The 67,888-nt window shown below is 37.1% G+C and overlaps 2 protein-coding genes across 2 annotated transcripts; one reads left to right on the top strand and one right to left on the bottom strand.

The window, feature by feature from the left end:
* Positions 1-20,616: 20,616 nt before the first annotated feature.
* LOC132183769 (leucine-rich repeat receptor protein kinase HPCA1-like) lies at positions 20,617-28,104 on the top strand. Its single transcript, XM_059597180.1, has 20 exons — positions 20,617-20,786; positions 22,031-22,154; positions 22,276-22,347; positions 22,532-22,606; positions 22,727-22,798; positions 22,901-23,062; positions 23,148-23,222; positions 23,305-23,376; positions 23,485-23,556; positions 23,657-23,725; positions 23,816-23,890; positions 24,180-24,251; positions 24,342-24,479; positions 24,573-25,051; positions 25,131-25,283; positions 25,405-25,544; positions 25,650-25,869; positions 26,021-26,256; positions 27,041-27,549; positions 27,804-28,104. The coding sequence occupies exons 1-20, from the start codon at positions 20,702-20,704 to the stop codon at positions 27,820-27,822; spliced, it is 2,919 nt and encodes a 972-aa protein (XP_059453163.1). The 5' UTR covers positions 20,617-20,701; the 3' UTR covers positions 27,823-28,104.
* A 516-nt stretch (positions 28,105-28,620) lies between these two features.
* On the bottom strand, positions 28,621-32,615 carry LOC132185202 (uncharacterized). The gene is made up of 5 exons (XM_059599007.1): positions 32,115-32,615; positions 31,842-31,910; positions 29,520-29,629; positions 29,324-29,411; positions 28,621-28,935 (listed from the first exon to the last, which is right to left on the bottom strand). The coding sequence occupies exons 1-5, from the start codon at positions 32,613-32,615 to the stop codon at positions 28,651-28,653; spliced, it is 1,053 nt and encodes a 350-aa protein (XP_059454990.1). The 3' UTR covers positions 28,621-28,650.
* Between the last annotated feature and the right edge of the window lie 35,273 nt (positions 32,616-67,888).

Below are 67,888 nucleotides of genomic sequence, written 5' to 3'. Positions count from 1 at the left end.
AACCTAAGTCCAAATCGGAATAGGATTCGCCCAGAATTGCGTTCCTATCTTGCGGGGCAATTTTGGCAATGCGGCACTCCGAATTAGGAAAATGCTATTTCACAATGATTTGTAGAAATTTGAGTTAGCTTTCCAGTGCCGCTTGAATCACCTCAATCGGATATTTGAGCTGAAAGTTATGGCCAAAATACCGAGACGTATGCAGAATCCCAAATTGAATCAAATCCGATTTTGACTCCAATTTGAGAAATTCCGAATTAATCCTTTCCTTTATTTGATTAAATTTAACCATGATATTGGTTAAGCTTAATCATATCTTCTAGATCTTCCCAATTTGCCCTTCAAGCTTGGAATTTTTCCAGAAACGCTTTATTTTCTTCCAAAAGCCTATAAAACAAAGAAAATACAAAAAGGAAGTAAAATGGCCTAATTAACCAAAACTAAAGGATTAAAACATGCAAGTTAAGGGATGAAAATATGAATATTCTAGCACATATCACACCCCCAAACTTACATATTGCTAGTCCCTTAGCAATACAAAACTAAAAACAAGAATGGAAAAACAGAAAACAAAAGATAAATCCATCTTTCGTGGGATGTACGATTGCATTTAGCGTATGCAACAAGCCTTTTAAACCCATAGGCATCCCTAGAAGACGAGTGAAGTCTCGTGAGGGTTTAATAGAAATGATACCCACAAACATTTTTAGCACTATGTCATTGACAAACACAATTTTCATACAAACATATGGTTCTCATATCATGAGCAGGTTTAACAAAGTAAACACCACAATCAAATCATCAAGCCAACCACAAATCATTCAACTCAAAGGTGGAAATTTGAGACAACACAAGCTCCAAATGTGCAAAGTGAGTCTAACACAAAGTTAAGAGGCTTCAATTTTTCTCAAAGTTTGGTGTACCTCAAAATTCATAGGAATTTACACAAATGGAAACACCAAAGGCTTAGATCAAGACATGCATTTTTTTTTTTATATATATATTTTTTATTTTCATTTTTTTTGTGTAGGCTGTGCAATGTTCTGCTCCCTTAAGCTTTCTAATTGACCTATGTAACGAGTATTGGGCCAGTGACTCCCAAACCAAATGGTTTTAGGGCACTAGATGTAAAACATCCCTAAGGCTTAATTACTCAAGTCAAAAAGGCTACGAAGCCAAACTAGCATACAGTCAACCAAGTTGAATTTCTCATCTTTTTACGCGAACACTCAATGCTTAGTGAGGCATGAGATCCGGTTACTCAATGAAAAGCTCAAACTGATGATGACAATTTTTTTTTTTTTTTAATTTTTTTATCTTCAAGCCAAGGTTTCATCAACACTTCATCCTACAAATCACAAGGCACACCCTAATCAATCCAAATCTCATACCTCACAAACTTTATGCTAGTGTGCTTGTGATAATCAACTCAGACATGTGAAGTCTCTCTAATCCACCAAATGAGTCAAAGGACTCGGATTTCTAATGACATGTAGTGTTCAAAAAGTTAAACACACTAATGACATGCAAACCACAGTTATGATGTAACTCATGACCAATCAACAACATAGCACAATTTTTTTTTTTTTTTTTTAAACAAAACAAACAGATAAAAACAAACAAAAAGACACAAACAAACAAAAAGACAATGTGTTTGTCCACACCCCCAAACTTAAATGACACATTGTCCCCAATGTAGCAAGAGACACAATACCGTAGGATGCGGAAACTCGAGTGTGCAAAGGCCAGGGCGTCCCCCGGACTTGAACACCAAAACACCTGTCAAAATCTAGCAGCAATATTTTCTCATAGAAACAAATATCAAAAGATTAATTGCTGATAGAAATAAAAAGAAAATGACACAAAATGAAATGACAAAAAGGAAAAGAAATCAAAATAAAGTGCTGAAAATAAAAAGAAAGAAAGAATACCACACTTTCCTCGATCATTTGGGTGTCCAACCAATCCCTTCCATCCTTTCTTCTTAAGAATTTGATATCCCTTTGGAAGGATGTTTTGCCGTCTCAGGTAGCCTAGTTGCTTGCTTCGAAAGATCTTCTTAGGAACATGGTTCCTAGATTTGTGACCTTGTGTGCATAGATCTTTGAGAATTTCAGCATGAGACGGCTCTTTGAGACATTGAAGAATTGAAGGTTGGGGTTCATGAATTGTCTCAAGAGGGATTTTGATGAAGGAGTGAGCTTCAGTACTCACTCCCTTGTCATTGGACAGATTTGGAGTTGATGGGGGCTCAATGTGATCAACCTGCTCCTCTTTTTCTTTCTCCTCATGGTTACCCACAATGAAAGGCTTAGCTGCTAATGAGGGTGAGTTAGGGAATGATATCTCAGTGGTTTCCCCATTTTCAATTCGCATCTTAGGAGTGGAGTCCAATAAGGCACCAGCTTGCTCAAGTAACTTGTCAAGGTCTAGGTCACATCCAAATTGAGCAAAGCACTTTCCCAATGGGTCCTCTAGACTTGTCTCATCAACAGTCTCCTCAACAATTTTCTCTCTCCTAATTGGGGTGGTGGCTTTGACATGCTCATGATAAGGATTGCTAGAATCATCCTCATCAATCCTGTAGTGCCTTTCAGCCATCAACTGACTTTGAAGCTCTTCTTCCTCTATTCTAGTGAGTTCAGCAACTAAATAACCAAGCTGTCCTTCCAACTTTTCAATTGCTTGAGTGTTGGCCATGGCTGCATTCTTCACTTCATTTATGGCTTGGGAGTTGACCATGGTGGCATTTTTAAGCTCTTGCAAGGTTTGGCCATTAGACTGTATGAACTCTTTGAGGGTGTTTTCCAATGATAAATCTTGTGGAGGATAATTGCAGGGTGAAGGGGTAGAGGATTGGTTGTCGAACTGCGGATATTCAGGATGGTGCAGTTCATCAAATTGGGGAGCATAATTTCCCGTAGCATTAGCTTGCCACGAGAAATTAGAATGGTTGCTCCAATCGAGGGTGTAGCAATTGAAATTTGATTCAGACCCCAAACTGGAGAAATTGGTGTTCATCTGCTCATGTGAAAAATTGGAAAATTGTCCCCAAGATGGACAATTACTTGAATTATGATAAGGGTTAGAGCAGTATGAACATGGTCCATGTGGGTGAAAATGATGAGGATGGTTGGAAAAAGCGGGTGTCCTACAACTAAGGGTAGCATTAAAATTACCTAAAGGAAAATTCATGCTTATCCTCACTCTTTAAACAAAGAACACTTCCACATGAAACATTAACCAAAAAATTTTTTGGATTTTTTTGGATTTTTTTTTTTTTTTTGTTTTTTTTTTTTTAAAAAAAAATAATAAACAAAAATACCAAAAATTAAAAACAAAAAAATCAAAACAAAAACTCACAAAACGGACCAAACATAAGTTTGGCAAAATTCAAGGTGCTGGCCCGTTTTGGTGTAGTCTGTGAAGGTGCACTCGAGCGCAAGTGATGTGCGATCGAGCGTACATGGGCGCGGGGTGTGCGCTCGCGCGCACCTACGGAAGTGTCGAGCGCAAGCACGCGGGATGCTTGCTGCGTTAGGCTCGAATGCGCTCGAGTGTAGGTGATGTGCGATCAAGTGCTTTGGCACGGACTAGTTCCTTCGGCAGAGCTGCAACAGAAACAACAAAAACAAACAACTTTTTCTCTTTTTTTTTTTTTAATTTTTTTATTTTTATTAGTAACTATAAACAGAAACAAATAAAAAAAAAATAAAAATAAAAGGCAACAAACTGTAAAAAGAAAATAACTAGCAGAAAAATAAAATCAATTTAAACAAAAATCAATTTTCACAAACAAACAAATCCCCGGCAACGGCGCCAAAATTTGATGTACAAATTTAATTGTACTCGCAAGCGCACGAGTCGTGTGCAATATAGTGTGTGTGCAAGTGCGAGGTCGATCCACAGGGAATTGTGTTTGTGAAATTTAATTTCTATCTAAATCAATTATATCTTAACCCAGTTCCGAATGATTTTGACTTTGAAAATAAACTAACATAAACTAAATAAAATAAAAATAATCAAAAGATAAACGACTAAGGTTTTAGAATTCACCTCACCAAATCAAAGTATACATTCTTATGTTTTCATTCATGCATCCGACAAACAATTAAACCCCATATATATGTTCTATTGTTTTTTTATAAACCAATTGAATCATTCGATGAATCCATCTCTATTACAAATCACAACGAATATCCAATTGAGATCAAATCATCCATTGTATCCGTAAATCACAATGGATATAAGTCTCAATCAAATCATTTGATGTATCCGTTGGATGAAACACAACGAATATCCAACATTTTCATGATTTATAAACAACAATCAATCACAATTTTGTCACACAATTGAACTGAAACGAACATACATTACATTAAATGACGGATTTGTACGAACGAAACATAAAAATATAAAACTAATCAATGGTGAGGCTTCATCTTCAACCTTAGTTGAAGAATTAGCCTCTCATGATAAAAGAAATCATAAAGAAACTAAATTACTTCATTAAAATTAAAAACTTACAAAAGAATTCGAATTTCAAGCTACAAAAACCCAGAAAACACGGAAAGCAACCAAGAACGGCGCCCCCGGCGCGTCTTCGTCTGATCTCCCCTCAATTGTGAGGCTTAGAGGTCTATTTATAGGGCTTAGGAGAGTCCTAGAAGCCCTAGTAATCCTAGGAATTTCGGAGATTTAAGTCCAAGCCCAATTAGGTTAAAGAAAACCTAAGCCCAAATCGGAATAGGATTCGCCCAGAATTGCTGTCCTATCTTGCGGCGTGATTTGGGCCTTGTGGCGCTCCGAATTGGGAAAATGCTATTTCACAATGAATTGTAGTAGTTTGAGTTAGCTTTCCAATGCCGCTTGAATCACTTCAATCGGATATCTGAGATGAAAGTTATGGCCAAAATACCGAGACGTATTCAGAATCCAATTTTGCATCCAATCCGATTTGACTTCAAATTGAGAAATTCCGAATTAATCCTTTCCTTTATTTGATTAAACTTTAACTATGATTGGTTAAGCTTAATCATATCTTCTAGATCTTTCCAATTTCCCCTTTAAGCTTGGAATTTTTCCAGAAACGCTTTATTTTCTTCCAAAACCCTATAAAACAAAGAAAATACTAAAAGGAAGTAAAATGGCCTAATTAACCAAAACTAAAGGATTAAAACATGCAAGTTAAGGGATGAAAATATGAATATTCTAGCACTTATCAGTGAGATAATAGCAGGCAACACCTCTTTAAGCCTGTTTGCCAACACCTTTGAAATCAGCTTATAAAGGACATTACACAGGCTAATGGGGCAATAATCCGATACAGACAAAGGGTTATTAGACTTTGGTATTAGTGCTATATACGTAGAACTTAACTCTTTATTCATAACTCCAGAATTTAGAGAAAAAAGTACAGCATTACAAACCTCCGGTCCAAGCAAATTCCAATTTTTTTGGAAAAAACAAGCATTAAACCCATCCGATCCCGGGGCCTTTAAAGGGGCCATTTGATGGAGAGCGGTACTGACATCAGCTTCTGTAAAAGGTCTCAGCAGCCCCATATTCATGTCATCCGTGATTCGTCGGTCAACTGCCCCCAAACATTCCTCCATACAATCCGGCCTACTAGAGGTAAATAAACCTCTGAAATAATCAACAAAAGCACCTCCAATTTCTTCTTGAGACTCCATCCAGTTCCCTGCCAAATCACACACCATACGGATTGAATTGGACTTCCTCCGCTGATTTGCACATGCGTGAAAGAACCGTGTATTTTTGTCTCCATTCCTTAGCCACTCCACCTTCGCCCGTTGTTTCCACTTGAGCTTCTCTTGCTCCATTAGGAACTGCACCTTCTGTTTTATATTTGCAATTTCAGCCCCATACTCCGGTCCCTCCTTAGCTTGTAGGCCAGCCAACCGAGAACTCAACTTTTTAATTTATGTTTCAGGTTCTTTCTTTTTTTCCTGCCACCTTTTCAGCTCCACTTCACACCTCAGTTTTTTAAACGGCCCCCATCACCTGCTTCATTCGTGTCGTTTACTCCATGCATAATTAATAGTTTCTGCATAGGTCCCATCCAACACCCATGATGCTTCATGTATGAATCTACGTTTTGGCCTTCGTTTTCACCATTGTGCATGGAACACCACAAAAAGAGGTAAATGGTCAGAGCAACATGAACCCTCCACCAAAATTTCTGCCTGGGGAAAAATGGAAATCCAGCCATCATTTGCCACCGCTCTATCCAAGCGTTCTTGTATAAAAGCTTCGCCCTCCCAACCATTATTCCATGTATATTTGGGTCCCCTAAACCCCAAATCCACTAACTCACAATCTGCCAACGTAGAGTGGAATTCATCCATTAAAACTCTCTTTCTGCTATTCCCACCCCATTTCTCAGATAAATAAAGGATTTCGTTGAAATCCCCCACACATATCCAAGGCTTAGGATCCATATTTGCGAGATGTCGAAGAAGACCCCAGGCTTCTTTCCGTTTACTAGCATTTGGGTGACCGTAAAATCCCGTAAATTTCCACCAACCCATTGAAAGTTTGGTGCTTACTTTCGCATTAATATGGCGCGAACTGTAGTTTTGAATCTCCACCTCAACATTCTCCATCCATAGAAGCGCCAACCCCCCACTTTTTCCAACACAATCAACAACAAGCATATTGGGAAAACCCAACCTTCTCCGAATCCGCTCCATTTTGGTTTTCCTTAAAATTGTTTCCATGAGGAAAACCATTTCGGGTTTCTTTACCTTCACCAACCGGCAAAGGTCACAAACTGTTCGAGGGTTCTCAAGCCCCCAGCAGTTCCAACTCATAATGCTCATTTCAGTCGGCGGGGCTGGGTGCCAGCCATTGCCACTCCCAATCCAAGCTCATTTTGTTTAGTTTCTTCTGCAAACTCCACCTGTGAAAAATTTTGCCCCTTCTTCCCCGATATAGCTCCCCCCACCTTAGCATCGCCCGTCTTTCGTTTCCCCAACTGTTCCACAGGAGGAGACGTTCTAGCCAGGGAGACACCATGGGCTCTCCTCTTCCAAGATATTGTTTTTGTTTCCTTTCCTGGACCAGTTCTCTCACCCAAAAACATGTTGGCCATATTTTTTTCCACATCAGCAATAGTTGGGCCAGGACATGCACTACCCCTTCCCCCCAACTCCATGTTGCATTCCACTCCAATTCCTCCTTTAGGAGACAATGCCACCTCATCGAAGATTCTGCCTTTTGAAGCCCCATCCAGTTTTGGCGTCTTCCCATTTAAAACCGAATCCTCTCTCCTAGCTTCCCAAATTGGTGATGAATGAGTAACGTCTCCAGCATTGAATGGCGTTATTCCTCTCCTAGTTGCAACGGATCCTTGCCCAAAATAAATATTGTCTCCATGATTTCCGAAATCAGCATCAAAGTAGTCATAATGACATGCCTTTCCCCTTTCCGCTGGATCTTTCCCCCTAGGATCAATATTCGCCGTTGGATCTACTAGTCTATTTTCTTCCTCCATCTTCGCCGACGTTCCATAGAAAGCTCCGCTATCTTCACCGGAGGTTGTCTTTGTCCCCTCTCCGACCATACTGCTTATTCCAGTCCCCTTTTTGTTGCCAGAAGTGGACAGGTCAGTCTCCACTCTCTCAGACATTGCCTCTGCTCCCGCTTGGACACGCCGGCCAGGCAGTGGTACCCTCAACCACGGACCATATTCAGTCGCATTCCCCAATACTCCAGGTCCAGGTTTTTTCATACATCCTGCCTTGCCATGGACTACAACGCCACAGTGAAAGCAAAAACGTGGAATTCGTTCATACTGGAAATGAATCCATACCGATGAACCCTCAATTTTTAGCCTCCGACCTCTTGCCAGTGGCTTGGTTAAATCAAATCTGATTTTAACACGTAAAAACTTTCCCCATCCAATACCATCTTCGTCAGTATCAACTTCCTCCACAAAACCTACCGTGGATCCAATCTGTTTCCCAACCTCAGTTCCCATACATGCAAGGGGAATCTTGTACATGCGTACCCAAAAAGCCACCTTCATAAAGTCAATCTTCTCCAATGGTGTAACACCATCGAACTCTGCCATTGAAAACACATTCCCTTCGATCACCCAAGGACATCCCTCTAGAATTCAAGTTTTGTCCCAGTAATGCTCAAAATCGATTGGAAACATATTCTCCCCCACGACCCTGAGGGTTAGTCTTCCCGTTGGCTTCCACCACCGTATTAATTGTGATCTGATTATCTCTTTTCCAATGAACCTTTCGGTGAGTAGTTTCCCCACTAAACAAGATTGTCCTCTAGAAACAATCCCGGATAATGCTTCACTCTTAATCTCCACCTCCACCTCCTCCTCCTCCATCAGGGAGAGGTTTCCCCATAATCTGGACAGATCCTCCTCCATCGGAACTTTCCGCCGTGTGTTAACACCTAAAATTGTATCACCACCTTCCACAGCCGTCTAGACTAGGAAATAGTTTCCTTCTCCTCTAGGGTTTTAGAAACCTAGAGAGACCGATTTGAAGGCATTTGAAAAGAAGGCTTCGGCTATTATATATGATATATGATATGATTTGATTTGTATTATTTGTTTCCTTATTTGATTTGAACGTTGATAATACTTAATTTATTAAATAATTTATATATGGAAAACTCTTGAAATATAATTTTAAAAATCTTGAAATATAATTATATGTCATTAATTACATATATTTAATGACTGATTTTTTAAGTAAGAATCATGTCACTCTTAAAAAACCAGTTCACAAATCATGTCGCAGGCGTCATGTGTTGCTTGGTTTATGCTACAACCGTATAGAAGCTATTCTCTTCCTTTATTATTTTATAAATTTCCATAATAGGCTTAGTCTTACTTTTGCTCAAAGTTTTCTTATTATTATAAATACAGCAGGCCTAACATGTAATAGGGAGTTGAATTTTGTTATGATCAGTTTATCAATGAGAAATAATGAGAGGTTGACTTTTCTTTCATGTTTTTGCCTTGAATCCTTGATAGAATCTAAGTTTTGAGAAAAAATTCTGATTTTCTTGTTGTTGTCTTTGCGACACATGACCCCGCACTGCATCACTAGTTATTATAATTAGAACATAACCCATGCTATGCGCGAGATTCTTTATTATAATTTAATTTCAAAACTTAAACACATCTTATCTAACTTTTCATTATAAGTAAAAATAGGTGTGTAAAAATAGATACTAAAGGTTATATACCAGTAAATTACTGAACATGTATTTTTTATTTTATTTTTTTTGGAAATGTACCAAACGTCTACTTAAAAAAAAAAAAAAAAAAAAAGCAAGAATGACACTTGAATTCTGATGATCAGAATATAAATAGAAAATTGTAGCAAACTCTGATATTGTTAATGTGATACTTATTATATTGTAATACAAAAAAAAAAAAAAAAAAAACCCATAAAGTTCTAATAATTTCCAAAAAAAAAATACTGAGTAAAATAAACAAAATCTTCTCTCTTCTTTGTAATACAAAGTAAAACACACATTTCACTCAATATTTAATGCAATCAAATAAATTTCTTTCAACACTTCTAAAAAATGCTAGAAAATTCGAGTAAATCACAAAAAGAAAAAAAAAATCTAATAAAATATTTAAATGAATTAAAACATAAAATCTTATTGGTGTGATAGTTATTATATTTCAATACAATGAAACTTTCTAGAGAAACAAACATAAAAATAATTACTTTACGGTGTGAAAAATTTATACATAGATACACAAAGATAAATCCCAAAATGATATGATAAGCGTTCTACAAAAATGAAGAAATATCTATGTATCTATTTATACATAGATACCCTAGCAGGCTAGCATATAACTCACGCTATGCGCAGAATTCTTTATTATATTTGATTTTAAAACTTAAACGCATCTTCATTTTTTTTAATTTTTTATTAATTACACCCTAAAATAGTCATGTTAAAAAATCAATCATCACTCTTTCAATAAAAAGACATGCTAAAGGTTAGATTTAAATACAAATAAAATTTACATAATTCTGACCATTTGAAAAAAAAAATTAATAAATAAAATTAGGAATACAAAATAAAACAAAATCTTTCAATCAAAATTTAATGCAATCAAATAAATCATCTATCTTATTTCAATACAAATAAAACCTATATAATTCCGAATATTAAAAAAAAAAAAAAGCAAAATAATATTGCTTTCAAAAGTAGAGGAAAAAAAAAAAGAAAAAAAAACTTATAAATATATATGCTTAAACATTCAAATGAATTAAAATATCAGACCTTTAATTTTAGTTTAATTTATATAAATTAGAATATGTTAAAACATTGTTGGTAAAAAAAAAAAAAAAAAGCTTAAGAAGAATAATTACCTCCAAGTTGAATTTTGAGGCCAATAGATTATGTTTTTGTTAATGTTGGAGAATGGAGAAAGAGAAAGATAGAGATGGAGAGAAAAAAGAGGAGAGATATTAAAGTTGGAGAGTGGAGGGAGAGAGATTTTTTTTTTTTTTTTTTTTTAAATTAAGAGAGAAATGTTGAATGAGAGTGAAAGACTTGGAGAGAAAAAAGAGAGAGAGACGTGGAGAGAGAGGAAAAAAAAATGAGAGAGAGAGATATATGAACCGGTTCGAGAGAGAGAGAGATGTGGAATGAGAGTGAATGACTTGGAAAAAAAAATGAGAGAGAGGAAAAAAGAGGAGAGAGAGAGAACAAAAATATGAACCATTCAATTTTTAACTGTTCACTTTTTAAAATAATGAGTTAAAAAATCAGTTTAATCTTTAAAAAAAATTGGTTCACGTCACATGTCGCGATTTGAAGGCACTTCAAAAAAAGGCTTCAGCTATTATATATGATATATGATATGATTTGATTTGTATTATTTGTTTCCTTATTTGATTTGGACGTTGATAATACTTAATTTATTAAATAATTTATATATGGAAAACTCTTGAAATATGATTTTAAAAATCTTGAAATATAATTAAATGTCATTAATTACACTTATTTAATGACTAGTTTTTTAAGAAGAATCGTGTCACTCTTAAAAAACCGGTTCACAAATCGTGTCGCGGGCGTCATGTGTCGCTTGGTTTATGCTACAACCTTATACAAGCTATTCTCTTCCTTTATTATTTTATAAATTTCCATAATAGGCTTAGTCTTACTTTTGCTCAAAGTTTTCTTATTATTATAAATACAACAAGCCTAACGTGTAATAGGGAGTTGAATTTTGTTATGATCAGTTTGTCAATGAGAAATAATGAGAGGTTGACTTTTCTTTCATGTTTTCCCTTGAATCCTTGATAGAATCTAGGTTTTGAGAAAAAATTCTGATTTTCTTGTTGTTGTTTTTGCGACACATGACCCCGCGCTGCATCACTAGTTATTATAACTAGCACATAACCCACGCTATGCGCGAGATTCTTTATTATAATTTAATTTCTTTATTATAATTTAATTTCAAAACTTAAATGCATCTTATTTAACTTTTCATTATAAATAAAAATAGGTGTGTGAAAATGCATACTAAAGGTTATACACCAGTAAATTACTGAACATGTATTTTTTTTTTTTTTGGAAATGTACCAAACATCTACTTAATGAAAAGTATAAAACAAAAAAAAAAAATTTTTAAAAAAAAAATAGCAAGAATGATACTTGAATTCTGATGATCAAAATATTAATAGAAAATTTGTAGGAAACTCTAATATTATTGATGTGATACTTATTATATTGTAATGCAAATAAAACCCATAAAGTTCTAATAATTTCAAAAAAAAAAAAAAATACAGAGTAAAATAAATAAAATCTTCTCTCTTCTTTTTAATACAAAATAAAACACACATTTCACTCAATATTTAATGCAATCAAATAAATTTCTCTTAACACTTTTAAAAAATGCGAGAAAATTCGAGTAAATCACAAAAAGAAAAAAAAATCTAATAAAATATTTAAATGAATTAAAACATAAAATCTTATTGGTGTGATACTTATTATATTTCAATACAATGAAACTTTCTAGAGAAACAAACATAAAAATAATTAATTTATAGTGTGAAAAATTTATACATAGATACACAAAGATAAATCCAAAAATGATATGACAAGTGTTCTACAAAAGTGAAGAAATATCTATGTATCTATTTGTACATAGATATCCTAGCATATAACTCGCGCTATGCACAAGATTCTTTATTATATTTGATTTTAAAACTTAAACGCATCTTCATTTTTTTTTTATTAATTACAGGCTAAATTAGTAATGTTAAAAAATCAATCATCACTCTTTCAATAAAAAGACATGTTAAAGGTTAGATTTAAATACAAATAAATTTTATATAATTCTGACCATTTGAGAAAAAAAAAATTATGAATACAAAATAAAACAAAATCTTTCAATCAAGATTGAATGCAATCAAATAAATCATCTATCTTATTTCAATACAAATAAAACCTATATAGTTCCGAATATTAAAAATAATAATAATAATAATAATAATATTGCTTTCAAAAGTAGAGAAAAAAAAAAATCCTTAAACATTCAAATGAATTAGAAACATCAGGCCTTTAATTTTAGTTTAATTTATATAAATTAGAATATGTTAAAACATTGTTGGTCTAAAAAAAAATAATAATAAAAAAAAAAAAAAATAAATAAATAAATATGCTTAAGAAGAATAATTTCCTCCAAGTTGAATTGTGAGGCCAATAGATTATGTTTTTGTTAATCTTGGAGAGTGGAGAAAGAGAAAGATAGAGATGGAGAGAAAAAAGATGAGAGATATTAAAGTTGGAGAGTGGGGGGAGAGAGATTTTTTATTTTTTTGAAATTAAGAGAGAGATGTTGAATGAGAGTGAAAGACTTGGAGAGAAAAAAGAGAGAGAGACGTGGAGAGAGAGGGAAAAAAAAGGAGAGAGAGAGAGAGATATGAACCGGTTCAAGAGAGAGAGAGATGTGGAATGAGAGTGAATGACTTGAAAAGAGAGAGAGAGAGAGAGGGGCCTTGAGAGAGAGGAAAAAGAGAGAGAGAGAGAGAACAAAAATATAAACAGTTCAATTTTTAACTGTTCACTTTTTAAAATAATGAGTTAAAAAATCGGTTTAATCTTTTAAAAAAATTGGTTCACGCCACATGTCGCGATTTGAAGGCACTTCAAAAGAAGGCTTCGGCTATTATATATTATATATGATATGATTTGATTTGTATTATTTGATTCCTTATAGAAGTTAACACATCAGCCTGGAACAAAGACTGATGGTTTATGCCACAAACTATAAGGTTGTGGCATAAACCAAGCCTTTTGTGCACTTGAATAAGAAGTTAACACATCATCCTAGAACAAGAAATGCATATACACTCAAAACACTGGATCTTTCCTCTAAAAATCCTTCGTCTAGGACAATTTCATAGAAAAACCTCTCTTTTTCTTCTTCTTCTTTTTTATTTATTTATTTTACTATTTTTATGCCTTGATTTTTGTTTCTTTCAACTAATTGGGTGAACTCATTGTTGGTCCACAATCTCCTAATTTGGAAGGTCTGCAATTTTTCTGGGTAGAGAGAGCCTGTTCTTCCTAATTCTTTCTTCTTCCTGCACACAGGCAAAAGCAAATGCGGATTATTTTATAAATAACTGAATGTTAAGTGGAATTGACCAATTCTATCAACAGAGAAAATTTTCAATTGGATTGCACAGGAAAACAATGTGACTTGATATACAAAACCAAGAACAATAATCTCTCCAAGATCCACATATTGCCCAGGAGCACATTTTAATGTTTTCCTGGTTTTTTAAGAGTGACATGATTCTTACTTAAAAAACTAGTCATTAAATAAGTGTAATTAATGACATTTAATTATATTTCAAGATTTTTAAAATTATATTTCAAGAGTTTTCCATATATAAATTATTTAATAAATTAAGTATTATCAACGTCCAAATCAAATAAGGAAACAAATAATACAAATAAAATCATATCATGCATAATATATAATAGCCGAAGCCGCCTTTTGAAGTGCCTTCAAATCGCGACATGTGGCGTGAACCAATTTTTTTAAAAGATTAAACTGATTTTTTAACTAATTATTTTAAAAAGTGAACAGTTAAAAATTGAACTGTTCATGTTTTTGTTCTCTCTCTTTTTTTCCTCTCTGAAGGTTCCTCTCTCTCTCTCTCTCTCTCTCTCTTTTCCAAGTCATTGACTCTCATTCCACATCTCTCTCTTTTGAACCGGTCCATATCTCACTCTCTCCTTTTTTTTTTCCTCTCTCTCCAAGTCTTTCACTCTCATTCAACATCTCTCTCTCTTAATTTCAAAAAAAATAAAAATAAAAATCTCTCTCCCTCCACTCTCCAACTTTAATATCTCTCTTTTTTTTCTCCATCTCTATCTTTCTCTTTCTCCCCTCTCCAACATTAATAAAAACATAATCTATTGGCCTCAAAATTCAACTTGAAGGTAATTATTCTTCTTAAGCTTTTTTTTTTTTTTTTTTTTTTTTGTAATTTACTCGGATTTTCAAGCATATTTTTAAGTTTTTTTTTTTTTTTTATTACTATTATTTTTTTCTCTACTTTTGAAAGCAATATTATTTTGCTTTTTTTTTATTTTACTTTTTTTTATTTTAATTTTCGGAATTATATAGGTTTTATTTGTAATGAAATAAGATAGATGATTTATTTGATTGCATTAAATCTTAATTGAAAGATTTTGTTTTATTTTGTATTCATAAATTTTTTTTTTCTCAAATGGTCAAAATTATGTAAATTTTATTTGTATTCAAATCTAACCTTTAGCATGTCTTTTTATTGAAAGAGTGATGATTGATTTTTTAACATGACTATTTTAGCTTGTAATTAATAAAAAAAAAAAAAAAATGAAGATGCGGTATCTATGTATAAATAGATACATAGATATTTCTTTATTTTTGTAGAAGGCTTATCATATCATTTTTTGATTTATCTTTGTGTATTTATGTATAAATTTTTTACACTATAAATTAATTATTTTTATGTTTGTTTCTCTAGAAAGTTTCATTGTATTGAAATAGAGAAGAGAATAACTTCTATAAGGTTGTGGCATAAACCAAGTCTTTTGTGCCCTTAAATAAGAAGTTAACACATCAGCCTGGAACAAGAAATGCATATACACTCAAAACATTGGATCTTTCCTCTAAAAATCCTTCATGTAGAACAATTTCATAGAAAAACCTCTCTTTCTTTTTCTTTTTTTCCTCTCTCTATGCCTTGGTTTTTGTTTCTTTCAACTGATTGGGTTAACTCATTTTCGGTTTTTTTCCTCCTAATTTTTTTTTTCAAGGCTCTGTTTTAACGAACCGAGATTGTCTCTTTCGACTGTATAGATTTTTTCAAGACCTTATTTTTAACAATCAAAATCCTGGCAAAACTGAGAGGTCTGCAATGCCTCTTAGAAGGTCTGCAATTTTTCTGAGCAGAGGGAGCTTGTGCTTCCTAATTCTTTCTTCTTCCTGCACACGGGCAAAAGCAAATGCGGATTATTTTATAAATAGCTGAATGTTAAGTGGAATTGACCAATTCTGTCAATAGAGAAAATTTTCAATTGGATTGCACAGGAAAACAATGTGGCTTGATATACAAAACCAAGATCCACATATTGCCCAGGAGCACATTTTAATGTTAATCACAGCACATGAACTTTAACGGCCAAGCGGTGGGGTCAGCCAAGGCGGTGCTGTTGTGGGCTGGCCTGGGCGGTGCCAGTGGAGTTTTCTTAGCGGTGATAAGAGATAATTTGAAGATAGGTTTTTTAATGAAATTCACATAGATAAGGAATTTTAGAGGTTAGATCCGGTGCTTTCGCTGTATTTGCTTTTCTTGTTCGAGGTTGATGCGTCAACTTCTTATTGAAGAGCACATAAGGCTTGACAACCTTATAGAAGTCATTCCTATATATATATATATATATATATATATATATATACACTTTTATTTCTTTCCTTTTCTTTTTTCTTTTTTCTTTCTTCTTTCTTTTGCCTTTCTCTTCGCAGACTCTTCTACGCACAACAGCGTTTTTCCTTCACAGGTGTTGACAGATCGGCGGTGGTGAAAGATTGGAAACCCAGAGGCCGCGATTGGTGATGCTGCGGCTGGAGGTTGGCGGTGCTGCAACTGGAGATCCGCGATGCCGCGGGTCTGGAGTGCGACCGGCGAACGGCAATGTCGCGGGTCGTGTGTTTGGGTCTGGATTGCTTCGGCAGTCTGGTCGTGAAGGAGTGAAGCCGGCTTGGAGTTTCGGGGCTGGTGGTGCGGCGTTGAGCGGTGCCGCAGATCTGGGCTTGAGTGATGCCGTGGATCGTGCTGCGCGCTGGGTCGGCGACCTGCAACAGCGGGTCTCCGGCAGTCTTGGCTGCGCCTTACCAACCCAGCAGTCTGGGTCACGCCTTACCAGTCCAGTTTGGAGGTTCGTCGGTGACGGGTCTGCGTCGAAAAAAGAGCCAAAAATGTAGTGGTGAGGGTCCTTCTTTTTCATGTGTTTGAGGAGCTGATAATTAGAGGCTGTGAGTTGGTCGATCTCGAACTGATGGTGGTGGTGGCTAGAAAAATATTGTTTCGAAGGAATAATGTTGTACATGGAAGTGAATGTACTGATCTTAACCAAGTTTGTCAAGAAGCGAGACACTATTGAAAAATTTAGGAGAGTTACTTTAAAAGATGAGAGTGTAAGGAGTATTACACAAGAAGATGTAACGTCATTATGGAAGAAGCCTCCTACAGGTACAGTTAAGCTTAATTGGGATGTGGCTGTGGTTCAAGGATGCATAGGAATTTGTATTATTGCACGGGATCACGAAGGATTAGTCCTAGCCGCCCGTAGTACCACAATGAATATATTGGTTGAATCCAAAGGAGGATACACAGGGCGGGCGCCCTGGTGAATTTTTTTATTTTTTATTTTCTATTTTATTATTATTATTATTATTATTATTATTATTATTATTTTTAATTTCAAGCAATTTTAAGTCCAATTTTTTCACCCTTAATGCTTTAGCCCCTACAAAATATACCCCAACCTCATTATTATTATTTTTATTTTATTTTTCCTTTATGTCAATTTTATTTTTTTTTATTTTATTTTAAAAAATGAAGAAAATAAACTTAATTGCTTCACACTGCACAAGAAGAAGCTGCAATTTGAGAATTGAGAGCATTGTGAAAATTGAAAGGAAATTGAAAAGTCATTTTAGAAAAGTAAACAAAAAAAATTAAATCTCACCCTAACCCTCTGTAACCGAAACGGCCAGATCTAGGATTAGGAAAAACAAAAGAGAGCTTAGCCTTAAAGGGACTAAGCATGGCATATCAGGACTAAGTTTGACAATATTTTCACAAACCGTTATTTGCACTCTTTTTTGGGCGTTCAAGATTGTGATACGTTGTGGATTCCAAATTACTAAAAAAAAAGCAATATTGTCAAAGGGGTCTTTATTCCAAAAAAAAAGTAATATCTAGAGATATATTTTTCACATATATAATGTAGAAATAATCTTGAATATTCATTTTATAGAGATAAGTATGATGTCTTTATTTTAATATTATCCTAATTTAAATATAAAACTATTAATTAATATCTTCATATACCTATCACTGACTATTGAGCCCAAGATTTGGTAGATTTGTAGTATGAATTTATTCCCAACACATAAAATTATAAATTGTCCTAATTTTCTTTTAAACTATAAAAAATTATCATTGTCTCATAATAACAAAAATACCCTTAATAAAAATAAAAATTGAAAGAAAAAGAAAATAGTGACCCAAGACTGTGGGTCTTCACAAATTGTTTTTTTCTTTCCAAATTTAAAAGAATAGTTTTGTCTTTTTCAAAAATTGTTAAAGATGATTTTTGACTTTATGCGACACAAAAGTGGTAAGCAATCTATTATTTTGGGAGGAGCAACATTGACAATAGTAGTTCAACTGAGCATATCTACTTTTTCTAAAAAAAAAAAAATTGTGTGATGGACTAACCTATCTAAATAGCGAGACAAGCCTCAGGAAGGGCGAAAGCGGGTCCCTCCAAAAACAAAATAGTTAAGAAAATGAATTTTCGTCTTTGAATTTGTTAAAAAAAATAAATAAATAGTTTAGTGTTTTTTTTTCTTATTTTGGCCCTTAGAGAAAAAAGTTTGATACAATCAGGTTTTTTTAAAGTTAAATTTCTAATTCGGACATGGATACCAATAGTTTTTTTTTTTTTTTTTTTTCAATCGATACATATAATCTCTGTTTACATGTGTATGCACACATTTACGTAAAATAAAAGAAAACAATTTTTAAATTTAATTTCATAAAAGGAGTCATGGATAGTAAAAGTCAATTCTTTGCCTCCCTCTCCACTGAGTGGTAATTTGAAGCTACTTAATTACCTTTAAATGACCTTCTTCACTTTATACCGATAACTTTATTTTACTATGCTCCATGGCCATTTCATCAATCACTAAAGACCCTAAAGATGCTTTACTTTACACAAAAACAGAACGATTCACCTCAGATTTAGTCTGCTTTCATTCTTTTCCATTTACGGTTTAAAATTTGTCAGTCATTTAGATTTTTGTACACTTTTCACAAAATCTTTTGCATTTTAAAAGTATTCTCAAAATTCATGTGAAAAAAAAAAAAAAAAAAATTACTCTCGACATTTAAAATAAAAAATGGGGTATTTTAAAAATTTTGATAAGATTTAATGGAAAATTTAAGCAAAATGAGGTAATTAAAAGAGATTGAAAGTTTGATACCTTAATTGAGAGTTTTTAAAATTTGAGAATAATATTTAAACGGGTGAAAGTTCAAGAAAATTTTCAAAATTTTACCCCAAATTTTATAACTATTTTCACTACAAAGCCTCCACAAACTCATGTAGCATCTTTTTCTGTGTTAAATTGTCAATTACTATATCATCAACTTATTTTTTTTATTAGTAATTGTTACATCGCCATATCAGTCTGACATGCTTTTGATCAAGCACAAGCAACACTAAAATAGGAAAAATAACTCGAATTCAAAGAAGTACATGTCTATATATGAAAAGGTACACAGGTAATTATCTTTATTAGCATCGTCACAAAAGTACTGTGAATTATTTAATGCCATCAGAGAGACCTCACAGACTTCCCCAAACTCCCTCTAGAGTAATCTTGGAGTAACATATCTTTGCAAGTGAGGTGTTCATAGGTATAAGTCAATATCAACCAAAAATTCTTTTAAAAAAACCAAAATGAATAATTGCAAAATGAAGCATGAATCTAAACGTAAACACATTATAATGTCATCCAAGACCACTTCCAATATCATCTAAGAGATAAAGAATAAAAAAATAAAATAAATAAAATAAAAAACTCTTGAAATATAATTAAAAACTCTTGAAATATAATTAAATATCATTAATTATGCTAATTTAATGACTGATTTTTTAAGTAAGAACCGGTTTATTCTTAAAAAACCGGTTTAGCATTAAAATAAAAAGGGTTCATGCCACATGTCGCAATATTAATGTACTTTTGAGAGTGATTTGGCTTATATATATATATATATATTCCACACAAAAAAAAAATTGAAATTGCACTCTAATATTTATTTTAATTAATCAAAACTCCATTGACTTCTTATAATTGCATTTGACCCTGCATGAAATATCTATTGTGAAGTTAAAGTTATGAAATTACTATCACTTTAATTCACTCGCTCTTTATCCTTGAGTTTTGATTTAATCTTTTGATTATTCTTATACTCTTTAAATCAGATTTCATTTAGTTCATTTAATTTTAGTAACTTCTTATTAAAATACTCTCAAGATGATATTTCATATCTCTTTGACTAAAATCAAAGTGATTATGAATTCCATTTTAAGGATTAGTGTTTCTATAATGCTACATGTAATTACCTAACATACCAAGACTTTGACCATGAAAGATTTCACTCCTAAATGTATCAAAGTGGCCACTACAATTCCCATTTTGAGTTCACAGTTCTTTGAGAATTAATAGTTAATATTATAAGTAATCGTGATTTCAATTTATTATTATTAACAGTATTTCATAAAATAACAATTCAATTGGTCCACTTCAGTGCAGTGTAACTACATCAACATATCACTAAGAAGTCTCAATTTCCATGACATATCATCATTATACGTGACTTAAATCTTCTGCATAAATCTCATAACAAACCTAAATTATATTTAATGTAAATTAGACTGCACGTATATAATATGACATGTCCAATATTGTAATAATTTAAGATAACAAACAATTTTTTATTAAAAAAAAAAAAACACAAAAATGTCGTACAAATCAAATCGGTCTCCTGGAGAGTGCAAACTAGTCAACACCCAACTGCCCAGACTATACGTTACTTGACTAAGCAATTAATGATGATGATGTTTGTGGTCGTGGTTAGTCGGCATGCCAAGTTGCCAACAGAGGCGGGCGGAGTGATGATGATGATGATGATGATGATGAGATATTTTCTTTTTTCGTTTTCTTATAGCAAGTGTCAGCGTCCTCAGCCTCATTCTCTAATCACCTAATGTAGCTGGTCAAGCACATGCTAACCACGCCATCTTTTACGACGAAGAATTGTCTTCTGTAGTTGTTTCTTCTTGTTGTAATCCCTGGAGATATTAGTTTGCAGAAGCCGCCATGGGAGGCATCCAGTTGCTGCTCTTTCTTGCTTTCTTTTCTGCCGGAATGCACCGTATTAACTCGCTTACATATCCTCGTGATGGTAAGTACACACCATGTTTGTTGTTGTTTTTGTATTCTTTGTGCACACCATTTATATGTGTCTTCTCTCTCTCTCTCTCTCTCTCTCTCTATATATATATATATATATGTTCTTTCATTTTGATCTGTCGCCCTGATTTGTAAAATTTTTGCCTTTCTTTCTCTATAGAATTGTCTTACCAGCACGATGTTGTCTGTATGATAAAAAATATATTATTTGTCATTGTTGTTGAGGTACTCTTCGATTAGAGGCTAAAGGTTACTAGAAATTGCATGATCTGCTATAGCTCTACTGTGTACAACATTTTTAAGGAGTTTACTGACAAACAATCTCATAGCTAGAATTGTAAAAATTGTTAAAAGTAATGATTAAGTAACTAAATTTACCTATTTCTATCTGTTTAAGTTTTTGGGATAACTGATAATTTGACAAAATGATAATGAGTTAAGAAAATACATGATGAATTGTAAACCTCAAGGGGTTGGTCAAGTATATTAGGTTTAAGGTTTGAATTCTTTTAGGTGCAAATTATTCTTTAGGGCCACGCCCGTTTGAGAAGTTAGAGTTTTAGCTGATCCGTATGAAAAGAGTGCTTTGCATAGGTATGAGGTTTGCCCAATATAAGTGGGTACATGAAGTGACCCTACCTTGAAGGATTTTCCTTGTCATAAAAAAAATTAAAAAAAAAAAAATCGAATAAAATACATTTTGAAATTGATTTTTTTATTTTTTATTTTTTTGACGAAAAATGGGAATATGCTAAACTAGAAGAACTTTGCACATGTCAAAATTCACGATCTTATATGAAAAATTTGAAATGGTGATGATATTTTCATTTGGGGGTAGCTACTTGGTAGTAGTGTAAGAGAGTAGTGAGAGTAATGTGATACAAATTTTGTGTAAAAGTCATTCAATTTCATACTCGACGAACTGCGTTTGATTCCATACTTGACGTGATGGCTGGCTCTAATGCCAAATGATACAAACGTTGTATAGAACTCATCACCCTTGAAAACCGATTTAAAACAAGTGGATGTCCAAAACTTTATATGCATATGATTAAAATTATACTTAAACCATTTGAGACACTTGTGATTGTAACGTAAGGCAATGGTAGCGGTAGTGTTTACTTTGTATTATCTATAGCTAGTACTGCTAACTCCCATCTATACTTTCTACTGTCAAATTTATCCTACATATAGTTTCCTTGTATCAAGCATATGATTAAATTTATATTGGTGCAGCCTCTGCACTCCAATCCCTGAAGGAGTCGTGGGAGCACACACCACCAAGCTGGCGAAATTCATATGATCCTTGTGGAACACCCTGGGAAGGAGTTACTTGCAACAATACTCGGGTGACTGCATTGTAAATATCTTTCTATTACTTACTGCCTCCATTTCTTAGTTTTTCTTGAACATTTAATCTTCCTTGTCCTTTTTTTTTTTTTTTTTTCATTGTCGATTTTTTTGTTTTCAATTATTCTCAGGAGATTATCAACCATGGGCCTCAAAGGGCAACTCAGTGGTGACATTGGAGAGCTCTCTGAACTGAGATCCTTGTGAGCATTCTTCTTCTTCTTCTTCTTTGAACCATTGCAAATACCTGCATCAAGTTTCCAACAGATAACAAGTTGTACAACAAAACAGATTCTTCTGCTCTGTTTTTTTTGGACATGTCTCATTCTTAATTAGCATGTCTGTTCTGTTCTGTTCATTGAAGTGGTGATATTATTCAATTTCCAGGGACCTGTCATTTAACCGAGGCCTCACAGGTTCCCTGACTCCACGGCTGGGAGATCTACAAAATTTGAACATCTTGTAAGATCCAATAATAAGCAAACTCATTTTCCTATCACCCCTCCATCCAACTCTTTTAAGTAATTTATATATTTCAATACACTGAGGCAAGCATGTACTTTTTTGTTTTTCATCTTTCAGAATCCTAGCTGGCTGTGGCTTCAGTGGTGATATTCCAGATGAGTTGGGGAAGCTTGCAGAGCTGTCCTTCCTGTAAGATCTGCCAAAGTTATCTCATAGTACTTCATGAATGAATATGGCAGTGCATTTTTTTTTTCCTTTGTCTTCTTTATTCAGCACTACACTCCCTCCCAGGGCTCTCAATTCAAACAACTTCACTGGAAACATACCTCCATCTTTGGGGAATCTCTCCAAACTCTACTGGCTGGACCTGGCAGATAATCAGTTGACAGGACACCTCCCAATATCAACCCCCACTACCCCAGGCTTGGACCTCCTTCTGAAGATTAAACACTTGTGAGTTTTTTTTTATTTATTTTTTTAATATATTTAGAACATTGATTTTGGCTCAAACAATAGCTTGATTCCTACAAACTTGCAGCCATTTCAACAAGAACCAGCTTTCAGGTCCCATTCCAGCCGAACTCTTCAGCTCTAAGATGGTACTGATACACGTGTAAGCTGCTGATACCACCCATCTGTTTATATTCAATGTTTTTATGTTTTTCTCCTTCGAAATGTTTGTGGTTGAATGGCAGATTATTTGATAGCAACCAACTTTCTGGAAGTATCCCATCAACATTGGGACTTGTACAGACTCTTGAGGTTCTGTGAGTAAAACCCACCTTAATTCAACCTTTTTCAGCTACACCTTTTCTTCACTAAATATCCTGATTCCCTCACATTCATTGGAGTTAAACTGTTCCAAATTGCAACAGTCGGCTCGACAGAAATGCTCTGACAGGAGATGTCCCATCAAATCTCAACAACCTTACACACATCAATGAATTGTGGGTATTTACTTCTTAGCAGTATGTAGTGATGTTGTTTTAGCATAATCATATTGGAGGTTACTTAGCTTTCTTGTTCATGCTGTTGTGTCTTCCTTAGGAATTTAGCCCAAAATCATCTGACTGGCCCTTTTCCAGACTTGAGTAAAATGACCACCCTCAATTATGTGTAAGTGGATGACATGGGGTTGCCATTTCATTTCTCTAACTTGGTCTTTTCATGAACTAAAGAACCTTACTCGATGGCTTATTTTTACAGGGACCTTAGTAACAACTCCTTTGACCCATCCGAAGCTCCAGCTTGGTTCTCAACCTTACCATCACTCACCACTCTGTAAGTCTTTAGTAGGTCGAAGATCCGAGCTCGTTTGCTAATGCTTTTTAAGACTGCTTTTTGCTTTTTAAGAAAAAAGCAAAAGCATAACAAACAATTCAACACACAAAATACTAAAAACTACTTTTATATTTATGTCACACAATAAAAAAGCTAAAAAGACATTCTAAAAAGTGTTAGCGAACGAGCCCCGAAACTCTTCCTGCATCTCTCAAAAAGATCATGCAAATAAAAGATCTAATAACTTTCTTGACTTATAGCATATGCTAATGTGTGATTTGTGGCACAGGGTTATGGAATATGGAAAACTTCAAGGGCCTGTCCCGCAAAAACTCTTCAGCTTTCCACACATACAGCAAGTGTAAGTTCTGATTTGTACAGGAGGGAGCATTAGAATTTGACAATAAAGAGAAACTGTAAGTTTGACAATTCAATTCCTTTACATTCTCAGGAAATTGAGGAACAATGAATTTAATGAGACATTGAACATGGATGAAGACATCAGCCCACAATTGCAGTTTGTTGATTTGCAAAACAACCAAATAGCCGCAGTAACGTTTGGCGGAGCTGGCTACACAAAGATATTAATGTGAGAGAGCTTATGGCCTTTAATCTTCAGCTTGAATGATATTTGTATTTTCTCCTAGTCATCAACCTTATTTGTAAATTTTACATACTTCAGATTGATTGGAAATCCAGCGTGTTTTTCCCCTATTCTCTTGAATAGCAAATACTGCCAGCTTCAGGAACAAACTACAAAGCCCTATTCTACCAGCCTTGCTAATTGTGGAAGCAAATTATGCCCACTTGATCAGAAGCTCAGCCCTCAGAGTTGTGAATGTGCTTATCCATATGAAGGAACATTATACTTCAGAGGACCCCGTTTCAGGGAATTGTCCAATGTAACTATGTTTCATTCACTTGAAATGACCATGTGGATTAAACTGGGCCTCACTCCCGGTTCTGTTTCTCTTCAAAACCCCTTCTTCAGTGTTGATGATGACTATCTTCAAGTGCAGCTGGCTCTCTTTCCAGCAGAAGGAAAATATTTTAATAGATCAGAGATTCAGAGAATTGGGTTTGATCTGAGTAATCAAACTTACAAACCGCCTAAAGAGTTCGGACCCTACTATTTTATAGCATCTCCTTATGTTTTTCAAGGTTGTTCAAATCACATCTCCTTATACTCTCATCTCTCTCTCTCTCTTTTCTTCTCTGACAAAGTTATATTTTTCTCCAGACTCAGACAGAGGAACTTCCATTAGCACTGGTTTGATTGTTGGGATAGCAGTTGGAAGTGCCATTTTGGTTCTGGTCCTTCTGGGGGTAGGGACATACGCTGTTCGGCAAAAGAAACGTGCAGAAAAAGCCATTGGAATGAGTAGACCATTCGGTAATTACTCCATAAAATATTTCTTATTGTGTAGTCCAAGATTCAGGCATCTATATGTTGTAGGGAGATTATACATCAGACAAATTGTTGGCTTGTGTGGTTAATCTTCACTCTCTTCCAGCTTCCTGGGTACCAAGTGGCAAAGACAGTGGCGGTGCACCACAATTAAAGGGAGCAAGATGGTTCTCTTATGATGAACTCAAAAAGTGCACCAACAATTTCTCTGACAGTAATGAGATAGGCTATGGAGGGTATGGCAAGGTAAATTTCCCAGTATTTAATCTGTTCTTTTCTATTTTTTCTGACCATCCTAGTATTTAATCAACACCAGTCACTGCTTGCTGATGTTTTTATGGTTCTCCCTAGGTTTATAGAGGGATACTCTCTGATGGACAAGTTTTGGCAATCAAAAGAGCTCAGCAAGGATCAATGCAGGGTGGACTCGAGTTCAAGACTGAAATTGAGTTGCTTTCGCGAGTTCATCACAAGAATCTTGTTGCCCTTGTGGGTTTTTGTTTTGAACAAGGAGAGCAGATGCTAGTCTATGAATATATGCCTAATGGGACGCTTAGGAAGAGCTTGGCAGGTACAATTCACTTTATTTCAATCAACCAAAAGGTTATTTGAATAATCTACACTGTATATCCACAATCTATGAGAGCTTAGTTCTTTGGTAACAGTCAAATACTTCTTTTCAAAGTCTAATAGGAAACTATTTGCATAAATATGAGTTGTAGGGAGATCTAACATTCATCTTGATTGGAAGAGAAGACTCCGCGTTGCACTTGGCTCAGCTAGAGGACTAGCTTACCTACATGAGCTTGCTAATCCTCCCATAATCCACAGAGATGTTAAGTCCACCAATATTCTGTTGGATGAAAATTTAACAGCAAAAGTTTCAGATTTTGGCTTGTCTAAACTGGTATCGGACACTTCCAAAGGACATGTTTCCACTCAAGTTAAAGGCACACTGGTAAGTAATACCACAGAATCTCTTGCTTTATACAGTTCTTCAATCTGATATGTTTCATAGAGCAGTTACCTTGTCTTCCTGCATTTCAAAAATGTAGGGGAGACAAACAAAATTAATCTAGCTATTCAAGCAAAGATTAATTTTCATATTGCTAGAACAGTTTCTTAGTGCCAGACGCTCGATTAATTCACATTTGTAAAAAGAGAGAATGTAAGCATGAGAGCCCACCAGTTGGTACCAGCTGGGATAGCTTTGATGCATAAGTCGGTATGGTGTTTAAAAAGAAATATAAATGCACTTAAAGTCTGATTTTTGAGCTTAGGGCCAAAAGTCCGTCTTACTTTGTTGGAGCTTATCATTTATAGTATTATGAGTATGACTGCTTCCATGCCATGTTCAAGCCTGGTCGTGGGATTTTCCTCCACGATGGCTTAGGCTTAAGCACCCTACATCCCTTATTTAGGATTGTATTTTGCATAATGGGTTTGAATGTGGTTACTTGGCTTGGTGTGCACTTCATTACTATCAGAGCGGATCTCCTGTTGCTCATGGCATAGTGGAACCGGGCCTTTGAAGCTGCTTTTTACTTACTAACCAGTTTTGGGCCTTCATAGGTGTGTTTTGTGGGCGATGTAGCCTCCTCGGCCCAAATCCAACACATATTAACAACAGCTTCATTTTTCATTTTTCATTTTCATGCATGCTTTTATTAAAATTCAAAGTAGATTCTCCATTAACAGGAATCTCTATTGAATTTCATTTGCAAAATGGCTTGTGCTTGCAGGGTTACTTGGATCCAGAATACTACCTGACTCAACAATTAACTGAGAAGAGTGATGTGTACAGTTTTGGAGTGGTTATGCTTGAACTGGTAACGGCAAAGCAACCGATCGAGAAGGGAAAGTACATCGTCCGGGAGGTGCGAATGGCGATGGATAAGAACGATGAAGAACACTACGGCTTGAAGGACATGATGGATTCATCCATCAGAAACACACCTAATCTTATAGGGTTTGGAACGTTCTTGGAGCTGGCCATGCAATGCCTTGAAGATACAGCTGCAGACCGTCCTACAATGAGTGAAGTGGTAAAGGCCATTGAGACTATCTTACAGAATGACGGCTTGGCTACAGACTCTACCACTTCTGCATCATCATCTGCCACAGACTTTGGAGCTTCAAAGGCTGCTTTTAAGCATCCTTACAATGACTCTTTGCCAAGAAAGGATGTCAGTGACAGCGATACGTTTGATTACAGTGGTGGATACACAATTTCGGCAAAAGTCGAACCCAAGTAGTAGCAAGCATATATATACTCTGTATCTTCTACATTTTGTTTTTCCTGTTTAATTGCTTTTTAGGAAGTGTCTATTGGTATTATACAGAAAGAAATGTTTGATGTGTATGGAATGCAGAAAAGTTTAATTAGGAAGACAGGAACGTTGGCTTTTTATCACACTTGCTGACCTTAATCTCTTTCTTATGCTTTAAGTTTCATCATTTACCTTCAACTTTCAGCATGTGTCAAATAAATGTTTTTTCCTGTAGGATTCCTAGGGCCACATAAAGGACTTGCTCAGCTACCAAACAGAGAGCAAAGCCATGGTTTGGACTAAGGAAGAGAGAGACAGAGAGATGGGTAATTAGATGAAATTAATGTCATGAAGCTGTCCATGGACAATCCATGGTTGCTATGGCTGAGACTTGGTGTGTAGAGGGACTGCCATTTTCGTGCATTCAATTTGATGCTGTATTCTATAGAAGTCAAGGAGATCAACTTGTGCATGTTGTATGTACGATCACTATCTTATCCAAAATCAGTGAAAGGAGGAAAATATCTTCCATGGAAGTTAATGCAGTGTTTGGATGTTCAAGTGAGTTTGCGTGGTTGAATTGTTGTCAATATTGAAGGCTACAAGTGTGACGGGATGGCCTACCAAAAAAATTGTGACAGGGTTTCTACACAAAGGCAACGCCACCAATTGAGAGATAGAGAAATCAACCGATTATCAATAATATTGCCTTCAAATGAAGCACACAGGGCAGCAACTGTTACGATTTACGAATCAATCAAAATCTATCAAATCATCTTCAAACCATCAAAAAATTAAAAAGAGAATTGTTGCTCCTACCCAACTACCAACAAAGTCAACAAAACATAGTGCATATGAAAGAAAATCATTAATCTAATAATTTCAAAGGATAAGTAGATTTTTCAAATCAAGCTACTGCTGATCAAACTCCTTACATCCAACTACCACCACGTTATGGGCAACATCTACTAAGATCAATAGTATCCCTCCCCCATTGACGAGATTTGTTCCCCCCATCCTCCCCACCAAAAAAAAGATTCAAGGCCTTTGCAACCAATTAGTAAATGTGATTATCTAAAAAATTAGGAAGTGACGGGGTGCTCTACAGACAAAGAATTCACTTCTCTGGTTCCAAGTGATGCAGGTGAACTAGGAAGCTGTTGTTGGGTTGCAGAAGATGCAGCTACATTCACTATAACAGTTGATGGCACTGATGGTTCTGATGGATCAGAGGTGGATGCCCTTCGCCATTGTAGTTTGTTGGGTGTAAAATTTCTATTGTTGTGAGTTAAAGGTGCTTCGCATGGACTCCCAGCAAGCTGGCTTGGTCCTAATGTTGCACCAGCTAGTTCTGCCTTCCTTACCACCTACACACCAAGCACAAGGATAATTGCAAAAAGAAAATATGCATCTTAATTTCTCATAAATCCATTTAGATCATTGGGTCCACGAGGGATTTATGCTAGCTGCAGTGTGTCCCTTTATTTGAAAATCTTAATATGCAGGTCGAGGAATGGGAGAAAGTTGAGAGGACATTGGGAGTAACTTCCATCATTTGATTTGTTACAACTATCTAGTTTTCTATATCTCAACCTCAATTAAGTCAACAGAAAAAATTATGTAACAAAAGAGTCGATCTATATAAGACTGCTCCAGTTCAGCGTTTTTCTCAGTTCATAATTCTGATTTAGTCATATCTCAGCACATCAATGATCAACCAAATAGAGATTATAGGAGGTATCAGGACTAGTTTACCTTTATGGGCCTTGAAAAAAATCGAGCTCCACTCAATTCCAATGCTTTGTCAACAGATTGCTTACTGGCAAATATAACATAAGCAGACCTAAAAGAGAATTAAATTCATTAACCTGTCAGTAAAAGATACAATATATAAACAGAACATGTACCTACTTAGTGACCATCAAAGTAGAGATGAAGGAATTTCATTTACCCTCTTTGCTGTGCAGTTGATTTGTCAGTCAAAGTCACCACATTGACCACTGCCCCACATTTGGCAAAGTACAATGATAACGCTTTTTTATTGGCTCCTGCAAAATGTACCTGATATTCCAAAACAAGCCATGTTTAATAAGTCGATTTTTTATTAGACAATGACAACGGCACAAAAGAAACAAAAGGATCAGATTGCTATAACTATAGCCCTTGGTAAATTAACCAAAGATGATGGTTTATATGATATTGTGGATGACTACTTCAGAGGGACCGTTTCATTTTTGTAGGTTGGTGCAGTCTATTGCTCCTTCCCTGTTCCTTTTCGCCTTAGGGAGTTGGATTACAGGTACAACCTTTGTACAAAGGCTCAATCTCTGAAGACTGTCTTCAGTGGAATAGGCATAATAGCGTCATTTATCTCTCATGACTTTCACAGTCGGGCTATTCTCTGCCTCCCCCACCCCCCGTGAATTAAGAATTTTATGAAACAACAAGATCCACTCAACATGAATTATGAGTTGATGAAGCTTGCTAGGTGCTGGCGTAAGTAGTAACTTCTACAATTGCTAAAGCTTTCTCTTTAAGGCTTTCTACTCCACCTATTGTTAATCAAGCGATATCAAAGAGAATATTTCCTTCTGTCCTGCACCCCATTAACTGGCAGCCTTTGCCACCTGCCCCAGCTTAAATGTACGGGGCTTCGAGACCAGCTACAAATTTCTTTAGAATTTCATAACCATTCACCCACAACCCAAATCCTTTCCCTACAATTAATTTCAATCCCTAGCCACCCTAAGATCCCTTAAATAACCTGCTGCAAGAAAAACCTGCAACCCTTCTTGCTTCCAGCAATTTACAACCCATGAAACCCTCTATTTCCCTTTCCCAACCTTCAGAAAGTTTTGACCCCAATGTTTTCCTAATCTCTTTTACAAATTAAATAAAGAAACTTCTCATTTTGCTGCTGCCAGATATTTACCTTTGCTGCCCTATGTCACTCTGGCGCCATCTCCAGACAACAAGCATCCATCCAATGCCGATCTGGTACTGGACCAAAACAAAAACATTACTAACAAATTATTTTGTGCCAAGCTGGCTACACTGTTGCATTGTTTATCAGCATAGCTGAAAAGCCTATAAACTTGGCCTCTTGATTTCCTGTTAGTCTCCTCAATGCTTAAATGTTAATTACTTTCTTGACATCTCATATGGCAATGGTTGAAAGTTTCAATATTTTCGGATCTTTCCCTACAATCATAATATGCCTTTCCAATTAATATCATTAATTTTGGTTCAGATTATGATACAAAAGAGTTAAGCAGTTGTCCACAAAAACCATAGTAGGGGCCTTATTTCTTTCTTCTACCTGATCATTTGCACCAAATAGGCCTAAATGTGTGGGAATGTAATCAATATGATCTTGCTCTGGATAGTAAAGGATAAGATAGCTAGTTTTCAATTGATTTTTAGTATCCATTTAAGAAAAAGTGTTATGCAACAAATCCTCAAACAACATTTCGGCCATTCCATTTGTCAAATAGTTTCATGATGTATTTTCTAGACTGAACTTAGGAACGAAAGGCCAGGGATAGGCCTAAATAACAGTTACCAAAGAACATGCATCAATAAGTCTGACTCAAATGGACAGCTAAACCAGACTACGATGTATAACTATCTAGGAAGCAATTAAGAGGATTTAATACTGAAAAAGGGCATATAAAAAGTTTCTCTGCGTTTACATTTGTCACAAGCACAGTTCTTGATTCACTATCTTCTTCTGGAAACTTCGATGGACCTGCAAACAGACAAGTGAAAAAAAATCCCGCATGATCTTGACCATTTGGTACAATACAATAAACTCACTGATTTTCAACCGTCAACTAGTTAAGCTCACTACATAAACAGCTGTATTTTGGTACTACACTCAAAACATACAATTCCATTCTCTCATCCTACAAACAGGTACCCAAAGCCCAAGGGAGACCAACATGTGAACACACTATCAATTTATAGAAACGCTTCATTGTCAGCACAGAGCTTACAAGTAAAACAAAGTATTACGTCCAGGCCCAGGAGTTAAAGAACAAGAGAAATTAGAAAATACACCCCCAACAAAATTTCCCCTGCAGAGGTCACAAGTGTGAACCTCTGACTGTAACTTCATCCTCCCCGTTCCCACAACCGCTCCAAATTCTGAAGAAAACTGAAAAACTATAAAACCACAAATAAATCCAATGCTTTAGAAACTTGATGCATTTATTGGAATGGACTTACTAGAATTCAACAATAAGTTGGGCTTTCCATCTTTTTCAATCGTCACCTGTCTTGATCGCAGCGTAGACATTTCCATCTCAATTTGATGCAGTCTTTGTTTCACATCTAAAACTTCCTGTATGCATGAAAACATTGAATAAGGTAAAACCTTCTCCCAATATGCAAATAAAGGACATATACGTCAGGAAAACAACAAATAAATTCCTTTTACAAGTTAACCCTCATATCATGGTACTTCCCACAATTTGTGCTTGCTACAATTAGCAACCATGCTTTTATTCTTGTTAAATGACCATGGTTTGGCAGGCAGAAAACATACCAAAGCCAGATTTGGAGTAGTAGTTTTGGAATCCTTGGTCAAGTTGGATTTCTTGAAATCCTGAGAATTTTCTTCGCATGGAAGACCCACATTTCTCTTAACCACCAAAGGAACTAGACCGGAACCAAGGCCAGCACCAACTTCACCAAAGTGTCTCTTTCGTCCGATGTTACTCACAGCATGAGGTTCACAAATTGTACCCATGACATGATCGAACTTTCTACTCTCAGCAAGGTTGTTGTTACCAAGCCCAGGAACTTCCCCTGTCACAGTCCTACTACGTTCACCATTTGGCACAGGAAGCACTGATGGTCGCTGAGTAATTACTTGCTCATCTTGCTTCATAAGACCAACACCACTCACATCAACAGTCTTGCTCCCTTCAGGTGTGCCATCGCATGGCTTGCCCAGTCTATCCCAAACACTACCACGCGGCCTTCCACTGTGGTGGGAGTCGGATAACACACCTGTGGGTTGTGCCCAAAGGCCAGTTCCAGTCATATTAGTGGCAGAAATATGTCTGTGATGAGCATATTCTGAAAGGAAGAGATGAACATAGTTGCTCACTGTGATCAGCATATGAGGAACCACAAACTGTGACTAGTCTTTACATTGTTACCAAGTTAGAATGAATCGTATTCAACATAAATGCTGATAGTTCTAGCAATGAGGACTGCATATGTCTGGCAAGGTAAGAAACCTCACCTGATGGGGAGGATTCTAAATGGCTAGAGGGAGTTTTTTCTCGTTCGTTAGGTAACCAACTGGAGCCATGATTGACAACCTGCTCTACAATGAAATGAGCATCGATTCATGCACAGGTTAGACGAAAGATAGAATGTGTTTCACTAGGAATGACCCATAACTTCAAATTTAGTTTGTTGCCAACCTTCTTGTTAGATTTATTGCTACACTGAATGCTTTCATGTCCAGCATTGGAGCCACCTTCGTTTTTGGTCTGCCAATGGGGCAAACCCACGTTAGGAAAATAGTTACAGAACAAACTAAGCAATCATCTCACAATATGTATGTTAGAGTTTCATTTATGTATTACAGAATGTTTCATTGAATGAGCTTTTTCAAGCTAATTTTACAGCATCATATTTTCGTCATTTGTTTTCTTGAGCTCATAGTAGGAATTGTTAGGCATTGTAGATGTGATTTGCTTGCCAAGAATTTGCTTTGAGTGATGAAGGAAGGGAATTCTCTATGTATTGATGAAAGTATTTTCTGAATGTTGAATTTGTCTCACCAGCGAACATATTTGTTTCTTCTATTAATTCCTTGATCAATGGCATAATCCCATTTGAAAAGCCATGGGATTTTATATTTCTTTGCCATATGGAGCAAGGAAGGAAATTGACTTTCTGTTTCATTAACTTTGTAAGCTGCACAGAACTGCTGTAATGCATTTGCAAGTTCTGGGGGTAAAATCTCAGGAATAATCCCATGACTTTGCCACCATCTGTTGAACCAAATAGGGAGCTGACTGCTGAAGTTGTTATCAAAACAAAGATACCAAGAATGACTGTTATTATTGTTTTGATAAATAAGTACTTTTGACCATGCTTCAATGTAATCATAGTAGCTATATTGAACTTGGTGGCCCTGCAGAACTTTGAGATTAGATGAATGACCCTATTCTTTTGCTGAAATGATCTCTATGATATACATTTTATTAAAGATTATTCTTTTATGTTCTGGATATAATTTGTTTGGGACAGAGTCTTTGGTAATTGATGCTATTTGGAGTAAAATGTCTCTGTAGAAATTGATGGATTTAGATGGGTGAAATGGAATGAAATTCCATTTAGGAGGGAAATAATTTTTTACAAGATTCAAAGGATCCTTGAGATGACGCTGGTCATGTTCTATAAAAAACAGGTTTTCTATATAGGTTTTTTGGACAAACCTAGATTTATTGGTATGGGTAATTGGCTGGTTGGTATATAATTTTTGTTGCTGTATGAGTTTTGAAGAGTTCTGTTGGGTTGGGATAACGGTTGCTGTAGGACATTCTACCAACTGGTGAGGGTCCGGATGACTTGGGGATGCTAAAGTGGATGAAAAAGTAGGTCTTGGGGAACCAAGAACCTGAAACTTGTTTAACATGTTAATGGGTGAACATGTGTCATAGGGGTTTATATTTCCTGGGCTCAGGACTATATGGTGACTTGGTTGTGACTTAATGGAAGGTGTTTTATTTTTGTTTTTACTAGATTGTGGCTTTTCAACCATCTTTTCCCTGCAAAAATTCACGAGTGAGGAAATCAGGTGTAGAATTTTGATCTTCTTTGATGTATTCAATATCAAAATCAAAGATGCTTAAAATTGATTGCTATCTGGCAAAAATCTGTTTACTTGCTATATTTTGAACATCTTTTTCTAAAACATGTTTTGCACTTTTGCAATTGACTCGAATTAAAAATTTTTGGTTTAACAAATCACTTTGAAACTTTGAGATGCATAATACTATAGACAAAATTTCTTTTTTAATAGTACTATAATTACTTTGTGCTGAATTCCAAATTCCTGAATGGAAACAAACAATTTGTTCAGGAGAATCTGGAGAGATTTTCTATTTGAGAATACCCCCATATCCAATGTTGGAGGTCTGTTTCTACAATTTTGAAAGCTTTTACGTCAGGAATGCCAAGACAAGGCAAAGTCTTGACATATTTTTTGACTTCTTGGACAATTGAAGTATGAAGATCTGTCCAAGGTGGAGGGTTGTCCAAGGTGGAGAATTGCGAGTCCCCTCTTGGTATCAGAGCCTATTGTAGATCTGTTCATCTTGATGTCTATTCATATATTTGTTAACTCCATAAAACATAATTGTAAAACAAGTATATTTTTAGATGTTATCTTTAGCAAAACCTTTAAGTTCTATGGGATGTACGCTTTGTGCCGTCAGCACAGTTAGGCTGGGTAGGCTTGTAAGTCGAGAGGACACACAGTAGGACACACAAATAGCTATTCTAAAACACTTAAAGACCCGTTAAAGAGAACCATTTGGGAGTAGAAAGTCTTCAATTTTGTTGTCTTGTCCTTAACAAATATTTTGAATTATGTCTAGGTTGTTTAGATCCACATCTTCTATGAGCTCTACATCTAGTTTGCCTTCTTTACCTAATATAGTTAATGAAGAAGAATATAACATTCCTGAAGCAAATATAGATTCACATGATTGGAACATACCCAAGCTCCCAACCAAAGAAATTTATAAATCAAGTTTTTCACCCTTGTCTTTTAGCAATGATTACAGCGTAAAAACAGTTGAACAAGTCTATGCTTTAAATAAACATCATGATACATGTCAATTACTTTCTAAAGAAGTAATTAAAAAACTTAGAGAAAAGAAAATGAATTTCCTTCACGTAGGATTAATCCAAGTTGCAGTAAAACCCTTAGTCCATCTAGGAATTAATGCCTCTGTACTTTTGTGTTTAAGTGATGCAAGACATAAAGATTATAGCACTAGCATGTTAGGAGTCGTTGAATCTAGTCTTCATAAAGGACCAATTCATTTTGACTATTTCCCTGACTTCACTGTAAGTTTAAGTGATCCACAGATTTTAAAAGCTTTAACTTTGAACATTAAAACAGCAGGTTACGATATGTTAGAAGGAAGACAACCTTTAGCATTAATTTACATATTTTATTATAAGTCAATGAAAACAAATCTTAATGTGCATGCTCTTGTTAAAAGTCTCAAAGATAAAACTTTACTTATACAGACACATTCTTGTGATGTAAACGTTAGAGTACCAAAATCAGTAGTTTTGTCTGAAGTAGAACTTCCATTAGAATGGTTATTAGAAAATGAAAACATTCCAACAAAAATAGAAAATACAGCATTTGATCTAAATTGTTTACAACAATACTTAGATGGTATTGTTAGGTTAAGTTTTGATAGACCAAGACTCAGCAAACCACCCTTCATGATAAAAGAAACAGCTTTCCATGATACACCAACAAGCCATAGAAATCCACAAGATACAAGCCATAGAAATTCTGCCTCTTCCTCCGTTAATATTGAACCTTTAAGAAGAGATAAAAATTTAAAGTTAAAAGGTATAAAAGTAGAATCTATAATAAGCTCCCCATGTTATACAGCTAATCAGGAAAATTTTGAAGAAGAAGGACCAAATTTCCCAACACAAACAGATATAGAAGAACCTCCTTTACACTCACAATTAATGACTATAAGTAAACCATTTACTTTAGACCTCCAACCCTTAATAAAAAACTATAATTCTACTAAGAATACAGAAAAAAGAGAAAAATATAAGTTAAAATATACAAAAGAACAAAAAATAAAAATCTTTGCAGAATGGGGAAAATTTATGAATGAACATAAGTTATATATAAAATTCTTTGACTTTATAAAAATTTATGAAAATAAAAAATTAAACATGTTAACCCAGTGGGAAAAAGCAGAAGATAAAACAATAATAGAAACAAGTCACCCTCCAAAAGAATCGATCTTTGTAAACTTTAAAGGATAAAAAATTTTAGCCTCACCTTTTAAAACTTCCAAAGATGATGAAATAAAAAAGATCATGGAACAAAACAATTATACAAACCAAAGCCTCATAACTACAGGAAAACAATTAGTCTGAATAGAAAACAGAATTAAGGTAACTACTACCCCAACTAAAACTCAAACTAAAAAGAAAAAACCCCATTACGAATAGCCTCTTGAAAATTTCACAACCGAAAACATTAAAATTAAAAGAAAAAGACGAAACCTATTTTGAAAAGGTCAATAATATGCTAAAACAACTTCAAAATGTCAAAGATGAAACCTCGCCCTCTAAAACTGTCCAGGTCATTGAAATAGACAAACAAATAATCACATATGAAACAACAAGTGAAACACAAAGTTCAGAATCTGAACAAACTACAAATCAAGAAATACAACAAATTGAACACCAATTCAATGAATTCCAAGTTAATAGAATGATTAGACCAATGCCTAACACCCCTAATTGGTACTCTAGACCTACACCACCAGAAATTCAATATGAAGAACGCAATGTTTTTAACCAATTCTCAGTCTCTACTGACAAAATTTATGAATGGAATATTGATGGTTTGTTTGAACAAGAAATTTTAAATAAACTACAACACATGTCAATGGTTACTAATAATTACCTTACAAATTCAGAAAAAACTAATGCAGAAATTGTAGACATTTTAACATCAGGATTTACGGGAACATTAAAAGCTTGGTGGGAAAAATACCTAACTGAAGCAAATTGTAGTGAAATAAAATATGCATTTCAAAAAGATGAAGAAGGAATCCCAATTTATGATGAAGCATATAACAGAGGAATCCCAATGGAATTAATGTTCTAATTTACACCATAATGAAACATTTTACAGGAATCCCTAGTAATGTTACATTCAGAATTCATGACCAACTAAGTAACCTTTGGTGCCCAACCTTAAGTGATTTTAGATGGTATAAAGATGTTTTTATATCAAGAGTAATGTTAAGAGATGATTGTAAAAATGCTTTTTAGAAAGAGAAATTTATCAATGGTTTACCCAACCTATTTGCCCATAAAATCCGTGAAAAATTAAGTAATAAAACTGGAATTATAGAATACAATAATCTCACCTATGGAGACATCATAAGTACAATAAGTAAAATATGATTAAAAACGTGTATAGACATGAAGATAAATAAAAACTTGAACAAAGAAAAAAGTGAAGCAAAATATGAAATGAGAAATTTTTGTAAACAATATGGCTTACCTCCTATACCACCCTCTAGAAGAAAACATAAGGATAAATACGCAAAAACTAGAAAACCCTACAAAAAAGGTTGTAGAAAAAACAAAAACTTTGAACCAAATGAATATTACAAGAAAAATAAAACAGCAAGAAAATATTACAAAAAACCAAAAAACGAAAAATATGATAAGAAGAAAGTAAAATGCTTCAAATGTGGAAAAACAGGCCATTACAAAAATGAGTGCAAAATAAAAGATAAAATCAAGCAATTAAAAATTTTTAACAAAGAAAAAGAAGATTTGTATAAAATCTTAGAACTCAGAAATTCAGATTCTAGTGACAATGAAGATGAAATTTTTAACACCTCAACAGATTATGAATCAAGTCAAAATTCTAGTAATTCAGAGATAGAACTAGGTTGCAAAGATTCATGTCGTAAAACAAAACTTAAGATAAATGTACTAACCAAACATGAAGAAATGCTATTTGATTTGATAGAAGGAATAGAAGACCTAGAAACTAAAGCCAAATACCTTAAAAATTAAAGAGTAATTTAATAAAAAATGAAACAAAAAATGGACCAGCAAAAATTATAGAACCACAAATTAGTATTGATAAAATCTTCAACAGATTTAAATCAAAACAAAGGGAAGTAACCCTCCAAAACTTACAGCATGAAATCAATCAAATCAAAATAGAAATAAAAGATTTAAAAGCCAAAAACAAAGAATTGGAATAAGAAGTAATGATTTTAAAGATTAATAAAAAAATTTCTAAACAGAGTCAATCTGAAAGTGAACAAGAATCAGAAGACAAAAAATCTACAAAATCTTCAACCAAAAGTTTAATCTTCAAAGAAACTACAGATAAAAAATACTTAAACATAATTGATAGAATTCTTTTCCAAAAATGGCACTCTAGAGTAACAATAATTATTAATGGTGAATTCGAATTTGAAGTTATAGCTTTGATAGATTTAGGTGCAGATTTAAACTGTATTCAGGAAGGAATGAAACCTACTAAATATTATTCAAAAACTATAGAACATTTATCATCAGCCAATGGCAGTGAAATGCAGATAGATTACAAGTTACCTAAAGCACATGTCTGTCGAGATCATGTTTGTTTCAAAACTTCATTTGTCTTAATAAAAAACATGCCTGATTCAAAGGTCATATTAGGGAATCCTTTTTTATGGCTTTTGTATCCTTTTACTACAGATCACAAAGGAATTACCACAGAAGTTTTAGGAGAGAAAGTAAAATTTAAATTCTTCAGAAGACCCCATACTAAAGATCTCAATATGTTAAAAGAAGTTTCAATTTTTAAAACAATTAACATTTTATAGAATAAGAGCAAGCATTTGAACTCCCTAAAAGAAGAAGTTAAAAATAAAAGAATCGAACAAAAAACTATCAAGTGACATCCTTTTACAGAAAATTGAAAGATTCAAAGAAAAAATACAAAATGAAGTTTGTTCTGATCTCCCCAATGGCTTTTGGCATAGGAAAAAACATATTGTAAAACTTCCATATGTAAAAGATTTCAGTGAAATAAATATTCCTACTAAAGCTAGACCCATCCAAATGAATCAAGATTTAATGGAACTTTGTAAAATTGAAATTAAAGAATTGCTTAACAAGGGGATAATTAGAAAAAGCAAGTACCCTTGGTCCTATTCAGCCTTTTACGTACAAAAAAATGCAGAATTAGAAAGAGGAGCTCCAAGATTAGTAATAAATTACGAACCTCTTAATAAAGTTTTACAGTGGATAAGATATCCTATTCCAAACAAAAAGGACCGGATAAACAAAATAGGTCAAGCCAATGTTTTTTCAAAATTTGATATGAAAAATGGATTCTGGCCGATCCAAATCCATGAACAAGATAGATATAAAACAGCATTTGTTACACCATTTGGCCACTATGAATGGAATGTCATGCCCTTTGGGTTAAAAAATGCTCCAAGTGAATTTCAAAACATCATGAATGAAATCTTTGACCCTATAGCACATTTCTCAATTGTTTAAATAGATGATGTCCTCATATTTTCAAAGTCAATTGATGAACACTGGAAACATCTTTATTCGTTTCTTAGTATCATCAAAGTTAGTGGTTTAGTTGTTTCAACTACAAAAATCAACTTGTTTAAAACAAAAGTCAGATTTCTAGGATTCAACATTAGTCAAGGAATGGTTAAACCCATTGATCGGGCCATTCAATTTGCAGACAAATTTCTTGATATCATCCTTGATAAAAATTAGCTTCAGAGGTTCCTAGGATCTTTAAATTATGTTGTTGTTCAAAATCTTAGAAAACATTGTAAACTTTGCCCTGTCTTGGCATTCCTGACGTAAAAGCTTTCAAAATTGTAGAAACAGACGCCTCCAACATTGGATATGGGGGTATTCTCAAACAGAAAATCTCTCTAAATTCTTTTGAACAAATTGTTTGTTTCCATTCAAGAATTTGGAATTCAGCACAAAGTAATTATAGTACTATTAAACAAGAGATTTTATCTATAGTATTATGCATCTCAAAGTTTCAAACTGATTTGTTAAACCAAAAATTTTTAATTTGAGTCGATTGCAAAAGTGCAAAACATGTTTTAGAAAGAGATGTTCAAAATATAGCAAGTAAACAGATTTTTGCCAGATGGCAATCAGTTTTAAGCATCTTTGATTTTGATATTGAATACATCAAAGGAGATCAAAATTCTATACCTGATTTCCCCACTCGTGAATTTTTGCAGGGAAAAGATGGCTGAAAAGCCACAATCCAGTAAAAACAAAAATAAAACACCTTCCATCAAGTCACATTTCTTGGCTAAGCCCAAGAAATGTAAACCCCCATGACACATGTTCACCCATTAACATGTTAAACAAGTTTCAGGTTCTTGGTTCCCCAAGACCTACTTTTTCATCCACTTTAGCATCCCTAAGTCATCTGGACCCTTACCAGTTGGTAGAATGTCCTATAGCAACCGTTATCCCTACTCAACAGAACTCTTCAAAACTCATACAGCAGCAAAAATTCTATACCAACCAGCCAATTACCCATACCAATAGATCTAGGTTTGTCCAAAAAACCTATATAAAAAACCTGTTTTTTGTAGAACATGACCAGCATCATCTCAAGAATCTTTTGGATCTTGTAAAGAATTATTTCCCTCCTAAATGGAATTTCATTCCATTTCACCCATCTAAATCCATCAATTTCTACAGAGACATTTTACTCCAAACAGCATCAATTACCAAAGACTCTATCCCAAACAAATTTGATCCAGAACAGAAAAGAATAATCTTTGATAAAATGTATATCATAAAGATCATTTCAGCAAAAGAATGGGGTCATTCATCTAATCTCAAAGTTCTGCAGGGCCACCAAGTTCAATACAGCTACTATGATTACATTGAAGCATGGTCAAAAGTACTTCTTTATCAAAACTATAATAACAGTCATTCTTGGTATCTTTGTTTTGATAACAACTTCAGCAGTCAGCTCCCTATTTGGCTCAACAGATGGTGGCAAAGTCATGGGATTATTCCTGAGATTTTACCCCCAGAACTTGCAGATGCATTACAGCAGTTCTGTGCAGCCTACAAAGTTAATGAAGCAGAAAGTCAATTTCCTTCCTTGCTCCATATGGCAAAGAAATATAAAATCCCATGGCTTTTCAAATGGGATTATGCCATTGATCAAGGAATTAGCAGAAGAAACAGATATGTCTGCTGGTGGGACAAATTCAACATTCAGAAAAATACTTTCATCAATACAGAGAGAATTCCCTTCCTTCACCACTCAAAGCCAATTCTTGGCAAGCAAATCACATTTATAGGCAAAAATTGCAGCAACCATGGCCATGGTCCATTGTAAAGAAGACCTCAAAGACCTTTGTAGAAGCCTTCTCCTTAAAGCTGAATGCATTGAAGAACAAGGAGAACAAAGCCCAGCTTCGTCCTCTGATGTACAAATTTAATTGTACTCGCATGCACACGAGTCGTGTGCAGTACAGCGTGTGCAAGTGCGAGGTCGATCCACAGGGATTTGTGTTGGGTAAACCAATTTCTATTTAAACCAATTCTATTTTAACCTAGTTTCGAATTTCATGATTTTTGTCATGCAAAAATAAAATATAAACTAAAGAAAATGATGAAATAAAATGGTAAAGAACACTAAGGTTTTAGAATGCACTTCGCCAAATCTTAACTCTGTATCCTCGTATTTGTTCCTACAATCGACAAACTATTGTGCTCAAACTGTTTTGTTCGATTTTTTTACAAATATCAAGTTTAAATCATTCAATGAATCCATCAATTTTTACAAATCACAACAATTATCCGATTTGAAATTAAATCATCCTATGTATCCATTTGGTTAACGAATCAGAACGGATATCCGATTTCAATCGAATGAATTGATGTATCCGAAGGATGAAACACATCAAATATCCAACTCCAACACATGACAGTTCATCACATTCAATTAAAAGATATAAATCAACCAATTGAATGAAAATCCACAACATCCTTATTCAAAGTCAAAATTGTATAAACTAAATATGAGAATACATGAGTTTGTCAATGACGAAGCTTCATCTTCAACCTTAGTTGAAAGATTTAGCCTCTCATGATAACAATAACAAACAAATATTGAATTGTCATTATCAGAGAAATAAAACTTACAATGAAAAACAAAGCAAAAGCTTCCCCACGGCAATACCTCATATTTCAGCTTAAAACGGCGTCTCCCCATGCCCGTTACAAGAGAAAAAGTTGTATATAAATAATAAAAAACTAGGGTTCAACGCTGCTAGGTCAGCGTGAGTGCCCTCGATTGCACCCAAGGTGCGCTCGAGCGCACTTGGTTTTTCTTTCAAGGCTCTTGCGGACTGCACTTAAACAATGCGTGCTAGGGCTGACGTGGTCTTGCGCTCGAGCGTGCCGTGCTTGCGCTCGAGCGCAGGTGCGCTCGATCGTCGCTCTGTGTGCTCGATCGTCGCTCTGTGCACTCGATCGTACTTCCAGGGATCTTCAATTATTTTGCTTATTTCCACCCTCAAACCGCAGTTTTCTCTTAATGACTTGCAACACATCAAAACACCAAAACTAACAAAAAAAATCAGAAAATACTAAAGCTAAAGTCTTAGCAAATGCAAATTAAGGGGTCCAAATATGCAATATTTGGCACTCATCAAATACCTCCAAACTTACATTTTGCTAGAGCCTTAGCAAAACAAAATGAAAAACAAATTGAAAGTAAGAAACATAAGTCCACTGTCGTGGGAGAGACAATTGCATTTAGCATATGCAACAAGCCTTTTAAACCCCTAGACATCCTTAGAGGACGAGTGAAGTCTCGTGAGGGTTTAACAGGAATGATACCCACAAATATTTATGCACTATGTTACTTGACAAACAAAGACTTCCACACAAACACATGGTTTTTAATATCATGAGGAGGTTTATCACAGTGAACACTACAATCACATCATCAAGACAACCACAAATCATTCAACTCAAAGATGAAAATTTGAGACAACATATGTTTCAATAAGTGCAATGTGAGACTAACATATAATCATGAGGCTTCAATTTATTCTCAAACTTGGGTGTACCTTAGAAGTGATAGGAATTCGCTCAGATGAAACAACCAAGGCTTAAAATTTTATTTTATTATTTTATTATTTATTATTTTTTTGTGTAGCCTGTGCAATGCTTAGCTTCCTTAAGCTTTCTAATTGACCTATGTAATAAGTGTTGGGCCAGAGACTCCCAAACCAAATGGTTTTAGGGCACTAGATGTAGAAACATCCCTAAGGGCTTAATTACTCAAGTCAACTAGGCTACGAAGCCAAACTAGCCATACAACCAACCATGTTAGGTTTCTCATCTTTTTACGCGAACACTCAATGCTTTGTGAGGCATGAGGTCCGGTTACTCAATGAGAAGCTCAAACTGATTTTTTTTTTTTTTCAAGCCAAGGTTTCATCACACTTCATCCTACCAATCTCGAAATACACCCTAATCAAGTCGAATCTTATACCTCACCGATTCTATGCTAGTGTGCTCGTGGTGATAAATTCAAACATGTGAAATCTCTCTAATCCAACAATGAGTCAAAAGACTCAAATTCCTAATGATATGCTGTGTTAAAAATGCTAAACAGACCAATGACATGCAAACCACAGAATAGGTGTTACCCTTGCTTAATCAATAACATAGCAAATTTATTTATTTATTTTTAACAAAACAACACGAATAATCAAAGAAAAAGACAGAGAAATGTCTACCCCACCCCCAAACTAAAATGACACATTGTCCCCAATGGGTCCAAAGATACAATACCAGATAAGCGGCACAAGTCGGGTGTAACGTAGGAGAACGCTCCCCCAAACTTGAATGGTAGACACTTGCGCTGAAAAACACAACATAAACAAACAAACAAGATAAAATGGTAAGGGAAAGAAGTAGGGTTGCCTCCCACAAGCGCTAAGTTTTAAGTCTTCAGCCAGACTCTCCACAAAAGACGACAATCACTCAGAATAACTCGGATCCTCCAACAATGTTGTCTTGATCTCCTTACTCCTCAACTCTAAGAATGGTTTTAATCTCTGTCCATTCACCTTGAAGGTGCTACCATTCTTAGGATCCTCAATCTTGATGGCCCCATGAGGAAAAATTGACTGAATGATAAATGAGCTTGTCCACCGAGATTTCAACTTGCCCCAGGAAAAGATGCAGCCATGAATTGTAAAGAAGGACTTTCTCACCAGGCTCAAAAGATCGTCTCAAAATGCTCTGGTCATGAGCCTTCTTCATCTGTGCCTTGTACAACCGCGCAGAATCATAAGCATCATTCCTCAACTCTTCCAATTCATTGAGTTGGAGCTTCCTTTGTGAGTCAGCCTTCAAAAGATTGAAGTTCAGCTGCTTGATGGCCCAATATGCTCTATACTCCAACTCCACGGGAAGATGGCATGCTTTCCCGTACTCAAGCCGATAGGGTGATATCCCAATCGGGGTCTTGAAAGCTGTCCTATATGCCCACAATGCGTCACTCAATCGCATAGACCAATCTTTTCTATTGGGGTTTACCGTCTTTTCCAAAATATGCTTGATCTCGCGATTTGAAACTTCAACCTGTCCACTCGTCTGTGGGTGATACGGGGTGGCAACCTTATGTGTGATGAAATATTTCTTCATCAACTGCTCAAAAATCCGATTGCAAAAATGCTTACCTCCATCACTTATAATTGCTCGAGGTGTACCAAAACAAGCAAAGATAGTGTCTCTAAAAAACTGGACCACAACTCTGTGGTCATTGGTCTTGCATGCAACCACCTCCACCCATTTGGACACATAGTCCACAGAAACTAAGATGTACAGATAGCAAAGGAGTTCGAGAAAGGTCCCATGAAATCGATGCCCCATATGTCAAAAATCTCAACAATCAAAATGGGACTGAGGGGCATCATATTCCTCCTAGAGATACTCCTTAGCTTCTGACAACGCTCACAAGATATACAATAAGCGTGGGCGTCTCTGAAAAGGGTAGGCCAATAGAATCCACACTGCAAAATCTTGGCGGTGGTCTTCTTAGCACTGAAATGGCCTCCACAAGCATGATCATGACAAAAGGAGATGACATTGGATTGGTCATACTCAGGTATACACCTCCTAATGATCTGATCGGGACAATACTTGAACAGGTAAGGATTGTCCTAGAAAAAATGTTTCACTATGGACAAAAATCTAGACCTATCTTGTCGCCCCCACTGCTGAGGCAGTTGGCCGGTGACGAGATAGTTCACTATGTCAGCAAACCATGGTGCGGGCTCATGAGCAATGTGCATCAATTGCTCATCAGGAAAAGTCTCCAAAATGGGCTGGTGTCCTCAGTGTAATCCACAGTCAATCTAGCCAATGATCCGCCACCACATTTTTGGAACCCTTCTTGTCCCGAATTTCTATGTCGAACTCCTGAAGTAGCAAAATCCATCGGATCAGACGAGATTTAGCATCTTTTTTAGAAAAAAGATACTTCAATGCTGCGTGATCCGAAAAGATGATGACTTTAGATCCTAGTAAATAGGGTCTAAACTTATCTAGCGCAGAAACAACTGCCAACAACTCCTTCTCCGTGGTGGAGTAATTGAGTTGTGCATCGTTTAGAGTCCTGCTTGCATAGTATATGACGTGGGGGAGTTTATCAACACACTGCCCCAAAATAGCTCCGATTGCATAATCCGATGCGTCACACATGAACTCAAATGGTACACCCCAGTTGCGCGGTTGAATAATAGGTGTGGATGTCAGAATTCTCTTCAGATCCCCAAATGCTATCTTGCAGTCCTCATCAAATAGAAATGGGGCATCCTTCACCAACAATTTGCACAAGGGCCTGGCAATCTTTCTAAAGTCCTGGATAAACCGCCTGTAGAATCCTGCATGGCCCAGAAAAGAGCGAACCTCCCCCACTATACGTGGGGGTGGAAGGTTAGAGATCAAATCCACCTTCGCTTTATCAACCTCAATCCCCCTGTGAGATATGACGTGCCCCAATACAATACCTTGCTTGACCATAAAATGACACTTCTCCCAATTGAGCACCAGGTTCTTCTCCTTGCACCGTACCAATACCAAAGCCAATTGGTGCAAACACTCATCAAAGGATGAACCAAAGACAGAGAAGTCATCCATGAAAATATTTAAGAAATGCTCTACCATGTCAGAAAAAATACTGATCATGCACCGCTGAAAAGTACCTGGTGCGTTGCATAACCCAAAAGGCATGCGACGAAAGGCAAAAGTCCCAAAAGGACAGGTAAACGTCGTCTTCTCCTGATCTTGGGGTCCACAGGGACCTGGTTATATCCAGAATAACCATCCTAGAAACAATAGTACTCATGCCCAGCCAAGCGCTCCACCATTTGATCAATAAATGGAAGCGGGAAATGATCCTTTCTGGTGGCAGCATTCAACTTCTGGTAGTCTATGCATACTCTCCATCCTGATTGAATACGAGTTGGGACCAACTCATCATCCTTGTTCTTCACTACCGTCAATCCAGCCCACTTTGGCACAACATGAATTGGGCTTACCCACTTGCTATCCGAGATTGGATAAATGATCCCTGCATCCAACAACTTAATCACTTCAGCCCTCACAACTTCTTGCATAGCTGGGTTTAACCTTCTCTGTGGCTCCCTCGATGGCTTTGCATTCTCCTCTAAGTATATCTTGTGCATCACCATCGAGGGACTGATCCCCTTGATATCCTCAATGGTCCAACCGATAGCTTCCTTGTGCTCTCTTAACACCTCTAGCAGTTTTTCCTCTTGAGCATCAACCAAATCCGAAGCTATAATCATAGGCAAAGCATCTACTGGACCTAGGAACTTATACTTAAGGTTATCCGGTAGAGGCTTAAGTTCCTTCTTGGGGGGATCAAGTGTTGTTGTCTCCTCCTTCTTACTGCTCACCAGAGGAGCAGTCTCCAAAATTGCATCTGCTTGCTCAAGCAACTTGTCCAAATCCAAATCCTCTCCGAACTGAGCAAAGCATGCCTCCAAGGGGTCTTCTATGCTTGATTCATTCATTGTCTCCTCCATAATCTCCTCAATGAAGCATACATTTCTCACTTCATCATACTTCAATGGTTGTTTGCTGATATCAAAGATATTCAGCTCCACTGTCATATTTCCAAAGGAAATCTTCATCACCCCTGTCCTACAATTAATCAGGGCGTTCGCCGTAGCTAAGAATGGTCGCCCTAGAATCACCGGTATTTGAAGTCCAACATTCTTGACCGGTTCTGTGTCTAGTACAATGAAGTCCACGGGAAAGTAAAACTTATCCACCTTGTTCAAAACATCCTCAATAACTCCCCGTGGTATCTTAACTGACCTGTCAGCCAACTGAAGTGTCATGGACGTGGGCTTTAGTTCTCCTAACCCTAATTGTAGGTAAACTGAATAGGGTAGGAGATTCACACTTGCCCCAAGATCTAAAAGAGCCTTCTCAATTCGACTGACTCTTATCGTGCAAGAGATGGTAGGGCACCCAGGGTCGTTATATTTAATGGGCAACTTGCACTGAAGGATAGAGCTAACTTGCTTGGTCAGAAATGCTTTCTTCAGGACATTTGTTCTTCTCTTAACCGTGATCAAATCCTTCAAGAACTTCGCATAAGAAGGCACTTGTTGGATGGCGTCCCAAAATGGAATATTGATTTGGACCTGCTTGAACACTTCAAGAATGTCCTCAAACGTCCCTCCTTTCTTGGGTGCTTGCAACCTTTCAGGGTAGGGTGCTTTCAGCACAAATGACCTAGGAGGGTCCTCAATAATGAGTGTGGCTGTAGATGGCTCGGCATCTCTCTTCTCTTTGTTGCCAATCTTTTCCTTTTCTTGCCCCACAGGGTTTTCTTCTTGCTCAACCACCTGATTGTCCACTTGTCTCCCTGACCTCAGTGTGACAATCGCTTGCACATGTTCTTGCCCGTGTGCATGATTTGAGGAATTCCCAACCATATATTGACCTTTTGGGTTGGGCACGGGCTGACTAGAAAACTTCCCCTTTTCTCTCTCACCCAAGTGATTGGCTATCTGTCCAATCTGACTCTTCATCTTTGCAATTGCTTGGGTGTTAACCATGGTGGCATTCTTCACTTCATCAATCGCTTGGATGTTTGCCATGGTAGAATTATTGAGCTCTTGTATGGTCTGGCTATTTGATTGTATGAATGCCTTCATTCTCTCTTCCAGCAATGATTGTGACGAAGATGCAGAAGGTTGCGCTGGTTGAGCTGAACGACCATGATTCTGAGCATGTGGGGGAAATCCTTGGTTCATTGGTTGGCTCTGCTTCCAAGAGAAATTAGGGTGGTTTCGCCACCCTGGATTGTATGTCTCCGAGTATGGTCCGCTTGCTTGCTTCCTGAAGTCGTTGAAAGCGTTCACTTGTTCCATAGAGCACTTAGCAAAAGCCGGTGAAAATGGACAATTCTGTGCTAAATGCAAAGGATTAGCACAGATTGAACAACCATCAACATTAAATGTGTTGGCAGCATTTATGGATTGACCCACTGCAAGAGCTTCAACCTTCTTGGTGAGGGCATCTATCTTTATCCTCAAGTCAGTGTCCTCCTTAACTTCATAGATGCCACCTTTCTTGGGGATACGGGTAGATTTATCCCGACAACTCAAAAAATTCCACTGTTGTGAGCTGTCGGACAACTTGTCTAATGCCTTATATGCTGCATCCCCTGTCAAACTTACGAATGCTCCCCCATTCATTGACTCGATCATACTACGGTTGGATTGGGTCAATCCTTGGTAGAAAAATTGAACGAGTCTCCACTTCTCATATCCATGTGGGGGGCATCTTATCAACAACTCCTTAAACCTTTCCCAACAATCTGAAAATTTCTCATCCTCCACTTGAGTGAAGGAGCTTATTTCCTTTCTGCATTCATTGACCTTTGACATTGGGAAATACTTGTTATAGAACTTGCTTAACAAGCTTTCCCAAGATGTAATGGATCTGGGCGTGTTGGAGTCCAACCATGCCCTGGCTTTGTCTTGCAGAGAGAAAGGAAATAGTCTGAGATGGACAGACTCCTCAGAGAAATTTTAAAATTTGAAAGTGGCGCATATGTCCTTGAATTTCTGTACACGACTGTAAGGATTTTCAAGTTCTATTTCTGTACATGACTGTAAGGATTTTCAAGTTCTAGGCCATGGAATGATGGTAGGAGTTGGATGACATGAAGTTTTAAATCGAAATGAGAAGCATTGGTTGGTGGCAACACTATACACGAATGGGATGTAGTGAAGTCCACAGGTGCGAACAACTCCCTAAGTGACGTAGTGAAGTCCACATTCCAAGCTCTAGCTTGCTCGGCATTTCCAGCTCTAGCATCCTCATGCTCAACCCTAGGTTCCTCTATGTTATCTTGTTGGTCTCCCATTTCACTCTCAACAGGTGCTCTCCGAGTTCTCCTAAGAGTTTTATCAATGTCGGGATCTAAAGGTGTCAAATCTAAGTTTAGGGATCTCCGACCAAGCATACACCAATCTCGAGTGTTCAAACAAATTGATTAAACAACAATGAATAATCACAAAAAGAACACAAACAACCAAACAAAAAAATAGAACTAACTATTCAACAACAATATACAAAAGAAATTTCAAAACAACCACAAAAAATTGTGCTTAGTTGCTTCTGGTGCCGCGCTCGAGCGCAGAAACAATGCGCTCAATCGCAGATGTGCGTTCGCTGCGCTCATGCATACTTGCAGAATGGATCGGGCACAGGCACGCAAGCTGCTCGCTGAAAAGGCTCGAGTGCGCTCGATCGTAGATGGAGTGCGATCGAGCGTACTGACAGAAACTAAAATTCTCTGAAACTGCAGCAAGAAAAACAGAAACAACAAAACCTTTTTTTTTAGATCAGAATGGCAAAAACAACAACAAATACAAATACAATAAAATAAAATTGCAAAAATAAAACAACTAGTATAAAAATAGAACCAATTCAAATAAAAATCAATTTCACAAACAAACAAGTCCCCGGCAACGGCGCCAAAATTTGATATACAAATTTAATTGTACTCGCAAGCGCACGAGTTGTGTGCAGTACAGCGTGTGCAAGTGCGAGGTCGATCTACAGGGAGTTGTGTTGGGTAAACCAATTTCTATTTAAACCAATTCTATTTTAACCTAGTTCCGAATTTCATGATTTTTGTCGTGCAAAAATAAAATATAAACTAAAGAAAATGATGAAATAAAATGGTAAAGAACACTAAGGTTTTAGAATTCACTTCACCAAATCTTAACGCTGTATCCTTGTATTTGTTCCTACAATCGACAAACTATTGTGCTCAAACTGTTGTTCAATTTTTTTACAAATATCAAGTTTAAATCATTCAATAAATCCACCCATTTTTACAAATCACAACAATTATCCGATTTGAAATTAAATCATCCGATGTATCCATTTGGTTAACGAATCACAACGAATATCCGATTTCAATCGAATGAATTGATGTATCCGAAGGATGAAACACATCAAATATCCAACTCCAACACATGACAGTTCATCACATTCAATTAAAAGATATAAATCAATCAATTGTATGAAAATCCACAACATCCTTATTCAAAGTCAAAATTGTATAAACTAAATAGGAGAATACATGAGTTTGTCAATGACGAAGCTTCATCTTCAACCTTAGTTGAAAGATTTAGCCTCTCATGATAACAATAACAAACAAAAATTGAATTGTCATCATCAGAGAAATAAAACTTACAATGGAAAACAAAGCAAAAGCTTCCCCACGGCAATATGTCGTATTTCAGCTTAAAACGGCGTCTCCCTATGCCCGTTACAAGAGAAAAAGTTGTATATAAATAATAAAAACTAGGGTTCAGCGTTGCCAGGTCAGCGTGAGTGAGCTCGATTGCACCCAAGGTGCGCTCGAGCGCACTTGGTTTTTCTTTCAAGGCTCCTACGGCGCTGTACTTAAACGATGCGTGCTAGGGCTGACGTGGTAGTGCGCTCGAGCGCAGGTGCGCTTGATCGTCGCTCTGTGCGCTCGATCGCACTTCCAGGGATCTTCAATTATTTTGCTTATTTCCACCCTCAAACCGCAGTTTTTTCTTAATGATCTGCAACACATCAAAACACCAAAATTAACAAAAAAAAAATCAGAAAATACAAAAGCTAAAGGCTTAGCAAATGCAAATTAAGGGGTCCAAATATGCAATATTTGGCACTCATCATCCTTCTCTTCAACAAACCGAGTACAGCCCATTTACTAGGAAGCCCAAGACCCCTATGATCTTGGTGAAGATTGAGACTTAGAGAAGCCCAAATACAGCAATCACTGTTCCAAAATACAGCAAACACTGTCCCCAAATATAGCACCATTCATGTCACTGTTCTGGTGGTCATTACTGCTGGCAGCTTTTACCGTTCAACATTGTTCATGCCAATGTTCACGTACTATTCATGTCAGAAACTACTGTTCATAGCACTATTCACCCATACAAAACACTGTTCATCTACAGTATTCAGCTTTAAATTTTTTATTTAAAGCTCCTTCTGCTCTTGTAAACGCAGCTCGGGTTCTTCCGAACTTAATTCTCTTTTCTTTTCTCCCTCTCTGATCATCTGTGAAATCTCACAATATGTATGTCAGAGTTTCATTTATGTATTACAAAATGTTTCATTCAATGAATGCTTTTTCAAGCTAATTTTACAACATCATATTTTCGTAAGTACTTATTTTCATATATCTTATTTTCATTATGTATATTCATATCTTATTTTCATTATGTTTATTCTTGTATATCTTATGAATATACATAACAAACCGAGCTCGGAAGACCAATGCCTAACAATTCCTACAAAAGCTAGATCCATCCAAATGAATCAAGATTTAATGGAACTTTGTAAAATTGAAATTAAAGAATTGCTTAACAAGGGAATAATTAGAAAAAGCAAGTCCCCTTGGTCCTGTTTAACCTCTTAATAAAGTCTTACAATGGATAAGATATCCAATTCAAAACGAAAAGGACCTGATAAACAAAATAGGTCAAGCCAGTGTTTTTTCAAAATTTGATATGAAGAGTGGATTTTGGCAGATCCAAATCCATTTGGCCACTATGAATGGAATGTCATGCCCTTTGAGTTAAAAAATGCCCCAAGTGAATTTCAAAACATCATGAATGAAATCTTTGACCCTATAGCACATTTCTCAATTGTTTATATAGATGATGTCCTCATATTTTCAAAGTCAATTGATGAACACTGGAAACATCTTCATTCGTTTCTTAGTATCATCAAAGTTAGTGGTTTAGTTGTTTCAGCTACAAAAATCAACTTGTTTTAAACAAAAATCAGATTTTTAGGATTTAACATCAGTCAAGGAATGGTTAAACCCATTGATTGGGCCATTCAATTTGCAGACAAATTTCCTGATATCATCCTTGATAGAAACCAGCTTCAAAGGTTCCTAGGATCTTTAAATTATGTTGCTGAATTTTATTAAAACCTTAGAAAACATTGTAAACCATTGTATGATTGTCTTAAGAGCAACCCTCCACCTTGGACAGATCTTCATTGTCACTAGAATTTGAATTTCTGAGTTCTAAGATTTTATACAAATCTTTTTTTTCTTTGTTGGAAATTTTTAATTGGTTGATTTTATCTTTTACTTTGCACTCATTTTTGTAATGGCCTGCTTTTCCACATTTGAAGCATTTTACTTTCTTTTTATCATATTTTTCGTTTTGTGGTTTTTTGTAATATTTTCTTGCTATTTTATTTTTCTTGTAATATTCATTTGGTTCAAAGTTTTCATTTTTTCTGTAACCTTTTTTGTAGGGTTTTCTAGTTTTTGCGTATTTATCCTTATGTTTTCTTCTAGAAGGTGGTATAGGGGGTAAGCCATATTGTTCACAAAAATTTCCCATTTCATATTTTGCTTCTCTTTTTTCTTTGTTCAAGTTTTTATTTATCTTCATATCTATACACATTTTTAATCCTATTTTACTTATTGTACTTATGATGTCTCAGTAGGTGAGATTATCATATTCTATAATTCCAGTTTTATTACTTAATTCTTCATGGATTTTATGGGCAAATAGGTTGGGTAAACCATTGATAAATTTCTCTTTCCAAAAGGCTTTTTTACAGTCATCTCTTAATATTACTCTTGACATAAGAACATCTTTATACCATCTAAAATCACTTAAGGTTGGACACCTAAGGTTACTTAGTTGGTCGTGAATTCTGGATATAACTTTACTAGGGATTCCTGTAAAATGTTTTATTTTGGTGTAAATTAAAACATTAATTCCATCGGGGATTCCTCTGTTATGTGCTTCATCATAAATTGGGATTTCTTCTTCATCTTTTTGAACCGCATATTTTATTTCAGTACGATGTGCTTCAGTTAGGTATTTTGCCCACCAAGCTTTTAATGTTCCCGTAAATCCTGATGTTAAAATGTCTACAATTTCTGCTTTAGTTTTTTTTGAATTTGTAAGGTAATTATTAATAACCATTGACATGTACTGTAATTTATTTAAAATTTCTTGTTCAGACAAACCATCAATATTCCATTCATAAATCTTGTCAGTAGAGATTGAGAATTGGTTAAAAACATTTCGTTCTTCATATTGAATGTCTGGTAGTCTAGGTTTGGAGTACCAATTGGGGGTGTTAGGCGTTGGTCTAATCATTCTATTAACTTGGAATTTGCTGAATTGTTGTACAATTTGTTGTATTTCTTGATCTGTAGTTTGTACAGATTTTGAACTTTGTGTTTCACTTGTTGTTTCATATGTGATTATTTGTTTGTCTTTTCTAATGACTTGGACAGTTTTAGAGGGCGAGGTTTCACTTTTAACGTTTTCAAGTTGTTTTAGCGTGTCACTTTTGACATTTTCAAGTTGTTTTAGCATATTATTGACCTTTTCAAGATAGGTTTCGTCTTTATCTTTTAAGTATAACGTTTTGGGTTGTGAAATTTTTAAGAGGGGTTGTTTGTAATGGGGATTTTTCTTTTCAGTTTGAGTTTTAGTTGGGGTGTAATTCTTTTTTCTATTCAGTCTAATTGTTTTCCTATGGTTATGAGGCTTTGGTTTGTGTAATTGTTTTGTTCCATGATCTTTTTTATTTCGTCATCTTTGGAAGTTTTAAAAGGGGAGGCTAAAATTTTTGATCCTGTAAAGTTGACAAAGATCGGTTCTTTTGAAGGGTGACTTGCTTCTATTATTGTTTTATCTTCCACTTTTTCCCACTTGGTTAACATGTTTAATTTTTTATTTTCATAAATTTTTATAAAGTCAAAGAATTTTATATGTAACTTATGTTCATTCATAAATTTTTCCCATTCTGCAAAGATTTTTTTTTTTTTTTTTTTTTTTAAACTTATATTTTTCTCTCTTTCTGTATTCTTGGTAGAATTATAGTTTTTTTTTAAGGGTTGGAGGTCTAAAGTAAATGGTTTACTTATAGTCATTAATTATGGGTGTAAAGGAGGTTCTTCTATATCTGTTTGTGTTGGGGAATTTGGTCATTCTTCTTCAATATTTTCTTGATTTAGCTGTATAACATATGAAGCTTATTATAGATTCTACTTTTATACTTTTTAACTTTAAATTTTTATCTCTTCTTAAAGGTTCAATATTAACGGAGGAAGAGGCAGAATTTCTACGGCTTGTATCTTGTGGATTTCTATGGCTTGTTGGTGTATCTTGGAAAGCTGTTTCTTTTATCATGAAGGGTGGTTTGCTGAGTCTTGGTCTATCAAAACTTAACCTAACAGTACCATCTAAGTATTGTTGTTAACAATTTAGATCAAATGCTGTATTTTCTGTTTTTTTTGGAATGCTTTCATTTTCTAATAACCATTCTGATGGAAGTTCTACTTCAGACGAAACTATTGATTTTGGTACCCTAACATTTGCGTCACAAGAATGTGTCTATATAAGTAAAGTTTTATCTTTGGGACTTTTAACAAGAGCATGTACATTAAGATTATATATTGTTGGGCCATGGATCCGCTCCTAAAGCCTAACGGGTCCCAAACCCGACCTAAGCTAAACGGAATACCCGACAAGGCCTCAGACAAGCTTTCCCCGAGGAGGCTTCCTATCCCGAGGAAGTCTCGGACACGAGTCTGAGACTACTCCTCGGTAGGTAATAGACGCCAGATCCGAGACGCAACTCCGAAAGGAAATAAGTCAAGAGCCAAGGGTAAAACTGTCATTTTACAACTAAGGATACGCAAGTATTCAAACTAGTCCAAGTGATCATTATCTCACATTCAAAAAACTCTCTACAACATAGATGGTTATCCACCTACAAACAATCCTTGCATAAGCGGGATAGGCTGTTATTCAAATTCAAAAGGTTACCTAACCCAAACAAAAACCTTCTCACTTTGTCCCAGGATTCCTACCCTTATCAAATAACAGCGAAACAGATATTTAGGGATAGGAGTCTCGTGACGTTCGGGAAACAAATTCTACTCCATGCCTATAAATACAAGTCCCAATTTCCATTGAAGGTAAGCGTAATCTTAGCTCTGAAAACTTTGGTTGCTTAGATATTCCTTCCTCACATTCTAACTTAGGCATCAGAGCTCCCTCACCGGGACACCACCTGGGGCTCTAATCTTGTTTTTTCTTTTTTGTGTGTAGCCTGAAGCATCTACAAAGTTGTCAGCACCACCTCTAGGCGTGCCATATCACCATCTCGGAAAACTGTGTATCAACAGTTTGGCACCATCTGTGGGAAACTTTCATCGAGTTTTCGTTCAATTGATCAATTCTTATTATTCTGGTATGGTGACTACACACCCATTCTCAATCGGTGCGTCAGCCTGACATACCTCGCATGGCTGCTGGAGCACCTCCTAATTTAGCTAGGTTCATGAAGCAGATAACCGAATCCATGAAGGCTTTGCAAAAGTAGAATGAAGATCCTGCCACTAGGCTCATGGTTGCTGAAGGCTGAAATAGCGGAAGGGATCAAGAGCGGAAAGAAAGGAGGACCAAAAGACACGAGGATAGGCGCGAGAAGGAGAGACGTACTAAAATCTGTAGGGGGAAGAGGCCTCAAGGTTTTGATCATGAAGATGATGTGAGTTCAGTTCAAGCCAGCCATCACGCAGCTGTCCATAATGTAGAAGACAATCAGCGAGCGAACCTTGAGAGGTCTCATCATACTAGATCTCGACGGGAGCAGTGTCCCCGCCAGGAGGATTGCCGTACTGAAGGGCATAGTGAGAACAACATTAATGCTGACTTGTAGGATCTTAAGAAAAAATACGAAGAGATGGCTCTCCTGATAATTAATGGTGGAGATCAGTCCAATGCAGGGGAGCTCATTGAGAACACGAATCTACCCTTCACTCCTCAGGTCATGAATTTCCCCTCCCTGACAAATTCAAGATGCCCCGAGTTAATACCTATGATGGCACCGGGGATCCAACGGACCATATGGAGAGTCTTCATGCGCATTTCATCCTTCATGGTACCCCAGACGAGATTTCATGTAGGGCTTTCACCCTAACTTTGGCTGGAGTAGCTAAATATTGGTTCTGAAGGCTCCCAACCAATTCAATAGATGATTTCAAAACTCTCGGGCGCCTCTTCTTAAGTCAGTTCTTGGCTACCCGAAAGAGCAAGAAGAATTCGGCTTATTTGCTATCCTTTGTCCAGGGGAAGGAGGAGTCGTTAAAGGAATTCATGCTCAAGTTCAACCAGGAGAAGCTAATGATTGAAAACCTGAATGAGGAAACAGTACTTGATGCTTTGATGCATGGGGTAAGGGCTAAAGGGCCGTTGATGGCTGAGCTGTCGAAAAGTTCCAAGTTAGTGACTCTCAGTCAATTCATGAAGAAGAAACTGTCAAAGCTCTTATGAAGTCTCAAAGGGAAGAAATCGAAGCCAAGAGTGGTATTGTGAAGGCAGCACCGGCTAGTGTTGGAAAGAAAGAAGAGAAGAATGTGAGAAATCAGGGAAGGTGGTGCCATCGTACCCGAGGATGGACCCTCAAAAATTGCAGAGCCCGAAGTTCACTCCACTGAATACTAGCATGACTGAAGTATTTATGGAGATAAGGAGCGATCCTGCCTTCACATGGCCAAGCAAGTTGAAAGGCGACCCTAAGAGGCATGACCTTCAGAAATTCTGCGAGTATCATCGTGACCATGGTCACTTAACCGAGGAATGTATAACCTTGCAGCAAGAGATTGAGAATCACATCAGGAATAGGAAGTTGGTGAAATTCCTGGCAAATGAGAGGAATCACGGAAGGAATGAGGAGCCCCCATTACTTGAAGGAAACCAAGAAGCTCCCAGAAACTGAGAAGTATGGCCGAGGGAAGATTAGTATGTTGAACCAATACACAATCGGCAGGTAGAACCGAGATGGGATCGGGTTGCCCATTAGCCTCGGCATCAGAATGTAGTAAGGGAGATCCACACCATCTCGAGAGGAATAGCTGGTGGAGGAAGTTCTAGTTCATCTAGAAAAGCTTACGCAAGAAGAATGAAGGTTGATGATGAAGTGTTGTCAATTGGAAGACCTTCAAAAGTTGCGAAGAAGGAGGTGATGGCTATATCCTTCTTTGAAGAGGATGCTAGGGGGTAATATTCCCCCACGATGATGCGTTAGTAGTTATGCTAACAGTTGCCAACCATAAAATCCACCGAGTCTTGGTGGATAATGGTAGTTTGGCTGATATTTTATACTAGCCGGTCTTCAAACAAATGGGTGTTGACCAAGATAGGATCCAACCGTTTGATTCACCATTGGTAGGGTTTGCTAGAGAACAAGTCCAGGCAATGGGACTCGTCTCCCTCCCGGATACAGTGGAGACTAGGCAGTCTACAACCATGGTGGACTTTTTGGTGATCAATCGACCGTCTGCATACAATGCGATCATTGGTCGACCGTCCCTTCATAAGTTGAAGGTTGTAACTTCAACTTACCATTTGATGATGAAGTTTCCTATGGAGGAAGGAGTCGGAGAGGTGAGAGGAGATAAAACCGCAGTAAGGAAATGTTATAACATTTCCCTCAAGAAAGCAGATCCTACTTCGTTGACAGTTGGCGTGGTGGGTAGTTGAAGCAAAGATCCCCTAAAAGGGGAACCTGCCAAGCCCTTAGAAGACGTGGAGCTGGGAGAAGGAAAAGTAGTGAAGATAGGAACACAGCTCGCCTCAGGAATCCGAGACGCTCTCATAACCTTTCTCCAAGGAAACATGGAGGTATTTGCGTGGAATCATGAAGATATGCCGGGAATTAGTCCCGATGACATTATCCACCAACTCAATGTAGACCCAAGCATGAAGCCAATGAGGCAGAAGCGAAGGAAGTTTGCCCTCGAGCAGAATATGGCCATCGTTGAGGAAGTGGAGAAGTTGCTCAAGGCTCGATTTATAGAGGAGGTATATTATCCTGATTGGTTGGCCAATATGGTGTTGGTCAAAAAATCCAACCGAAAATGGAGAATGTGCGTGGACTTTATAGACCTCAATAAAGCATGCTCAAAAGACAACTTTCCTCTGCCACACATCGATACGTTGGTAGATCAACGGCTGGATATGGCCTGTTAAGCTTTATGGACACTTTTTCTGGTTACAACTAGATCTATATGCATCTAGAAGATCAGGAGAAGACCGCGTTTATCACTGACCGAGGCCTGTACTGTTACAAGGTGATGCCTTTCGGTCTAAAGAACGCAGGAGCAACGTATCAGAGGTTGGTTAATAAGATGTTTCGAGACCAGATCAGGCGTAATATGGAGGTATATGTTGATGACATGCTGGTTAAAAGTGTGCTACTAGAAGGCCATGTAGATGACCTGCATAAGACGTTTAGAACATTGAAAGACTATGGGATGAAGTTGAATCCTGCAAAGTGTGCATTTGGAGTGGCCTCAGGGAAATTCCTCGGTTACATGTTGTCAAACCAGGGAATAGAAGCTAATCCCGAGAAGATCCAAGCAGTCTTGGATATGCAATCACCTAAGAATACGAAGCAACTTTAGCAATTAATGGGTAGGATTGTAGCGTTGAACAGGTTCATGTCTCGGTCGACTGACAAGTGCCTACCATTTTTCAAAATCCTGAGCAAAGCATTTGAGTGGTCTAAAGAGTGTGAAGAGGCTTTTGAACAATTGAAGAAGTACCTGACAAGCTGACCACTATTAAGCAGAACTGTTCCCGGAGAAGCATTGTATCTATACTTAGCTGTCTCCCCAACAGCCGTTAGTGCTGCCGTTATCCGAGAAGAAGACAGCATTCAGAAGCCAGTTTATTTTGTCAACAGAGCACTGAGGGGAGCAGAAGAGTGGTACCCTCAGATGGAGAAGTTAGCATTTACGCTAACGGTTGCTTCCAGGAAGCTACGCCTGTATTTCCAAGCTCATACTATAAGAGTCTTGTCCGAGTATCCATTGAAGAAAGTACTCAGAAAGTTAGGTCTGTTTGGAAGATTAGCTAACTAGGCAATCGAACTCGGAGAATTTGATATTGAGTTCCTCCCGGAACGCTATCAAGGGGCAGGTATTGGCCGATTTCTGAGCAGAAGTCACCAACCTACCTGTCACCCTAGAATGGCAGAAAGATGAAACATGGGTAGTCTACGTAGATGGATCGTTTACAAGGAAGAATGGTGGGGCCGGTGTTGTATTAATCACCCTGGATGGAGAAGAATTATGCAGCTCCCTAAGGTTGGAGTTCAAGACCACCAATAATGAGGCCGAGTGTGAGGCAGTTTTAGCAGGACTCGGTTTAGCCTGTGAGATGGGAGCTGAGTTCGTCGAACTACGGAGCAATTCGCAGGTAATCGTCGGACACATCCGAGGAGAGTTTGAAGCTAGAGGAGGTAAAATGAAGCAATACTTATCAAAAGTACAAGATTTACAGAATGCATTCAAGAAATTCTGTATTATGAAGATACCAAGAGAAGAGAATGAAAGAGCTGACTGGCTAGCTCGGATGGCGTCGACAACAGTTAACAATGCTGAAGAGCCTGAAGAGCTAATCCAAACTTTAACAAGACCTGCCGTATCTGAGACAGTCTCGGTCTCAGTTACCGAGACCATACTGAAATGGCAGAGGAGCATAAGAGAATTCTTGGAACATGGAATTCTCCCGTTGGATAAGAAGTCAGCAACGTAAGTCAGAACTAGAGCTGCTAGATTCACCATTGTTAATAGGATTCTGTACAAATGAGGCCTCATGCTACCACTCCGCAAGTGTATCTCCAAGGAAGAAGGTGATTATGTCTTTCGCAAAATCCATGAATGTATCTGCAGTAGTCACTCGGGAGCAAGTGTATTGGCGCATAAAGCAATCAGAGTCTGTTTCTATTGGCCGAACATGAGTCAGGACTCGGTACAGACAGTCAAGAATTGTGACAAATGCCAACGCTTCGCCAACATTTCAAAAAAAAAAAAAACCCTCAGAAGATCTGAGTTCAATCTCTTCGCCATGGCCTTTCTCACAATGGGGGGTAGATATAGTTGGGCCACTACCTCGTGGAAAGGGGGGTGTGCGGGTTCGCGGTTGTAGCAGTGGATTATTTCACTAAATGGGCAGAAGTAGAAGTCTTAGTGAACAATACAGCCAAAAGCATAGAACAGTTCTTGTGGAAGAACGTCGCATGCCGCTATGGTATTTCACATTTGTAACTGATAATGGGAAGCAATTTTATTGCAAGTCATTCTGAGAATGGTGTGTAAATCTTCATATAAGAAACTACTACTCTTCTCCAGCTCTTCCGCAGGCAAATGGGCAAGTAGAAGCTACTAACAAGACAATTTTCAAAGTTCTGAAAAAGAAACTTGGAGATTGGAAGGGAGATTGGGCAGATGATCTTCCAGAAGTCTTGTGGCATACCGAACAACCAAAAGAACACCCACCGAGGAGACCCCGTATGCCATGGCTTTCGGGACCAAGGCAGTCATACCAGCCGAGGTAGCCTCGGGTAGCTACTGAGTCGAGACCTTCCATCCCGAAACTAATGATGAAGGTCTCAAACTACATTTAGACTTGCTATAAGAGAAATGGGACTAGACCCAAGTAACCATGTTGGTGTACCAGGAGAAAGTGGCTCGGTATTTTAATAAAGGGGTCAAGCACAGAAGCTTCAAGATCGGGGACCTGATTTTGCATAAGACCACCATTGCCACCAAAGATCCTACTGAGGGAAAATTAGCTCCAAACTGGGAAGGACCCTACAGTGTGATTGAATACAGAAGGGCAGGAGCTTATTACCTTGAGAACATGGAAGGAAAAGCACTCCCCAGGCCGTGGAATGCTGAACACCTCAAAAAGTACTTTATCTAGCTTATTATAGTAAGGTGATTCTTGTTTGATTCTCATTCGATTCTTATTTTCCTTGTAATTTTCATTACATTTTATTTCCTTAAATAAAAGAATCTCTTGAAGTTTCGATCACCGTTCAAGCATTTCAAAAGGAAGGTAAACCAAATTACCCTCAAGGTAAACAGCCGAAAAGCCATCGGGAAAATTTAAGACTTTCCTGAGACCAAACCTGATTAGACATAGTTCTTTAGAAAACCTGTAAAGAACGTAAAATCTTCAAAAAAGGTATGTTCGAAGAAGGTTAAACCAACAGCCTGTAAAGGATGTAAAACCTTTAAACAAGGTGTGGCCGAAGAAGGGTAAACTAACAACCTGTAAAGGATGTAAAACCTTCAAACAAGGTGTGTCTGAAGAAGGTTAAACTAATGACTTGTAAAGAACGTAAAACCTTCGGAAAAGGTGTCTTCGACGAAAGTCAAACAAGTAGCCTGTCAAAAGCAGAAATCCTTAAGAAGAAAGGTGTGCTCGAAAAGGCTAAATAACTTCAGAAAAGTAATCTGTCAAGACCATAAATCCTTCAAGAAAAGGTGTGTTCGAAAAATATTACTAGTTTGCTCCGAGAAGTAAACGTAGCCAAAACTACACTATTAAACAATAGTTACAAGAATTAAGATAAATAAAAAAGACACATTTCATTAAAGTCTCAAGTTTGCGATTTACAAGTCAAGAATCAAAGGTACTAACTACTTTATTACAAGCCAAAAGAAAAAGTTTAGCCTTTTTTTGGGTCTGCAGATGGAGCCTTGGAAGTAGATGGGGTCTCAGCACCATATCTATAAGTGGTCCCTTCATTACTCGAGGACTCCTCGGAACCCGAAAATGGCTGGTGAGCAAATCTGTCGATCCCTTCGACATCGGGCATCAGATCCGACCTGAGACTGATAAGCTGTTTTAAAGCCTTGTCAGAAACGGGAATGGTCTCGGGCTTCACCGTGTCAATGTCTATAGTGCGAGCAGGATCCTTGGCCCAAGACCAAAAGGTCTCAAAACCAAGAATGATCCCATCAGCCCAGGCATTATCCCGAGTCTAGGAAGCATACAACAGCTGCTGCAAATAGTTGGAAGATCGGGCCTCAGCTTCTTCAAGTCGTAGCTTCTTTTCTTCAAGCTTTTCCCAAAAAAATTTAAGCCACTCCTCAGCAAATGTTTGGCCTTCGATGGCCTCTTTAAGTTTAACATTTTGGCCAGCAGCCTCAGCCTAAGAAGCCTACAACTACTCCAAAACCTTTGCATGCTTCTCCTTAAGTTGGTGCAGATCCTCCTTTACAATAGAATGATCCTCTTAGAGCTTCAAGTGACCAACACGAAGGGTCTACAACTTAAAAGACAGAGCCGAAACCCAGGACTCAGCTTGTACAAACTCAGCTTGAGTCGCCGACTGCTGCTGGCCGAGAAGGAGCAGCTCTTTATCTTGCAGAGCTAGTGTATCCTTCAGTTTGGCATTCTCAGCCTCAGAAGCCACCAGCTTTCTCTGGAGGTTCTTGGATTCCAAAGTTGTCTCTTGATAAAATTTTTGGAAGTAGCACTATAAAACCACCGACTTCATAACTCCTTGCAACAAACAAAGCTATTTAAAACAAAGTACAACTTAAGCAAAAGAAAAGTCCCATGAAGAGTGGTACTTACACACAGTTGATTGAATAGCATTGACTCTGCCATACCCCTGGCAGAGATATCTCGCTCACCTGTCAAGTTATCTTGGGGAACCAGCTCCACCAAAGCTTGGAATGGGTTCCCCAACAATTGTCCACTGAAACGAGACATGGGCTTCCCCATGGTGCATTCGACATTCCGAGGCTTCACCAAGGAATAGCTAGAGGCCTCGGAACCGGTACCAGCCTCAGCTTCAGGAGCCGATGTCGGGGCCAAAGATGAAGCCTCGGGCACCAGATCTGGAACCTGAGGTTGCTCCTCAGTTATCGGGGACAGAACCTGAGGCCTCACTTCTTCTCCCACATCAGCATGCGGCCCATTCTCTTCTGGCTCCATCCCCACTGAGTTATCTGAAAACGGGTCAATTAAAAGATGCTGAATGTTGGGACTAAAATGGACCGGTGATACTGACCTCACGAGGATAGCAGTGGTAGGAGCAGCTTCGGGGAGGAGGTCCTAAGGGGGTTGCTGTCAAAGGGGTTGCAACAATAGGATGGTTTGAAAGGATATTCTCGTAGGCCGATACCGAAGCCACATCAGGCTCTGGATTAACCCTCATCCAAGTAGCCAGGAGGTCGGCAAAAAGGGATTTCCCCTTCTCGGTCTCGACAGCAGGGCCCTTGCCCTTTACTAGTCTCCTTTTCTTTAAATGAGGAGCCTCAGGCTCCTCGGGCTCATCAACCAAGCGTAGAGCCTTCCTAACCCGAGATTCATCTACCTTTTTCTTGCCTTTGTCAAGCGTAGGCTTTCGGGGGGTAGCGCCTCGAGTATTGGTTGCCGAAGGGCCCAAATCAACAGCTACTCAAGCCGGTCTCTTCCGTGACCCATCGGCGCCTTCTCTGTTGGCAATTTCTTGAAGGTCACCAGTCGTAACCAATTTCTTGAAGGTCATAATAGACTCATGTTTCTGGGCCCAGGCTAGAACTTTGTTAACTCGGAACATCTCGTCCTCCGACAGAAACAAATTTTTGTGGAGACCCAAATGGGGGGTAGTAGTCTCCCAGGGTACTCTCGGCCCCTCCGCCTTCTCTCCAGGAGCAAATTCCCATTGCCCTTGTGCAAAGAATTACTTGTTTTTCCATCTGTGGTTACTAGTGAAGGTCTTATCCATAAAAAAGAATTTTCCTCGTCTCCCCTGGAAGTTATACAACCCATCACTGTTGGGATTCTTCTGGAGCTGGTACATCCAGAGAAATTTTGAAACGGTCAGATTCTTTCCTTCTCCGAGGGCCATGGGCCAAACAATCACACAAGTGAAAAACATCCTCTAGGCAATGGGGACCAATTGGTAGGGAGCCACATTCAGGCAGCCGAGAAGCTCACGGATGACCTTAGGGAAAGGAAACTTGAGGCTTGAATGAAACATCTCTTTATAAAGGCAGACCTCGTGGCTCTCGGCATCCACTATGGCGCCCTTCCTCTCGTCATCAAAACGGATTTTCACCATTGTTGGGATATAACAATCCAATCTGACTCGGTGCTCATCAGCCGAGGTCAGATCTGGCCTCCACAAAGCTGGGTAAGTTTTACCCAAACCACCATCAGACCTTGATCCTTCTTCCTGAGACATAGCTGAAAAGTTGCAGAGGAAAGAGCAAAGCAGAAAAGAAAGAGCAGAGTGGAAAAGAACAAACGTTGCAAAGACTTGGTGCGAATAAGAAAGAAACAAGAAAGGAGCAATATTTTATAAAGAAAGTAAAGATAAGAACGTGAAATACCAAAGGATTCCCCGAGACACGCGCGCAATAAATGCGATGAAAAAAGCACCTCTATAAATTCCGCGTGACAGCTGACAACCGGCAACTGAAAAGACGTCTATCCCGGCATTGACACGTGGAACAGCCGATACGCCCTCGATCATGTCAACAGTCTCGGCAAAATTTGGTTAGGTTTCCTGCCAAAATTTGAAATTCAAATTTCCCGCCTTAAAGGTCTCGGATTTTTACTCAAGTACAATTTCAAAACGCCGATCCATTTATGAACAAAAATTTCCATAATCTTTCAGATCAGAAAATTGGGGGGTAACTGTTGGGCCATGGATCCGCTCCTAAAGCCCAACGGGTCCCAAACCGAACCTAAGATAAACGGAATACCCGACAAGGCCTCGGACAAGCTTTCCCCGAGGAGGCTTCCTATCCCGAGGAAGTCTCAGACACGAGTCTGAGACTACTCCTCGGTAGGTAACAGACGCAACTCCGAAAGCAAGTAAGTCAGAGCCAAGGGTAAAACTGTCATTTTACAACTAAGGATACGCAAGTATTCAAACTAGTCCAAGTGATCATTATCTCACATTCAAAAAACTCTCTACAACATAGATGGTTATCCACCTACAAACAATCCCTACATAAGCAGGATAGGCTGTTATTCAAACTCATAAGGTTACCTAACCAAAACAAAAACCTTATCACTTTGCCCCAGGATTCCTACCTTTATCAAGTAACTGTGAAACAAATATTTAGGGATAGGAGTCCAGAGACGTGAAGGAAACAAATTTTACTCCATGCCTATAAATATAAGTCCCGATTTCTATTGAAGGTGAGCGCAATCCTAGCTCTGAAAACTTTGGGTCCTTAGATATTCTTTCCTCATGTTCTGACTTAGGCATCGGAGCTCCCCCGCCGAGACACCACCGGGGGCTCTAATCCTGTTTGTTCTTTTTTGTGTGTAGCCTGAAGCATCTACGAAGTTGTCAGCACCACCTCTAGGCGTGCCACGTCACCATCTCGGAAAACTATGTGTATATATATATATATATATATATAAGAATAAAAATTAAAAAAAAAAATCAAATTGTTAACATGTTATAAATTAAAAAAAAAAATGGTCAAGAAAAAGAAGAGTAGGGGCGAAAGAAGGAGAAGTAGGGGTTAGGGTCAAAAAAACTAGAAAAATTACCCTAAAAAATAAATTAAAAATTTTTTTGGAGGGGCAGGCCGCCAAACAGGTTGGCGTGTCGGACTCGTGTCAACCTGGTTGACCCTCGAACCCGTTTATGCAAACTCTAACCCGACACATTTAACTAAACGTGTCGAACACCCAAACCCAAACACAACACGTTTTCTTAATGAGTAACACGACATGTGTAACCCGTTTAGATAAATGTGTCGTTTCAGGTTGACACGACCCAAACCGTAAAACATGTTTAAGTTAGATGTCAATAGGATCTAATCCGACCCAACCCGACCTGTTTCTTTGAGAAACCAAAAGAAATAATATTAATAATTTGTCATTCATTTCTTTTGTATTGCATGCTATACTATAGATAGTAAATGTCCATTGGAATTAGTGGTAGCACCACGAACCAAGTGAAGGCGGAGGAGGGATTTGGTGCCACAAGGAGCAGGCTAATGGCCATAGGGATTTGGTGCCGTAGGCCGCGAACCAAGAGAGAGGGTGAGATTGAGAGAGAGAGAGAAAGGAAGAGACCGACAGAGAGAGAAGCAGAGACTGGCAGAGAGAGAGAGAGAGAGAGAGAGCAATCTGAGACTCTAAGGCTAAGCGACACAAGTAGGTAGGTTTAGTTTAGAAGTTTAGTTAGCCTTAGGTTTACAAATTTGAGATTAAAAAAATTATATATACGGGTCAACCCACAAACCCGTGGGTTGACACGACTCGACACTTTTATTAATGTGTCATAAACGGGTGACCCATTTGTGACCCGAACCCCTCTAACCTAAACTCTAACCCTAAAATTACATGTTGTGTTCATGTCGGATTCGCGGGTCCCAAATTAAATTGCTAGCCCCAGGAAATCCACTCCAAAGCATCAAGCCGATATCGAGAGAAGTAAAAGAAAATAACATTTCCATTAATTCATCAAGTTTCCCATCAAATCCATTTCATAGAACATCCCACAATTTAGGGTGTAGCTCCTTAAAGATAATTTTGGCTAAGTCCTCCACAGTTACAAATGTTCTCGCATGGTTCACCATTTAATTACTTGTTGGAAATATAATTGCAAATATAATATTGCGCAACGAAAAATAAAAATTCTCAAATTAAGATCGAACTTTAAGAAAAACATATAAAAACTATGCTATATTAAAATTAAATTGCTAAACAAGAGTTACTTAATTTAAGATCACAACCACTCATTGGCTTTTAGGGAAAAAAAATTCTTTCCTGCTCCTTGAAAAAACACGTGTAGTTTTAGGGATTATGAAACCTTCAAATCTTCTTACCAATATCTGACAATAACCAAGAGTGTGGACCCTTTCCTTGCTCTTCAAAACTAACATATTCTTGAGAATATTAGTTCTTAGTAAATATTAAAGAATTGAAGTGGTTGTGTATTTTGCAAGAGCTTAAGGTTTTTCTATTTATAGGCTTGGAATACTAGGAGAGGGTGAAGAAAACTAGTCAATGCTACTACTAGGGGTGGACAGCTAGGCTAGAAAAACCTGCGCCTGCACCCTCTAGAATTAACTCGTATGGCCATGGAATTGCTCCCTGGCCCATG

Source organism: Corylus avellana, chromosome ca6 (genome assembly GCF_901000735.1).
Source record: "Corylus avellana chromosome ca6, CavTom2PMs-1.0".
Taxonomy (NCBI): Eukaryota; Viridiplantae; Streptophyta; class Magnoliopsida; order Fagales; family Betulaceae; genus Corylus; species Corylus avellana.
This window is presented reverse-complemented; position numbering and strand designations above follow the sequence as displayed.

Bases quoted from the DNA above. Each gene is read 5' to 3' on its own strand.
- LOC132183769 (XM_059597180.1), top strand. From the start codon at position 20,702: ATGGGAGGCATCCAGTTGCTGCTCTTTCTTGCTTTCTTTTCTGCCGGA. The intron at 20,787-22,030 runs GTAAGTACACAC...ATATTGGTGCAG, and splicing joins GCTTACATATCCTCGTGATG to CCTCTGCACTCCAATCCCTG. The intron at 25,545-25,649 runs GTAAATTTCCCA...GGTTCTCCCTAG, and splicing joins GCTATGGAGGGTATGGCAAG to GTTTATAGAGGGATACTCTC.
- LOC132185202 (XM_059599007.1), bottom strand. From the start codon at position 32,615: ATGACTGGAACTGGCCTTTGGGCACAACCCACAGGTGTGTTATCCGAC. The intron at 29,630-31,841 runs GTGACGATTGAA...TTGGAATATCAG, and splicing joins CTACGCTGCGATCAAGACAG to GTACATTTTGCAGGAGCCAA. The intron at 28,936-29,323 runs GTAAACTAGTCC...CTTGGTGTGTAG, and splicing joins TTTTTTCAAGGCCCATAAAG to GTGGTAAGGAAGGCAGAACT.